At 42.4% G+C, this 72089-nt stretch overlaps 1 long non-coding RNA gene across 1 annotated transcript; it reads right to left on the reverse strand.

Moving 5' to 3' along the window:
* Window positions 1–9677: 9677 nt before the first annotated feature.
* Window positions 9678–30661, reverse strand: LOC122456582. Its single transcript, XR_006275527.1, has 4 exons — window positions 30497–30661; window positions 25134–25138; window positions 21167–21171; window positions 9678–9687 (listed from the first exon to the last, which is right to left on the reverse strand). It is a non-coding gene; the product is annotated as an uncharacterized LOC122456582 (long non-coding RNA).
* Between the last annotated feature and the right edge of the window lie 41428 nt (window positions 30662–72089).

Raw genomic sequence — 72089 nt, forward strand, 5'->3', positions numbered from 1 at the left:
ACAACAATCGCTATTCAGCCCATCATGGACAAATACTGCTTTCTTCCAGAGTAATCCAGTGTAAAGGCAAGGGTTCAGTTCCCTTTATGCACCAGCTACTGTGAAACTGATCTAAGCTGACTTGTGTCTATTTAGCCATCCTGATCCAAGGAGACCGCGGTTCCAGCTTACAGGTGTGAATTCTCACTCGGTTCCCTTTAAAAGGGGGGCTTTCACCCTGGAGCAGGCTTGGAAAGAAAGCATTTAAACAAAAGTGCAATTTACTTTGCCTCCCTTGGTCTGTCTGTCCCTTGCTGTTCCTTCTGCATCCTCAACATATCTGTGTTTGAATAAGTTCCTTCTGCATCTTTCAGTCCTTCACCTGCCTCTTTCCTCCTGCAGAGGAATCATAAAACTACATTTTATGGGGCCATATTTCCAAAATGTAGAAGCCAAGTTCTTCAAGCAAAAAACTACCATGTAATAGATTTCCCCCTCCCCCCACCCGCTTCCCCCAATGGACCTTACTGCTGCTCCATGCACAGACTGGACCAATGTGCACAAACATGGCTAGTTAGAACAGCATCCTAGGGATGGAAGTTCAGGCAAAGGATCAGCTTCAGGGATCCAGGTGCAAAGGGGAAAAAAACACTTGTTCACAGCCAAATCCTATTGATAATTGGGATAATAAAGAAAAATACATGAAGCATAAGAAAGGTCCAGCTGATTGGGAAATGATTTTTTTTCCTGTGAAAGATTTTGAGGAAACCGGGGGTGGGAGGGCATCTTTTTGGGTGAAATTGTTTATGCTTTTGTAAAAATAATTTTTAAAAATCTGTTTTTAATGAAAATGGTGGTTTTTCTTTGAAAAACTGAAAATCCTAAAACCATAAACTTGATGCTGAAAAATTGTTTATTTTTAATGGTTTCCTTTTTGTCAAAAAGCTAGTTTCTATCCAAACAGGAATTGGGAGTGAAATCTTTGCGAGTGAATATATTTGTTCAAATTCTTTCCCCATATGATTACTTATATTCATGTTAGGGTAGTACTGAGATACCCCAGCTGAGATCAGGGTCCCGCTGTTCTAGGTGCTGTACATACACATGGGATTCAGGCGTTCCCAGGCCAGAAGGGATCATTGTGACCATGTAGTCTGACCTGCTGAATAACACAGGCCAGAGAATTTCCCCCAGATAATTCCTAGAGCAGAGCTTTCAGAAAAACATCCAATGCTGATTTTAAAAACCACCGGTGATGGAGAATCCATCATGACCCTGGGTAAATTGTTCAGTGACTAATTATGCTCTGCCCCAAAGATCTCACAATCTAAATAGACAAGACAAAGAGGGCGGGTGGGGGGGAGGATTAATTATTACACCCATTTTACAGATGGGGAATTAATTCACAGAGAGATTAGGTGACTTGTCTAAGGTCGCATACAGGAAGTCTGTCACTGAGCTGGGATTTGAACTCAGAGCTACTGCATCCCATTCCATTGCCTTAGTCACAAAACCATCCTGCCTCTCCTGTCAGGAATACTTTGGGTTGTTCCAGCACCTTCCAGCAGGAGCTGCAGATACTCAGCTCCTCTGAATCAGGTCCCAAATTCACATTAGTGCTGTAATGTAGATAAGGATTATTATCCCCATTTTACAAATGGGAAACTGAGGCATGGGAAGATGAAGTAACTTGCTCTCTTGACATTAATAGGAGCTCTCAAAGTATTAATCAATCCTGAAGATCACAATGTGCAGAGTTTTCCTCTTTGCTTTTGGGAAAAATATTGAGAAATCTTAAGGCAAAAATAGCATCCATTGTTGACTTGCCTGGCATGAATTCAAACTGAATGTCACTGACCTTTACTTCTCTTTGTTGTCTCTTATCAATAATTTTAAGCAGCCAAACTTGAAATGTTCAGCCTCACACACTCTGTGCCTCAGTTTCTCATCTGTATTATGTCACCACCTCACAGGTGTGTTGTGAGGTTTAATTCATTAATTAACTGAGCTGCTCACACAGTAAGGTGAGTTGATCACACGTTAAGATATAAAAGAAACATGATGTATGTATAACCCATCTGGTCCCCCAGGCCGCCCTTCAGACAAATTTTTTGGGGTAGTGTGAAAGAAGCTCGCGCTACTGTTTGCCAGGCTGCAGCTGCTCTGCAGATTGTATTGTTTGGTTCTCTTCCTTGCCATAGCTAAGTTTGGAGTTTCAGGTGTCCTGGGGAACAATAGTACAGAATCCCCCTACAGTACAGGTGAGCCCGTTCCCAAGGGACACTCTGTATGCCTACACATTTCTCTTACCTGTCTCTGATGCTAACCTAGGGAGGCCTTGCTTCTTCTGACACCTCCACTGAGGTCCTGTGTCCTAAAGCTGGTTCCCTTGGACAACTATAACCTCTCCCTTGAGTGAGGGTCCCTTTTAATCCTCTCAGTCCGTTGTTCTTTTTCTTTCTGAGTTTGTGGACCTTGACTCTTCTGGTCAAAACCAGTCCTGCAGGAACACCAGGAGACTGAGGCAAAATCATCAAAGATAATCCTGCTACTGGTACCTTAACAATTCCTAGATGTTAGGTGAAGTGGCTAATGTGACCCATTTTTCTGCCTGCCTGCCTGTTTTGCCAGACAGACCTCTCCTGAGTTAACCCAATATATTCATACTGTGAACATCCCAATAACCAGGCCAACATGTAGTATTCATAAATGATTACAGTGCAGCTCCCACACCCATCACAGAAAAGTCTTGGGGTGCCTAGTAAGCTTCTGGGAAAGGAGGTGTGGAGACTCAGGTTGTGCAAATCCTCGTTCAATGGTACCCCAGGAGGGAATGTATTCCAAAGGTGTGGGCCCACTGAGTAAGCCTAGCTGAATGCTGATTGCAGGGGTGTCCACATCATCTGTCTCGACACGTAGGAGGGGGACTCTGGAGTGGAGTGAGGCGCTCAGCTGTGCACCCCCTGTAAATCTGGAGTCAATGGAATTTCCGCAGTTTTGTACTGCTGTAACGGGGATCACAGTCTCGACCATCGAGGTATCTCCAGTATTGATTAGTTTTAGGTCAGAACCAGTAAGCCATTTCTCCAGAGTGATTCTGTGCACAGTCGCTTCTGTAATAATTCTGTGAAATTCCTATTATCTTAAGTCTGTTGTGTTGGGGTTTTTTTTTTTTAAGCTTGCAGTAGGGAGTGTTAGAAATGGCTTCAAATGAGGAAAGGAGCAGAGTTTGGTCACTAAAGCAGAGAGATGGGAGTCAGGAAATTTGAGAACCATTCTTAAATTCAGTAACTCAGGCTTTCCTCTGGTGTGTCTGAGATCAGAATCTGGCACATTATTTTACTCTCCTTCACCATATGACAATTTGTCATTCTAAGGGATTATGAGCAGGTGCATTCAGCCTAAAAATGACTCACCCTCAATTACATGCTACTGTATTGCTTCAAATACAGATAGATCAGGGGGACATCCCTTTATCCTGAGTATCTTATAAAAACAAAGCATGGGGTTAGAGGCAGTATAAACACACTTAAATTGCCCTTTATGGAAAACCTCCATCACTTATTTTGGTCAGTTTCAGATAGAAGGAGCCAGTGTGACACTTCAAGGTTTTGTCTATGCTGGAAAAATGCACCATCGTAGAAAGAATGTGAACTAACACTCAGGGTGTTGCACACAATTTAGCGCCTAGTGTGTAGAAGGACAATACCTGTTTACAATGTATTACGTGGTTGTCATTTATGCTAGTTCCCTCATAGATTTACCATGACCTGCCAACCTGCTTTCTAAACATGACTGCCCCATCTATGCTATGTGCTAAGTGCAAATTGCAAACTGCTTGTTCTGTGTTTGTATAGCAGTGCATAGCACAACAGTAACACACAAATACTAATGTACAACCACAGAGTAGTTACATTTTTTTCACATGATTTCCCCCAAAGTGAATACAGGGCTCCTCTGAGAGCTATACTGTGTGGAGGGTTATTCAGGTCAGTAGCTTCTGCTTGACCTCGGCCAGCAGAATACAGAAAGCAGAGCAGACACGCCACCTCAGTAGTCACTGGCGCACCTTGGGGCGGTAGCGGGAGCACTAATTGCACTATTGGGGCTATTGCCCCAGTGTTCTCAGTCTCCCCTGGCACTACATCATGGAGACTGGCACAGTGGAAGCCCACCTGGTGGTTAGTCAGCCTTGATCTAAGCAAGTCTAATCCAAATGGTGGTTACTCTTTGTTCAAGTCTGGGAGCCCATTTTGTGTGGGGATGCTACAGTATGTTATAGGTTAGGAGGGACTCCAAATGCTGCTTAGTGCCTCACATTTCTCTAAGGCAGAGCAGTCCTTTGTGAAGGTCAGAAACCTTGATTAACAGAGAGAATCTCATTCCCATTGGTTTAGATGGGAACAGCAGTAAGCTTTGGACAATGTTTTTATGTACTTTTTTTATTCACTACCCTTCAAAATGCATCATTTCCTCTCTGGTGGATGTGTCTCTGGGAAGCGGTTTCTCTGCCAGCCACTGCTCTTCTTCAGGATGCTATTTTTGCATAAAGATTTGCTATGGAAAAATATAGAGGGAAAACTCTGCATGTAATATTCCTCAATCCTGAGAAGGCTTATGATCATGTTCTAAGAGACGTCCTCTGGTGGTGTCTGAGAATGAAATCGGTATCTGTCCTGGATAAGTCTGATATAGTCTTCATGTACTCCAGTGGGAGGACTGGGACCACACTTCAGGGACAGAAAATCCATGTTAAGAAACCTTCCTTTGGTAGTGGAAAGCAGAGAGCCCTGAAAACCAGATAATGAGATTGGTGCAAAACAGGCACCATCACATCCAATTTCAATATAAATAGTGCCCTCGCTGCCTGTTGGCAAGATAGACTGTAGCCTCTGATCTTCTATTATTTCCTATCTCGCTCTGTCTATATATTCTACACACTAGCTGTTTACAGGGTATGCAAAATCTAACCAATTACTCTTCCTCCCCCAAATGCTGACACAAGCGTGCTCCAAAACAGCATTCAGTGTCAAATAATTTTTCCCACTGAAATCATGGGTGAAGAGTTTCTCAGTCTCACTTGCTGTGGCTTCACATGGCTTCTTCCAGGCAGGGAGCTGAAAGCTGTGCACTGCTAATGGATTGCTGGAATGTCCATTGTTATTTATTTATACCTGCATGCCTGCTTTTTACAGTAACTGTTTTGTCTCTGGAAAGTTTGATAGAGAAACACTCAAGTTGTCACTTAAGCCAGAAGGGATCATTGTGACCAATTAGTCTGACCTGCTGGATAACACAGGCCAGAGAACTTCCCCCAGATAATTCCTAGAGCAGAGCTTTTAGAAAAACATCCAATGCTGACTTTAAAAACCACCGGTGATGGAGAATCCATCATGACCCTGGGTAAATTGTTCAGTGACTAATTACTCTGCCCCAAAGATCTCACAATCTAAATGGACAGCACAGACAAAGGAGGGGGGGGAGAGGATTAATTATTACACCCATTTTTTAGATGAGGAATTAATTCACAGAGAGATTAAGTGACTTGTCTAAGGTCACACACAGGAAGTCTATGACTGAGCTGGGACTTGAACTCAGAGCTACTGCATCCTCATCCATTGCCTTAGTCACAAAACCATCCTGCCACATAATTCCCATTGAATGGGATGTGAGCTGAATCAACCCCAATGGACTTTAATAGGGATTTAGCCACACAGGCACCATTACATACAACTTGCACTGGGCAAGTTCATCTCTGGTGGTGAAGCTCTGGTGACTTCTGAAGAGTTACACCAAGGATGAATCTATCCCATCGATTTCAATTGGATTTAATTGGAAATTAATGGACTTTTAGTTACACAATTTTCCATGACACACAATTCCCATTGACTTTAATGGGATTTCATCACACGGCTCCCATTACATTCAATTTTCATTGACTAAATCCTACGCAACTCTTTGAAACTGTAGAAGTTGAACTTTAAATAAATATGGAACATGCAAAAAATAAACAGGCTTTCCTTTTTGGCAAATCCCAGTCACAAACCCAATTTTCCATGTAGCTATTTAAACAATGGGCCTTGCTGATTACATTTTCAAGTTATTAGCCAATGGTTGATTAAGCTTAGACACCCCTTGGCAATAAAATAATTGGCAAAATAAAGCATTGAACGGCTTAAACTATATGTAGTCCTGTTTGAATAAAGCTCCATGCTGTATTTTGAGGACTGGGATAACGAACTGTACGGTATATTTTTTGAAAGTGCATCCTCTGTTTTGGAAAAACTCCATATATTTTGTTTCCATGTTATCTGTATGGCTGTAATTTGAAAATGATGTGCCTGCTACATGACCTCCTCATAAAGAACATATTTAAAGGGAGACAATAACAGTCAATTCCCTTTCTAAGCCATCAACAAGAAAATGGTGTTCAAGGCATTTCTTACCCCTCAATCTTCTCCCCTCAGCCACTTGGGTGGTCTCATTTGACAAATTTTATAATAGAGAGTTTCATTTCCCATGAACAAACATGGAAGTTCCAGAGAAAAATCTGGAATTGGGGAAACAATAAAGAAATCTGAGCATAAATACATACCTGCCTTCACCAGTCCTGGTCCTAAGTGAAGAAATTGGTAAAGGAGACGCACCTGAAGGTCTTCCCGGCAGTAAGGGAAATTCTGCCAGACTTTTCTGTCTTTGCTTCTTGCCTGAGCTAGTGCCACAAAGGATTTGCAGTCTGTGCCTGCTGGAGAGGAGAGGCTGACGTTGAGGAACTTTCACCTAGTTCCCAGAACTGGGAGGCATGGATAGAAGATGCGAGATTGTAGTAGGAAATCCACAAAGTTCCCTATGCACAATACAAGATCACGGCGTGTGTCCGAGAGAGGTCTCAGAAATCTGTGCATTGCAGGAAAATTTTTAGCTTGTCCTAGCTTGGAGGAAGGTGAACCCATGTGCAGTGAGACACATGCAAGTTTAAAAACAAGGTGTATGTTCATTTCCAAAACTGCATTTCTGAGGCTAGCTGAATCGTCATTTATTTGCTTTAGTTCTTCCTTAAAATGAATGGTCTAGCAGAGGAGGGAAGTTGGAGGAGAGAAAGAGAAGGAGATGGAAGGGACAAGAGGGGAAAAAAATAGCAGATCTTTCAGGGGTAGCTGGCTGGGTGGCTTTGCAGCTAAAGACTAATATTTGATGTGAGGGAAATCCCTATTCCCATTTATAGAATCATAGGACTGGAAGGGACCTCGAGAGGTCATCTAGTCCAGTCCCCTGCACTCATGGCAGGACTAAGTATTACCTAGACCATTTATGTTAAATGTGAAAAGGGTGGACAGGGAGACTAAATCTCTTTTCCCTATTTTTCATTACCCAAAAAAAACCCTCACAAGTCAATCAAATCATCTTTCTCTCCAGGTATTTATACTGAAATCTCAGATATCACACTGATGTGCATGTTTAGAAATAGAATGAATGGCACTTTTGGGCATGGGAAGAAGTGTTCTGCACTGTAGCAAAACTGAGATGAAACACTTGCCATCTTTAAAATGGGCTTGATCCAAACACCAGATCTCGGCAATCCTTCCTGAGCTTTGAGGACGTTCAAGGACGTTTGAGGATGGTTCCGCATCAGAACTTTGTGTCTGAACAATAGGCTGAGCCAGAACACAACTGTGAACAAACTCCAGTTTCAGGGAAGTGTGGATCCTGATGCAGTTCTGGAGCTGACATCATCATACAGTTCCACTTATAATGAGCTGAAGTAGAACACACGTCTTCACCAGACCTGAACTTTGGCGAAGACTGGGCTCAGATCCATTTGCGAATCTGAACTTCATGACTTGGCTCGATCTCTTCTTTAGGAAAGGACTTCGAACACTTTCCAGGTAGGTTGGCTTTGCAATCCATTGTTCATGGCAGTGTCCCTTTAATAGCCTATGGGAGCAATGTCTCCCGTGTTGTTTCCCAAAAGAGAATATAACAGGGGCAGCATTTTCCACTGTTTCTGTATGAACAACAGTGACATGGGCCTGATTGTTCTCCCAGTTATACTGCTTTAACTCCACTGGCTTCAGCAGAGTGACTCTAGGTAGATTGTCAGTGTGGGATCTGGTCCATAAACCTTTGCTGTTGACGCGCACTTGAGTTACTATTCCTGTTGTACTAAAGCTACCGAAATAGCACGCTTCCCCTGGCATTTTCAGGTAGATAAAAGTTTACATCCCAGGCTGGAACTGTATGAACAGGAGAGTGTGGGAGACCAGAAGGAATGAAAAAAGAGCAGGTAGCTAGATGGTAGTTATCACACTGCGTGATTAAAGTAAAAGTGGAGCAGCATAAAGTATGTGAATGAGGTAAAAATATAATATATATAAATAAAAATGGATCAAACAGTGAAAACACAAATCCCGGCCATCTTTGAACTCCAGCAAGATTCCCCTAGATCAAAGGAGAGCAAACTGAATATCAATACTGGGGTAATGGAGAATTATGTTCCCTTAATTAGATAGCAACATTCTGCTAGAGGAAGTGATTACTGCAGAATTAACAGAAATAAGATTAAAAGCCAAAAACTCCTCCTCTGTGATGGCGGGGTTCATGGATGGGTGTTCTTCAGAATTGTGAGCCTGTGCAGGACTCCTATCCTGTCCTTCAATCAGATGCTACAGCGATCAGCATGGTATTAACACTCAGACAAAGGTGGATGATTGTGATGCAGGTGCCAATTTCAGCAGGTGGTGTAATTTCAGTCATATTACACTTGGGATTAACTTGATCATGGATGCTCATTAAGGGAATTAGTGTGTGAATCCTCAGATTTCTGAGAAGGATGTGAAGAATCTCCCAACACAACTAAACAGGTCTTCTTCACAGACATATCATGTGACTTAAGTGTCCAAGCAAAATTATTCAACACTGCTTGAATGTCAGATATTTCCAGTGTGCTGTCTATTCATGTCAAACTTCCTTTGCAGTTAGTCATCACTGTGTAGCTTGGAAAGTGGGTCAAATATTGTTGTAAAACCCATACAAATCAGAAAAGCATGCCAGCTTTTGTACGGCTGTATTTATATATTGCATATGTATATCTTTCTTTAGCATTTTTGATGCTGAGATGACAGAAGAGAAAATATAAATATTTAAAGTCTAAACTAGCATCAGTATTTCCATTGGGGGTGAAGGCTTTATATCATTTATAGCCTGCTTAGATTCACTATGAAATGAGTTTGGTGTCCCAGAAGACAAATCTTTTTCCTTAAAGAAAGAAAACAGGATCCAAGGACTTTGTAGAGTTGTCTGTGGTTGGGTAGCTCTGTGAGTCGCATGTGAAGAAAGTAAAGGAAAGATGCACAATACAGGAACAAAACAAACAAGATTAGAAATGCAAACCAGAGCATAACTTTCATATCGCTCACTGGCTTTGTCACAGTACAAGTAATACAGAAGATCTTTGCCTTCTGACCATAAAGAATACCCTAAAGGCTCCTTCCCACTCACTCACTCCAGATATTTTTTTTGCCTTGTTGCTGATTTACTTCTGACCACTGTCCCTGTTTCCACACTACATTAGTAGAACAGGTAAAGGGAATACAGTAGAACAGAGGTTCTCAAATGGTGGGTCGGGACACCATTTTAATGGGGTCATCAGGGCTGGCTTTAAACTTGCTGGAGCCTGAGGCCCAAGTTCCAGTGCCTGGGGCTGAAGCCCTGGGTGGTGAGGCTCAGGTTACAGCCCCCTCACCCCGGGGGTGGTGTAGTAATTTTTGTTGTCTGAAGGGGGCAGTCACGGTGCAATGAAGTTTGAGAACCCCTGCATAGCACATGCGTTGCCTCTCCTGGCTATTGCTGAGGCTTTACCTTCATGCATTGGCCATCTCTGAAAACAGGGTGGGCTCACCTTTTATTCTTAAGCAGCCCTCCTTGATTTTTGAAATGAAGCAGGGACTTTAACACTCACCAAAAAGGAATGTTCTCCTCCATCTAATGGCTGGCATAATGCAAGGGAAGTTGCAGAATTAACAGCAGTGAATGTAAAAGTGGATAGGGCATTTTTTGAAACTTGTCTTTGCCTCTGAAATAGCCTTTTTCTGCCTTCCCTCCTAGGTCACACTGCAGCATCCTTTAGGCTCTTCTGCCAAAGACATTTCAATAAAATTTTTCACATATTTTTCTGCTCTTTGAAAAGTTAGATCAGCAGGAATCCTATATCCACCATAAAGAGAAAACAGAGTCAAATGTTGAAAACAGCCATCTGTATTCGGCATATATTATTGACTCCTTCTGTTAGTGGGAGTAATATTTAAAACCCCAGGAAAGCATTCAAACAAAGTCAAATCAAATCTAATGCAGAGAATCAAGTGGTAAGCACTATGTAAATGAGACCACAGTCTCAAAGAGCTTGATCCAAAGTCCACTGACCTCAAGGAGCGCCTACCCATTGACTTAAGTGGGCTTTGGAAAAGTCCCTAAGTGTCAGGCTTCTGTTTGAGGCAAGTGCTCAAGTCCTAAAGTAGCTCAGAAGCTGGGGAGAGCTAAGATTATATATTATCAAATACAGCGAAACAGAAAAAGTTATAGGTGGCTGGTTGATTTTTTACTTCCCTTCCCCAAAATCTGTTGTGAGCCATCCTCTGCCAGCAACTCTTGACATGTTCCCTCCTAGGGTGGATCCATTTTGATGCCTGGTGGAGTAATCACAGTGCATTCAGGGCCAAATTGTACTCGGGTTACACCAATGCAAGGTCTATGTAATCAACTTTTATAGATATTCAGGGATTCTTCCAACTGTATCTAAAGTTGACCAGGACTGTTGGGACATATGTCCTGTGTTACAGTGCCTGTGCACAAGCAGGTTGACGTTTCTATAATACACTCCTCACTGTGGTATTTGAACACAAAATATTGGTTTTCAAGCTTCGGAGAACAAAAATTTCCCAATGGTATGTTTATATATGCTTTTTGGGACCCTACTGAATGAAAGGTGCTATATAAATGTGTAACACTAATCTATTCAAGATGAAAAGGAGTACTTGTGGCACCTTAGAGACTAACTAACAAATTTATTAGAGCATAAGCTTTCGTGAGCTACAGCTCACTTCAAAGCTTATGCTCTAATAAATTTGTTAGTCTCTAAGGTGCCACAAGTACTCCTTTTCTTTTTGCGAATACAGACTAACACGGCTGCTACTCTGAAACCTATTCAAGATGGAGACTATTCCTCTGTAACATGAATAAACTGACAGCCAAGTTAGTTTGGAGTATCACTGTTCTTTGTGTGGCCTGTGTTCGAATCAAAATTACAGGGCATTTATATTTATGTATGGGGCAGACTATGAATGCAGATCAAAAGAGCCAGATGCTAGTGGCATTTAGGAAAAATTAGTTGTTAGCTAATAGAAATCAAGGTTCCTCATGGGGGAGTTTTTTGCTGGGCTAAAGCTTCCTTTAGATTGTTCATAAACAAATAAAAGTGGGGGTTGAGACCTCATTGTGTAGTGGATGCCACTTTTACAATCCAGAGCTACATTTTCACTTTTTTTCTTTTTCAGTCTGGGTCATGTTTAGCTGCTCCTCTGTTTTTTTATTTTTCCCTCTGATTTTTTTTTTTAAATTGTTTTCAGCTATCCTAACAGGAGGATTTGCATCAGAAGTTTATTTCAGTGCATGGAAAAGCAGGTGGTAAATAGCAACAAATACATAATGGATATTAACAAAAGATGTGCTGCATTGTTTGTTTGGCTGAATTTTGGGTATCTCAAGAAGGGCTGGACTATGCACACACAATTTGCATGCAGTGGCAGGGTGAGGAGATGAGAAACTCAAAGAACATGAAACAGCAATAAGAATATATATGCTGAGTGTATGGCACAGAATTGTCTCTTTCAGAGTTGCCCTTAGTGCAGTTAAACTTCCATATCAAGATGTCTTGGTGAATATCCTAATGCCAGGATGGTCCTTAGCAAGGCTTTATGCTTGCTTTCCATCTAGGGTTGCATACTCTATCGACACTTGTTGATCTTGCCTAGTTTGGATTCTTTCAGAAATTACATGCACATGACATGGCTGGGGCAGCAAGCCCTTTCACACAGTTGGGCAATACATAAGCAAAAGGCAGTCACTCTGTCCTAAATGAGTAGTGGTCTTTGATTTGTTCAATCAACCCAAAAAAGGACATTGCCAAGTACAGAACCTTGGATCCAGACACATCATCACCTAAGTAGGATATAGAGCTGCAGGATAGTATTGGTTCTTCTGGATTTTCCCTTGGAACAATCCCTCTTAGATTTGCTTGGCTGTAATGCTCTATGCGGCACTTCCCCAGAAAGCATTTAGAAGCTGCAGGTAGCACTGAATTCAGCAGCCTGCCTTTTTAGGTGAGGTTTCTTGCACAGAACATGGTGACTTCAACTTACCAAGCCCTACATGGTTTGAGGCCTGGCTATCTAAGGGGCAGCTTCTCTCCTTGTGTGATACTGTGCGTGGCAGCTACCATCGGCCAAAGCACTTGAGCCAACAACCCTTCTCATTTGAACCAGAGGGGGCTTCATGGCCGAGCTTTCTTGGGGACAGCTCCTTCTTGGGGAGTGGCTTTTGAATACATCCTGTGCTGTAGTGGGGCCGCATAGTGCTGGAATGGCATATTGGCATGTGCGGGATGCCATTTTATTCTCAAAATGGTGTTCCCCATATAGCATGACCTTGCATGTGAGATCACACTGGCAGGGGCGTTCCCGTAGCTGCCCATTCATGATTATGTCACTGAATACACCTCCACACTTTCTATTTGTGTGTGTGTTGGGGGGTAGCGGGCAGGGTAGAAAAATTGATTAGACAGACTGGAATTATCAGGGGAATCACACGATAAAATTCCCATTTCATGAGTATTTCAAATAGTGATATTTGCAAATGGTTAGAAAGTTTGTTTGCTTGCTACTGGCTTCATCTGAGGTATAAATATTGTGTGTGCATCTGTGATCAACAGAATGTTTCAGAGGGATTTTTAAATATGGCTTTTAAAAATATTTTGCTTTCATCTTTCATTCAGTTTCCCTCCTTTCTCTTACTGTATGTCTGATTTATCACAGGTTTCAGAGTAGCAGCCGTGTTAGTCTGTATTTGCAAAAAGAAAAGAAGTACTTGTGGCACCTTAGAGACTAACAAATTTATTTGAGCATAAGCTTTCGTGAGCTACAGCTCATGCTCAAATAAATTTGTTAGTCTCTAAGGTGCCACAAGTACTCCTTTTGATTTATCACAGTGGCTTAACACATGTTTCTCTCTCTCTCTCTCTCTCTCTCTGACATTCATAAACAAATCTCCACAGTTTCATGGGAAGTGGGAGATAAGAGGCTACGGTTGATAACGGAAGCTGCTATTAATGGTGACACTTTACATGCCCAGGTAGTGAACTTTCATTGAACAGTTCCCAGCCATGATGTTGTACTGTATTGGCACACACTGCAACATCACTTCTTCCAGATTCATCATGAAACCCTGTGCTGCTCTTGCCTCACAGAATCCAATGACTGGTCCCCTGGTTTATGTGGGTTGCTGACCTTACTCCAGGAGGGGGGCCCCTTAATAGCTATATTCATTAACAAATTGCCCAAGATTTTCAAAAGTGATTTTGGTTGACCCATTTCTGAGGTAACCAACCTCAGCCCCCTAAAGGGGCATGGTCTCCAGAGGGTGGATACTCAGCACTTTCTGAAAATCAGCCCCCTTAAAAATGTATCAAGTTGGGTGGCCAAAAATTGAGGCATCTAGAATTAATAATCACTTTTTGGCCATTAATTTAAGTGATCAGCTAGGCTTGTGGTACAGATGGGCTACTCTGCATGACCATAAGAAAGATGCCAGAATGTGAAAAAAATTTTAGAACCAAACTCTAAAAAGAGTGTGTGTCCTCTTCTTAAACAGGATAACAAAATTTATTGAACAAAACAACTGCAACAAGACACAGACTTGCACACAGTTCAAGTTCCAGTACTTTCTCCCTCGCTTACCAGGGACCACACCCTTTCTGGAACTCTCCACAGCATATTGCAAGTAACCATATCATTACAATGAGCTTGAATGGCAAAGGTGAGACCTACATCTAAATTTGTTCCGGGTTGAACCAATATCTCTTCAGATCTTTGGCGTTTGCTTTAGTTCATTGTAAGGAGAAGACACAGCCACACATTATAGATCTGCATTAGAACCTCTTCAGAGTGCGAGGTGTTTGGAGCAGGAATTCAGGCAAGCCTGTTTATGATATCTAAATTATGAGACCAAGACATAAGTGCTTTGTGATATTCAGGTGTGAGGGACTATGCTAGGTATTAACACTCAGGGTCAGCATTAGCCACCTGCCATATGTACCACACCGGCATGACCATTGTAATCCACAAGCTGATCCTGTGTTCCAAAGGCCTCTCCTGACATCTTCACTGGACGTGGCACAAACTCCAAACACTAGAGCAGTGGTTCCCCAATCTGTGGGTGAACCCCCAGGGGGGCATAGAGGAATGTTCATGGGGGTGCAGGCCAGGCCAGCCCAGCCCCCACAGGGTATGGGGAAGGATCACCACCCAGCCTCGCTTTGCCCCCAGCTCTGCTCCTGGCCTGTCCGTGGCCCTACCCCTGATGCCCGGCCGCAGCCGCGCTCCTCGCCGTGGCCCCCGGTGCCTGACCCTGGCCATGCTCTCAACCACGGTGCCTGGCCGTGGCCCCGCTCCCAGGGGGGTGGAGACCAGGCAAGGGGGGGGCTGCAAGCAAAAACATTTGGGGACCCCTGCACTAGAGGCTGGCTTTTCAAGACTTCTCCCACTACTGAACGTCATTGTAGGTTGGTAGGTGGGGAGGAGATTGTGGCTTTTCTCTGCCATTGGGCTTAGCCACGTGGGTGATGCTGTAGTATAGTCAGCAGCCCCTTCCAGGAGTGTGTATTCTAGACCAGAAATTGGTAAGACCTTGACTGGTGACACTAGGTCTGTTTGCAATCAGCTGCAGAACTAGAGAGACCAAGAGAACCACAGGGTCTTTCTGTGTCCAGCCACCTCTATGAAGTATCCCATTTATACTCATAACAACTGGGTCCTGTCTCTTCTCTGCCAAGGGGGCACTATAATTACCATCAGAGATAAATGGTGGAAGCCAATTAGCAAAAAATAAAGGGAGGGAGAGAAGAGAGAATCAAACAAACCCCAGAAGAATGATAGGGAGTCCAGAGCTTGGGGACTAAGCTTAACACCAACAAACTGAATGAAAATAATACTATTGCAGACCACAGAAACATGCCTTGTACTGTGGGAATGCAGAGAAAAGAGAAGCGATATGATAAGGCTTGTTAAGTCAGCTAAATTAGTGTAATGAACCTCAGGACATTTAACTGGATGGGCTGTGTTACAGAAGTTTCCTTGTGTGGGAAAAATCAATAACTGGAATGGTTCTGTCTTTCTGCCACAATAAACCTATACTTAAGTGTCATTAAAATGCTTTTGGCGAAGGAAATACCCTGTAGTTTGAGCCAAGCATGGGGACATCCTTTCTCCCTTGAACTGATGTTGTGGTGGTTTATGTGGCATACTATATTCTGAACTGTTCCCAAGTCAATTAGGCATCATTTCAAAGTATTTTCTCATGCAACCCAAGGGTTTGTTCATGCCAGCCGGAAATCTGAAACTTGGGAAAATGATAGCAGAAATGCATTCTGTCGAGGATCCCAACCAGGCCGCGAGGTTAGTGAGCACTGCAGGAGTCCCTGCTTCAAGGATCAAGCTGACTTTTTCAAGTTGTGAGATTTAATGGCCTTTTGGCTAAGATCAAGTGTAGTATCAGGGTAATATCTGATATGACGTCCAGCAGGGGATGATATTCTACCTTTGCAGAGGGGAACGATGATCTAATTATAAGATGATTAGCCCCCAATAGCTCTTTCCTAAGGCCAATTAGGATTTCTGCCCTGGAGACGACATATAAAACATCTGTACGTTCAGCCTCTGGCAGCTTGCAGGTGATCAGAGTGTGGGGAAGGACTTGGCTTACAAATTTTCCACCCTTTAAGTCCTGAAATATCATTCCCTGTGATGGAAGAGAGAAATATGTGAAAGCACCATGACAAAGCCAAGCAACAAAGGAAATAATTGTGACCTTATAAAATCAGTGCTAGTCCCCTTCCCCACCATTATAGGGTTAAATACCACCAAAGTAATGATTCTCCTAGTTTATCTCACTCAATATAAACTGCATTTGAAACCCAGTCACTAGTATTATATTGCATTGAGGACATATATAAAATATCACTCACACTGTTTAGTGTAAGATTCCAGGTATAACAGACCTATTTCTATGTTTTGCAAAACACTGTCACTGATTTTGGACAGCTAATAACTAAGATTAATTTTCTCCTTTGTAGAAGGAGATCTTTGAAACTCTTATTTGATTGCTTCTCCAGATTAGGATGATTCTGCACCCCTTTGGAGAAATTTGTTCCCTCTGCCCAGCGCCCTTCTTCCCTCATGGTGATAAGTCATCTGTAAACAACTCTCTGAAACTCTTTACAGAGCATCCCCTGTGTGCCACTTTGAAGCAGAGCTTCATGGAGACCTCTGTACAAGCTGAAAATATCTTGCAAACTGATAAAGAAGTGCAGGTACAGCTAAAATCCACAGTGTAATAAGGATTAGTGAACTTGAGGAGGTTTGTTTGGATTGAAGATTGAGCTGAAATATATGAGATTTGGATTTGGTCAGAATTAAACTGAACAGTGGATGCTGGATATATACACGCATTTAGAATATCTCTCCCCTCCCCTCAAAAAAAGCAGTTACATTTCATCACCAGCACATATTATTTTAAAATGCTCCCTGCTTTAGTTAAGCTCTCAAATTTCCAAACCAGAACACCTGTTTGTGTATCTATCTGCCTGCCTGCAGGTCTGTAAGGATCTTAGGTATGTATGAAATTACTTGATCGAATACAATCCACAAGAATCTCAATTGATGTGAATGATGATAACCTAGCGTATACTCTAACTAATTCTATCCATGGAAATCAAGTGCACTTTAACTAATGGGGGGAAGATAACGTGGTCAAAGCTTATTTGAAGAAATGACATGTTTAAAAACCTGACATGATTTAAAACAGAATAATAGAAGTTCCTTTGCTAAAACACTTTCAGGATATATTAGGTATAACAATAGTTTTTCTACATAAAAATGGCTTTGAAATCTTAAAAGTATTTTAAAAGAAAAGAATTTTTGTGATGCATTAAATTGGATGTGAATATGACAGATTTCAAAGAGTGTCAAAATAACGAATTTACATCATAAATGCACCGGCTCCCTTTTTAAAGGCCTCTTCAACAACTCAGGAAGGCGTTTAATGGTGAGCGAGTTCAAAGTGTCATGGACTCCCAACTGGTATGAAAGGGAGGCAATACCCACTATACTCTCTGTGTTTCAGATAATGTATCTGTCTCTTTTCAAGTTAATAAACTGCACTCCTGTCAAATTGCAGATAAATGAAAGCGACCAAGACATTGTTTTCCCACATATTGCTAAGAAAGATATCTCCCAATATTTCTGAACAACCAGTATGCTAAAAAGAACTTGAAATGAATCCACCCTGCAGTTGTTTTACAGCATCAAAGACAATGAAATTTCCACAGAGGCACTTTCTGAAGTTTTAAATGCTTTATTTCTGATAGCTGCTCATTAAGAAGCTTCCAAAGCTTTTTATTGTTTCAAAGGCAGTCATCTAAATTTTTAATCATTCACTAGTCCTATATGGTCATGTTTCTCTCTCTAAAAACCTTTTCTTATTTTCTAAACAGCAATGTCAACATAATGTTTCCCTGAATAATTGTTAGGTAGGGCCGTGCTGAAAGAACGCCTCTGATTATGAGAGAGAGGATTTTTCAAGCAGCTTTTACAATGGAGAAAATCTTTAAGTTTCAGGAAATTACAATTCAGGGTCAATAGTTTCCAGAGCTGGCCCCTGATTTTAAATCATTGGCCTTCTTGGCTAAATTAGTCTCTAAGGTGCCACAAGTACTCCTTTTCTTTTTGCGAATACAGACTAACACGGCTGCTACTCTGAAACAGATCTTTTATGGCTGAGATGTTTGCCGTGGGTTATTTTGCTTGCTTGCTTTTTAAGGCTAATTGTGATGCGACAAAGGAGAACTTGAAGGGCTGAATCCTGCCCTTTGATATGTGAGTGCAGAAGGGTTTAGGTATCTTTGCCGTCCCTGCTCCTTGTGGCAGTCTCTCCCACCCCACTCACGGTGCGCGGGAAAGCAGCAGTCCCGCTCCACAGAAGCATGGTGTGCTGGATAGAGGCTGCATCCATGTCTCCAGACAGCTAGCAGCTTTCTGAAGTTAGTGGCAGGCGTTCGCCATGAGTCCACACTGTCCTTTCAAATGAGCAACAAAGTGCACTCCAAGCTAGCATTCTATGCTTGCGCCATCCCCGTCTAGCCTACCCTCCCTTGGCACGATGACCCTAGTGTTGGACCCTCCACTGATTTCACTTTGCATCCCACCCCCAGCACAGTTGCACTCATGAAGGGCAGGGTTTCACTCTTAGTAACTGGGATTGTAGAGTCTCACACTCTAGTCATAAGAATGGAATTGCAATTTATTTACTCTAAACTCTTATATTAAATTTCTCCTTCCAGAAACCACAACACCGCCTCTTTCCTCTTCAGGGACTCTGAGTTTTCCCTTCTCAGAAACGGAGTATTGGACTGAGCCCATATTACAGCTCGGGCATTGTTCCTCTCTTGCACGTAATTAAAGCAGAGTCAGTTCCATGGCAAGCCAATTATGATGAGAGATGGGACTGGATCTGAAGATGCCTGGATGTCGGACAAGTTTGGCTCCTGATATATAAAGGCCAGCATGTTGGTTTGATTGATAGGTTAAAAACCAAACAAGCCAAATGGAAAGCTTGGAATATCCATTAATTAGTGTCGTAAAGTGCTTTGAGATCATCACGTGTAGGGTTGCATAGAATGACAAAATATAATAATAATTCACCATTAATATAATGCTTTAACCTCTGTTATGACACTTTTTATTTAAGCATCTCAAAGCACTTACAAACATTAATCCATTCACCTTCATAATACCTCTCCTAGCTGTTGTAGGTAGGGAAACAGATGCTTAGAGAAGATGAGGTCCCTTAGGAAGTCAGGGGACTAGAACAGCCACTTGTTTTAACAATAACACTATATTTTTTCCCTGGGATGATGCATATAGACCTCCTGCCTTCAAAGGATCCATTTTTCTTGCTGAATACAGTAACTGGCTATTTAGCTTTATTCACACAAAGGCTTATTACTGGTATAGACATATGTACCTCTATATAAACACCTCAAGGGTTGGGGGTTTTGGGGTATAGGTGGGGGTTGTTTTGTTTTTAAAGTACTAAATGTGACTTCCCAATATTCCCCTCCATGCAGTCTCCTTTATTTTTTTGCATCGTAAACAGTGTTTCCCTCAGTGTGTATAACCAAGGAGAAAAAAGCAATTTGCCCTAACTCAGAAGATTTGCAATGCATATAGTTTCAAAGGAAGGTTGGTTATTAACTTGAAGTGAGAGAGATCAGCATGTACCCTGCCCCCTGGACTGGCTCTCATCCTCTGAGGCAGAATGGTAACTTGACAGAGAAGCAAGAGAAACTCTGCTGATTACAATTATCTAGTCCTATCATGGGAACAAAAAACAAAACTGACAACTCATAAAGGCAGTTTCTCCACTTGTACCAAAGCCCTGGGAAAGGATTAGTTGCCAACCATTTCTATCAGAAGCTAAAATGTGAACTTGGCTGGCTAGCTGGCCCGTAGGTGTCAAAGCTGGGTCTGGGAATGAAGCATGTCCTCTGAGTCAGGATTTACTTTTCTTGTGAAGAGCTGCAGTGTATGTTCTTGGGCTTTCAGTGCAGTGCTGGGCTCTCCAGATGTTCTGAACATTTGTCAATTGTCTTCATTCTCATTTCTGTGTATGCTGGAATCTCCATTTCTCCTCTCAGTCAAGCAAGACTAAAATGATGTTCCCAGATGGTTTTAAATACCGCACCATCTTCTATACACACTGACATGTTTCCAGGAACACGAACGTTCACACAAACCTGGCATCCATCTAACCTGCTTGCTCGGTTGTGAAAAGAACTGCATAAAAAGCCACTGACATTTAGATCTTTTCCTCTTTTTCCAAACTCTGTACTGTTTTATTTTTTACTGAAAAGTCTTCTCTAGGCCAGGCTCAGTGACTGGTCTACTTCTGGAGCCTTCTGCCTTTTCCACAGCGAGGTGCATATGGACCTCCTGCAAGGTCTTCAGTTTTTTGTTTTTTTTTAAATAATAAAAGAAGAGTGTTGCACTGTACCTTTCTCTTGGTTCTTGTAATGGAGGAAGAGAAAGAGGGTCTCTGGTCCTTGCTTTATATTAACATGGCTTATTCAGGCAGGGAACTGGCCTGCGGGTGTATTAATCAGTATAAAACTTCCCAGGCACGCTGTTGCCCATTTCTAGTCTGTGGTATAAGACATAATCTCCCCCAGGTAGACACAGTCAGGACACTCAGTCTGTTCACTAACCGTAGCAGCTGCAGTTAAAGATCCAGTGATGTGTACGTGGAAGGCCTGATGAAGAACAAAGAAATCATGCCATTTGCCATAAAAAATGTTACTGCCAGAAAAGTAAAATGTGTCCACTACAGCGTACATGGAATATTCCTGCCTACAGCCATGTAATCAGTATGGTACCTGCACCTTGGGACTGATCCAAAGGTCACTGAAATCAATGGAAAGACTCCCATTAATTTCAAAGGACTTTGGATCAGGTCTGTGATGCACAAATTCAGTAAAAGAGCGGAGGTCCCATCTTAGTGTTGATGACGTGCAAACACTCCTAACATTGGGGGTGTAGTAATAGAAGAATCCAGCGAAGTTTGAGTTTTGAGAAACCTCCAGATCATTTGTCAAAATCTCAAGTTTTAAAAACACACTTTCCCTGCAATGGAATAAAACTAAACCAAATTCCAAGTAAATGGGATCTTGTTTGAAAGTAACTCCCATCCTGCTTTTTGGATGAGTAGGGGAAGAAAATGAAACCTCAGACAAGACTCACACTTCGCAGAATTTGCATTTTGCCAGAGCACAATGGAACTCGGACCTCAAAAATGCTGGGGTATGAACTACATCTAGAACCCTGTGATTTAGGATGAGTTCTAAGTACTGATATGTTGAATTCTAGGCTTGACATGACTAACTAATTTAGGGCTTGATCCAGTTCCCATTACAGCTAATGTGAGTCTTTCCTTGGTGCAGCTATAGCAGATGGTTATGAATGAATCTGTAACAATAAGACGATGACAATGATCTAAGTGTGAATCACTTGGCAACCCTTTCTGGATGGGAGCCTCACTACATAAGCTACTGCTTAGTGGATCAGGGGTCTCAACCTCCTTACACCAGATTTTAATTATGGCAAGGAGCTTTGGTTTTCTGGGAATGCATGGAGCTCTCCCTTTTGGTTCTCTGCTAGTTTTTCATTTGCCTAGTGCAGGGCTGGCCTTAGAGGTGGGCCACTTGGATGGCTGCCCAGGGCGCCTGGTGGTCAAGAGGGCGCTGGGCTGCAGCACAGAGGTGTGCACTGCTGGTGTAGTGTTAGAAACTGCTCCCTGGGGAGTGCCACATGGGGGTTGTCCAGATTTCTCTCTGCTTCCTCCCGGCAGAGGAATGTGGGGGCTGGGGAGGGCAAATGGTGACACACAGATACTGCTCTCCCCTCCCCCCTGCCCACATTCTTCTGCACCCCCCTAAGGGGCGGTGAGGGAGGGAGCGAGGAGCGACACCAGGGCTCCCTGCATCCAGGTCACTGTCCCCACCTGGGCGGTGCTGGGAGGTATCAGGAACTGCTGCTCTCTTGCTTTCCCCTTATGCAGCCCAGGTGGGGACAGTGACCTGGATGCAGGGAGCCCTGGTGTCGCTCCTTCCTCCCCCTGTCACTGGCCCCTAGGGGTGCACAGAGGAGCAGTGTTCAAGGGGGAGAGCGAGCAGCAATGTGGGTGCAGGAGGGGTTGGGGCAAAGGGGACACGGTATAGGGGTTGGAGTGCAGGAGAGGATGCAGGGGTGAAGGGTGGGTGTAGGGGTTGGGGCAAAAGAAACACTGTGCAGGGGTTGGGGTACAGGATGAAGGGAGAACAGTGCAGGGGCTGGGGGTACAAGAGGGGGCAGGGGTTTGGTGTGAAGGGGGAGCGCAGGGGTTAGAGGCAAAGGGAGCACAATGTAGCGGTTGGGGTATAGGAGGAGGCAGGGATTGGGGTACAGGAGGGAAGTGCAGGGATTAGGGGGAATGGGGCACCCACGGGAGTCAGGGGCAATGGACGGGGGGGGGCACCGCACCCATGGGAGCCGGGGTGCCAAAATACAAGTTTGCCCAGGGCACCATTTTCTCTAAGGCCAGCCCTGGCCCAATGGATAGAGTCAGCGGGTGCCTGAGAAAATGGCAGGGTGGGTGGAAAAACAAAAAGCACTGGCCAAACAAAACAATCCCTGATTAAGTGACCTCACTATTTCAGCCCATGTGATTCTCTTCTCTACTCCAGTGAGCTCCAGCCTAGTTTTATGAGATTCCATTTTATTTTAGGAGCACAGGATTTGATGACAAACATCAAGAGCTTCTCACTTCAAGCAGAGGGAAAGATTGTTCCTTTGGGCTCTTGTGGTCAGCATCAGCAAAAATGGTTCAAGATTCAAAGACAGCATGCTGCCCAGTAATAGCCAGTGTCAGGTAAATTCACCCATACCATGATATCAGGGCACATATTGTTAATCTTGTGGGGTTTTTCTTGCAGCCAGAAAACAGATTCTTTAAATTTGGGATGGGCTTCTACCAACACCACATATACCATACAGTTGAACCTTCCTGTTTAAAATCCTAATGCAAATCTGCATTTTGCTTATGGCCCCTCTCTTTCTTTATAACTGGATTTAAATCCTAGATCTGAACTTCCTTGCACTCTGGGGTGTTTGAAACCCAGATCCAAATTTTGTAGCTCCAGCCTGTCTCTGCTTTAAAGTGATCTCACAAATCATTGCACCAAAGCCAGACAAATATGTCTGCAGCTATCACTGTATAGTCCATTGCTCTCAACCAATTACAAAGCAGCATCTTGCTGTTTGCATGTGTTAAGCCAGGTCATGACCTAGGGCATTTCCATCTTGGGACTCTGCATTTTATTTATTTATTTTGCAGGCTTTCTGCATCTAATTATTCTGTCTCTTAGATGGTATAACTCTGTGGGCATCCTCTGAATAACTTCTGATTTGCACCAGTGTGAGAGCGGACTAAGAGCCTGTATCTATGTAACATAAAAATGCAAATGTCTAAGCACAGAACACTGGACCACAGTGCCACTTGGTCTCAGCATAACCTGTAAGCTATATTTCTGTTGTAATGGCCAGGCTGGGTCCTCACAGCTATAAAGCTGTTGTAGTGAGGGTGTGATGGATGATTTTGCTTTGTTACAGCATCCTTTTCTGGATAAGCGTTACTAACTTTCTGACATGTTCCTGGATGTGACTCACTGCTGCTTCATAGCTTGCAAGGGAGCTGCAGCTTCCCAGTAGAATGATTTGCCTTGGGCATGAGGATGATGCCTGTATTTTCAAAGCTGATGTCTGTAGAAAAGGGCTGAACTTGTTTGAAGTAGAGGATTCAGTGATGTGAACTCAATTAGTGGTGGTGTAACTGTAGCTATAGGACCAGATTTACAAAGGTATTTAGGTGCTTAAAGATACAAACCGGTGCTTATCAAAATACCTAAACAGCTTTGGTGCCTAACTCATGTAGGCACTTTTGAAAATCCCACCCCTCTATAGTTGCCTAAATACTTTTGAAAATCTGGCCCAAAATGTCTAGTAAATATGAAGTCTAATCTGATTGACAGATCAAATGTACAACATCTTTTTGATTCAAAAAACCAATTTGATCCACTATGTAACCACAGGAATTAGCCTAGTTTTGTTTCAGAATAGAACGCTTTATCCACAAGAGCTGAAAATAGGCTCTTCTGCCCTTCCTGAGTGATACCTTCCTTTTTTTAAGGAGTAGATTGTACTACCCTTACACATGCAGAATAGTAACTTACTTCTTGAGTACTCCCACCAATGTCAATAGGACAACTTGTGGAGTAGGGTACTACTTGATGTGAATAAGAATATCACAATTTGTCCCTAACTTGGCATAAACCCAGATAATTTCTCTGTTTCTTGGGATGTGCAGTGGTGAAAATTCTTCTATTCCTAGACTAAACCCTTCATATTTCTTTCTGATCACAAAACTGTAGGAAAATTCCTTTAGACTTGGATTTCCGGCTTTCGTCATGTTACTAAACTGCTAAGCTTGGCTTTGAAAAGGAGACAGCTTCACAGTGTCACTAGCAAACTGTGTGCTCGGGTCCAGACAGCCCCTCTCAAGTTGTGATTTGTGGCTGTCTGATAATTTCATAGCTGCAGCACCAGTGTCCGCACTCTTCCTGAACTGGTGCCATCTCTCCATAGACCTGGACAGGGGCCACTGAGCTCACTGTGAATTTGGAATACTTTCCGGAGAGCTGCTCCTCCTCTTGAAAGCTGGTGGGGAAGTAAATCATCCATGCAATCCAACAAGCCTGTATGAAATTCTATGGTATGGTAAACCCTATCACAACCGCTGAATTCAACACATTGGCTTGCTTTCTTCCTCTCTTTTTCCATTTTAAAGAATGATTTTGATTTCCATACTTATGTTTAGAAACGTACGTTAGAAAGGCAGGTGTGTTGTCTACATTCAGCTGGAGTCTTTTGCAAGACGGCAATATTGACATCTGCTTCCCTGGATTATATTGTTGAGAAATCACCCTGTTCTTGTTTTGAGGGATGGCAGATGACCACTTTCTCCACAGTAATGAATACCGATCTGATACTCAACAGCTGTTTAATCTATCAAAGGAAAAACAAGATCCAGTGGCTGGAAACTAGGAAAGGGTAAGGTGGAAATAAGGTAAAAATGTTTAACCATGAGGGTAATTGATGAGAGAAACAGTTTCCAATGGAAGTGGTAGTTTTTTCATCATTTGGAGTTTTTTTAAATCAAGATTGGATGTCTTTCTAAAATACACAGTCTCGTTCAATGCATTGTTGGCACAGGCTCTGACTTGCCCTTCTCCTTGAGGGTCCTCCATTTCTGCTTTGCCCCGAGGCCCGAGCTGCACCCCACCTCTTCCCCCAATGTCCTGCCTTGGCTCTGCCTCTTCCTGCCCTCTCCCATCAGCTGAGGAGTGTTGGGGGGGGACATCTTTGGCTGGACCCGCTATTTTTTTTCCAGGGGGTGCCTGTGGTTGTTGGGCTTGATGCAGGAATCACTGGATGAAATTCTATGGCCTCTATTACACCGGTCAGACTAGATAATCATAATGGTTCCTTCTGGTATTAAAATTTTATTAAATCTATGAAGCATGTACTGGGGACTTTTAGAATACTCCTTCTGCTCGTACATTTTGGGCAACCTGGTCACAGTACCAATATGCCTGGCTCATGATTTACTAGACATCACTGTCAAGCTTGGCACAGCTCCTATGGGCTCCCTTGTGGCTCACCTGCTTTCAAGTCTCCCAATCTGAGCACCCCAGAACTATGAGGCTCCCAGACGAGTCTCCTCTGACAAGACCTGGAGAAGAGGTCTGTGTAAGCTGAAAACTTGTCTATCTCACCAACAGAATTTGGTCCAATAAAAGATGTTACCTCCTTGTCCCGCTAATATCTTGGCACCAACATGCCTACAACAAGGCTCCATAAGTCCTTTCCAGTCATCTGGCCATGTCTGTTTCAGAGATCTTTTCTCATATTGGCACATGTGCACTGTCTTTGTATCTCATTTTCTCCTGCTATGATGCACTTCTTCCAGGTCCTCTAAACCTAATTCTTGCTTTAGTTCTCAGCCTGCTTATCCAAATACTCCAATGAGAGTAAGTTGTGCCGCTACAAGTTGTAACAGAGAAAATGGATGTTTACTGGAACCTGTGGGGAAAAGTCTGATGCATAGAAAGATTGGGTTTAGTGTGTGGCAGTCTATCTACCAGATTTCTAAATGATTTGAGCTGAAATTATCCACTGTGATTTTTGGAAACACTTCCAGTGCTTAGGTCACTAGTCTGGAACTTCATAGGGTTGTTGAGAAGATAAATACATTAAAGACTGTGAAGCACTTTGATATCTACTGATAAAAAATACTAGATAGGTTTATTATTTATTATTATTAATTTAATTTACAGTAGAACCTCCGAGTTATGAACACCTCGGCAATGGAGGTTGTTCATAACTCTGAAATGTTCGGAACTCTGAACAAAACATTATGGTTGTTCTTTCAAAAGTTTACAACTAAACATTGACTTAATACAGCTTTGAAACTTTACTATGCAGAAGAAAAAGGCTGCTTTCCTTTTATTTTTTTTTTAGTAGTTTAACATAGTACTGTACCTTATTTGCGGTTTTTATTTATTTATTTATTTATTTGTCTCTCCTGCTGCCTGATTGTATATTTCTGGTTCCAAATGAGATGTGTGGTTGACCGACTGGACAGTTTTTAACTCTAGTATTCGTAACTCTGAGGTTCTGTAGTATTACTCACAAGCAAAGTGTCCTGGATTTGTTTTGTTTTTCTTCCTCACAACTTCTCTGTTTCTCTAGTGATCATGTATATTATCTTATAAATGGTGGCGTGCGATGTGCATCCTTCATGCCGTCATTACACTTCTCAGGAAGCTCTGCACGAAGGTTGCTCTCCATTTACACATATATTTTTTCCCCTGTTCTCTCAATCCTATTTTGGAGGGCAGCAAATGCCTTCACATCCTGTCATGATTTGACCTTGTATGTCAACATGCATTGGCCTGCCCTGTCTAGCTATAACATGTCTTACTCAGGGGAGATCTGCAATAGGGATTTAAGAGTTAATCTTGCATTCCTGGGGCACCCCAGTCTCCTACTGAAGTCAATGGGAGTTTTGGGCACCCATGGAGAGCAGGATTAGAGACCTTCACTTTAAATATCTTAGCTAATGAAGTGCTGTTATGCAAAGGGTGGACCAGGGAGTCTGATACCACAGTGATGGGCATGGTATAAGAACCCGAACAGACTAGAATAGGGAGGATAAATAGTAAGAGGAGGATGGACCCTGAAGTATCTGGAAAAGGGGCAGCTGAGGCCCTGACTTCAGCAGGCAACTACACTGAATCACAGTGCTTCCTAGGAGAAGAAGGGTGCAGTGATTCGGTCCAGTGTCCCACATTAGCTGGGTCGGATAGATAGATAGATCCCGAATCCATGTAACATAACACATCCAATACAAAGAATCATTACATAAAATAGGAACCAGGGCATCAAGCTCTCTAAATACCAAAATCTGTTTCTCACAGCGTGTGTGGGTCTCTGTGGGTGGTGTCGTCACTTTGTGTGGGTGGGTGTGGTTTCATGTTGCGTGTTGTGCTTGTGCGTGTTGTCTTGTTGTTTTTTATATGTGTATATGGCCATGTGCTTAGCTTGGGTACAAAACCTTTCACTTGGAGTCAATCTGAAATCCCCAGAAGATTCAGAATGAATCTGTGTGGTCTGGTGATTCAGACCAAGGAACTGGGAGGCAAAGCAGGGATGGGTGTGTGTGTGTATAGTGGAGGAAGATTCCTGTTTCTCCTTTGGGCTGAGCCACCAGCTTGCTTTGTAGTCCTGGGCCAGTCACTGACCTCTTTGTGTCTCAGTGAACCCCAGCTGGAAAAGTGCACGTCAGGGAAAAAAAAAAAAGACTGGAACCTTCTCCCTGGAAAGTCAGATGCTGCATCCCAGTGTTGAGCTTTCCCTGGGAAATAACTTACAAAAAGAAACCGAACCCAACAAAGCAACTAAATATCTCAGCCCTGCTGCTAATGTATTTTGTAAGGTTTTCAAACATCTTTGTGATGATTCTGTTCTCCCAGCGCCATGTCGAAACGTTAAATGACTTGAAAGCCCAAAAGTAGGGGGGAAGAAAAGACAAAGGGAGTTGTACAGACAGCTACCGGGGGAGTGTTGGGGTTTTTTTTTCCATAAGCCCCAGTAACCACATGAAAGCTTTTAAAAAAACAACCCTATTCTCCCTAGCAGTTCTAGTGGCGCAGGTAGTAAAGGCTGGTATTAATTATCTGATTGAGCTTATTGCTGCAGGTGGAAGCTGTCAAATGCTAAATCACTTGGGCAGCCAGTCATGCTGGTTTATACCTCATCAACCTGGCATCCTTCTTGGTGCCGGGGGATGGGATGCAGAGCAGGACAATTCTGGAAGACACTGCGCCGGGAAATCTTCAAAAGGAGTCTTGCAATCTAGAGCCACCTGGAACCACATATCTATCTATCTAAACATGTTGGAAAGAAGAAATATTTGTGTGACACAGACACCAGGCCTTTCAAAAGCCAGCACAGTGGGTGCTCCAATTAGTAGTGCCACAAAGACATACAGATATCGGCAGGGGTCTTAAAATAATGGCTCCTTTTATCTGGTGATTGGCAGAGGTGAGGTGACAAGTACACTCTGCTTAGCATAAACTCACATTTTTATGTGTGTGTTTGTTTGATTTAGATACACAAACCCCCCACAATACAAGAAATGGAATGTAATGATTCCACTGAAGAGTGACAAGAGCGTAGCAATCCTTCATCCCACCTGTCTTAGCATAGTTATTAAAGGTCCTCCTTGTTTGCTCCAAGTCTTGACAAGTGAATGGGCCAGCTTCGTTTCCCCAGTCCAGAAGGAAAACTCTGTCTTCATGGACCAAACTTCCCCTGTAGTTACCATGCAGGTGAATCTATTGGCCCTTATGTCTTGGCTATCTAGATGTTAGAGAGGACAGGCAGTCTCTGGGTTTATCTCAGTGCTGTGGTGCTTAGTGAGAGACCAGCCCTGCCAGGTGTCACTCTCTCCCACGCTGAGCAGTCCTTGTCTGCTTGAGGGTCAAGGTCCTATTCAGTATGTGAAAGGGTAGCAGACGTAGTCCGTGATTTTGTCACTTTTCTCTGGCCTGCATGGCTTTTCCAGCACTGGACAGCTTTCCCATAGATAGATCAACCTCTCAGTGGCTCTTGAAGTAGTCAACACTGCAGCAAGGAGCCAGCCACCCAGCCCAGGTAGATAGAATTTGTGTTAGCGGGTCTCACGCTAATACACTGAAATAGTTGTATGGACAGTGCAACAGTGGTGGAGGCTTGGCTGGACAACCAAACTCAAACACAGGGGTAGGGAGGGTCTAAGCTTGGGTGGCTAGCCCAGCTCCTGCTGGTGCCACAGTGTCCACACAGCTATATTTAGTGCGCTAGCACATGTCTCTCTGTCTCGGCTGGGAGCCTCGCCCCTAGCTGCAATGTAGACATACCCTTGGTGTCTTGAGAGATGGACTCTACATTACTGGGTCTCTTGAGAAGTATCTTTAAAAATCCAAATGAAGATAACAGTCCCATGGCTGCTTCCATTGAAGTCAGTGACAAAACTGCCATTGGGATGTCAATGGGAGCATGATGAACTCCAGCAAGAATTCCTAATCCTATTTAGGTCCATATGCTCAAAGGGATTTAGTTGCCTAACTCCCATTTGGGAATTTCCCAGCAGCAAGCCATATGATTCTTTCCTACTTATTGATCAACTCATAGGGAAAGTTAATTATGCAAATTATTTAAAGGGCCAGTCTTTTAGAATTTGCATGATGTTTGTAGCTTGTCTCTTATTGCATTGTGTTATACTTAATATTTATTTTAAAACAGGGAAAAAAATCCTAAATTGTTTTATGTGCTCTTCAGTGATTGCAGGCTATTTACCAGCCAAACTTAAATATGAGGCCATGAGAGCAAATCATTGTAGCATGATGCAGGAAATGATGCAGGAAAACATGAAATGCATTTCTCCAGCAGCTATCAAACTTCTTGCTAATCTGTGCTGATGCCTTTTGAGCATCAAGGTTAAGAGACGGATAAAGAAAATGGAGTAACTGGTATCAAGACAAAAAAGTGAATTAGTGAATTAATGAAGAAAGATCTTGAGAAAAATGTCTTTGATACCTAAAAATAACCAATGGTTCGCATTAGTCTGGAAAGCACATTTACAATGCGGGGATAAGTACACACAGCAGGAAAGAATATATAAGAGGGGAGCTGTACCAGTGAGTGCCTAGGGTGAATTTAACTGACAACAGATCCCCACAGCCTGTGCTACTGAGTTTAGAGGGTTAGAAGGTTAAACATCTTGGCATTTAGTGGAAAATGCTGGCAGAATGCTCAACAATAAGAGATGGGCAGAAAATTAGTTGCCTGGGAATTTGAACTGAGCATTTTAAGGCTGGATTCTGCAACCCATATTCACATTGAGCAGCTCTTATTTAATGGATAGGCCCAAAGAGCCCATGTCTTATTTCCAGCATAGCAGAGATTCTTGTAAATCTTGTGGGATGTGACTTCAACGCGACCAATGTTCCCCCTAATTTTTGACAGGCCGTGTGTGCAAAAAATTTCTTCTGTGCAAAGTGTTGTGCTTGTGTGCAAATTTTTGTGCATGCAGTGTTTTGCCATGTGTGCAGGGTTTAGGAGCTGTGTATGCGCGCACACACGCACAGCTTAGAGAGAACAGTGGGTGCGACTACTCCTATGTGTGCTACTCAACCTGAGTCAGGCTGGCAAAATCTGACCCTTGTCTAGGTAGAGTACAGGAATCAATTTCTTGATGGATGGGTTGAGAGGAGGGGAAGCAAGTCCAAGTTTCCAAGACCTTTCAGTCTTGTTCATAGACAAGTGCATTCCTGAGGGCCATGTTATAAGTAAACAAAATAACACTTTCTCTTCTTGGCCTTGGCCTGGGCTTTAATGACTGTATATAAGGCACTGTAACTTTATGCTGTATCTATCAATCCATCTTAGAGTTCTGTATTGCCACACACCACCTGTATCAGAGTAGCAGCCGTGTTAGTCTGTATTCGCAAAAGGAAAAGGAGTACTTGTGGCATCTTAGAGACTAACAAATTTATTAGAGCATAAGCTTTCGTGAGCTATCCGATCAAGTGAGCTGTAGCTCACGAAAGCTTATGCTCTAATAAATTTGTTAGTCTCTAAGGTGCCACAAGTACACCACCTGTAGTATTACATAATAGCGACAGCGACAACAATAGCAAAGTCCCTACTGGACTTCATGGGGTCAAAATTCTGCTTCGGGTAAGGTGTTTTGTTTTTTTTTAATTAGCAAAATCTTTAAAAACGTTTTTGGATAGGGGGTTTAGGAATAGAAGGGGGTGTCAGTGCTGCATGAGCATCATGGTAGAAAAGCTTTGTGTTGTGCATATAGCAAATATCACATCCTGTAGCCCGGCAACACACTGATTACACACAACAGATTTTTCTTGTTAGCAGAGTGTTTGTGCATGGGGGAGAGGAGAGGATAACTTTTTGTGTTTCTTTATTGAAAATTCTTTCCAGACTGTGACCAGATTTGGTGTGAGCAGGTACAACTCCATTCATTTCAACAGGTCCCAAAAGCAAATAGAACCACACAATTCAGAAAATTCCCTCTTCTTCCTTTTTTAGAGTCTTTAACTCGATCTGGTAACTCATGTGAAAACTACAGACTGCCTTGTCTTGACTAGGATTTTACCTCATGTTAGTAAACTTGAGTCCAGAATACTCCTGTCTTCCTAATGTAGACACAGCCTGTGTGTGTCCTCTGTCAGTCTTCCCTGAACTAAACACAAATAGCTACCTGTTGTCTCTGAAAACAAAAGTGTAAGGTTTCAGTACACAGAAAACAAAGGTGTATCAGCTACATAGCTAAATACACAACACATAGCAGTTGGCAACTACTTGAGGCAAACCAAATCCATTTTTTAAATTACTGTGTTGTGATGCTAAAGATCAAGCAACAAATACATGTAAGATAAAGTTTGCTGAGGGTCTTAGTTGTGCATGAAAAATATAGATTGTTGTTTTAAGGAAAGGTTAAAAAATGCCATCAAATATTTATGATAGAACGTTACAAAATTAAGCAAGAGGGAAGTGGCTTGAAGTCTTCTAAACACATTAAATTTGTATGCTGTTGTTCTAAGGAATGGTTTAAAAAAAATGAGAAAGCAAAGTCGAATCCGGAATATATTTAGATATGTGTTTGACTGTTTTTTGGGAACCAAGAATCTGGCATATGAACCAGTTGTAGAGTTAAGCAATAAAGACTGAAAGGGAGGGAAATTCCTAGCAATTTATGACTGAGAAGAGGCATGCATGCCCCCACACTTACCCAAGCAAGGAAGCAGTTAATTCCTAACAGAGGCATGAGATGTCCAGTTTCAGCCCTGACCTGGGGCCACAGGGAGCCTGGACACCAAATGCTTTAGGCCCACCAAAGGGTTATACTTCTCATCAGAGATTTTAAAAGTTAGACTCTGTTTTCTCTCGTTGGTTTGGTTTCTCTTAGATCAAATGAGCTGGCCTAGGTTTGGCAAGGGAAGACTGGTTCCTACCCCTCTGTAAGCCAGTCAGAGTGAAGAGGGTCCATGCTGAAAAGCATGTGCATTAAAGAGACTATGGCCCAGCCCTGTAGGCTGCTTCATGGCAGAAAGTGGCTGGAACCCTGGTGTATTTCCCCAGCCATGTATTTCCTCATCACAGGGGGTACCATGGGCAGTACAGAGATGATGTAATAGCCCAACACCACTACCTCCGCATCAGAGCCCCAGTACGGGTAGCCCATGGGCAGCAGTGGGGCATGTCGGAGGGAGAGGGAAGTGTATCCAGTGAGCTCTGGGTTGTGCTATTGGGAGCCCTTGAAGACAGGGTAATTTAGAGCACTCCTGATGGCTGCTCTACCTTGTGCCAGCCAGAATTCAGGAGGCAGAAAAGTGGCGTAAAACCACCTCTGTGCCCTCCTGGGCCGTGCCCCTTGTGAGGTGCAGCACAGAATGTGCCTCAACATTTTGTTTCCTCTTTGGTGTGTTTCTATCTCTTTGCAGGTGCCCCATGCTACAGCCTCAGGCCACCAAGAACCAGAAGAGTCTGAGGCAAAGTTGAAAGCCCTTAAACTAGCCAGTATTTAATTGTCATGGAACTCCTGCCTAGATCATTGTTGTTATTATGTACTATGGAAATGCACGAATATATAGGGAAAAATGGATGCCTCATGCATAGCTGTTGTTAGCAGGGTTCTGGTGACAGGTGCGGGGTGGGGAGGGGCGTTTCTTTTAGTCTAAGATCAGTGTTCTAAAACTGTGCATCTAAAACTGTGCATTTCTGCCATGTTAGCAAAACCATAGACTTTCTTGAGGTGAGGGCCTACAGTATAGTTTTATCACAAGATTCTGAGACAAATCTGGATTGTGCCCAGAACTGGTGTTTGTGGAGGGAGTTAGGAGTATAGTAGATGGAGCGTTTCTGTTAAAAAGGAGATGGGCTGGGATCGGGGGAAGAGATTGTTCCAGCTACGCCATAGTAAGAGGGGTGGCATTCCCCAAGGACTCTCCTATTTTCAGTCTCCATAAAACAGCTTGTAGTTCAAACCATTTGCCACTGGAAAATGCACAGTAAACACCACACCTACCCTTCTACCCTTGCATGGTGGAGGAGGTGGTACCTCGCCCGATGTGGGCTTGGCAGCATTGCATCAACCTGTCCAGAGACCCCAGGGGTCCTGAATTGCCTTCCCCTACTCTAACTACTAAAAGAAGCACTCCTCCATTCTGAAGCAAATCAATTCAGCACCTCCCACCCTTTGAGAACAGCAATTTGTTCCTTTTTAAAGAAAAATTAATTACAGCACACAAATAAATGCAAGAACTGCAAACAAACTGATGACTCCAACTGGAAAATTTGGCACTTGGAAAACAAACAAGAGCAACAACACTGTTGTGTGTCATGCCAAACTCGGAGAAAGACCTTTGAAATGCCGATTTTTTTCACACTGTGGTCGGCGGAGCGGCGGGAAACAAATTCTCTGCGTTTTGTTGGTTAGTAATTACATTTTTCATATTTTATTTATTTCCTCAAAAGAAACAAGTAATTATTACACAATCCTTTCCCCATACCACTTTGGAAGATTTATCCGTTATAATCTAGGAGAACGGCCCCATGTTAGACTTCAAATGCGTCTCATTAAAGATGTTTTTTAGGAAGAGTGGTGGAAAAACAAAGAACTGCTGTGCTGTTGTCTTTTACTTCTCTTTAATGTCAGGTTCAGAAGTAATGACTGGGAACAATCATTCTGCAAGCATCTCTTTCTCTGTGTTTACTCATTAAACATGAGATCCAGGTGCTCTCACAGGGGGGAAAGCTCATTCTAATGTTGGCTTTAGATAGTAAAAGTCTCTTCACTTTTGCTAACAAGCATTGCTTTGCAGGAAAGAGTTGGGGGGGGGGGAGAAATGTGGGACCTGCGTTAAAATGAAATTTTAGGACCCAATCCTGGAAATGAGCTCATGGGTGGTGGTCTTACTCTGGACAGGCATTCCACTGAAATCAGGTGGATTGCAATGGCATAAGGACTAAGCATTCAATTAAGTGTTGCAAGGTTGGGCCCTCTATGTGCTTGTGCATCACATACAGCCACAGCTGTGACTGAGTGAAAGAAAGGGAATGTGGCAGGACATTCTCTCTAAAGCCCCCTCTGCTTTGGAACTTGCTCCATCACTTTGGTCCATAATTGCCCTGGTTTATTGTGCATACTGTAAGGCCCATCCTCTACCCTAGTGTGAAGGCTCTAGGGGCAGATAGTCTGAGTGACTTTCTTCTTTTTATGCTGGATTATTGTTGGTTGTGGTGAGAGTGGATTACATGGGATTCCTCGAAAGAGATGGGGCTCTACGATTTGGTTTTTCAGCAGGGTTTGGTCATTTACTGGGGGACTAGTCTTTTTCCATGGCTGCTGTGAGGGAGCAAGGGACAGGTGCTCCTTTTGAATGGATGTGGGCATAAGTCTAAAAAAACACATACCTAATGGCATCGTGTCCACATTAAAGTGGAGAGGCAGAGTGAGGGAGTGGGCAGAGCACAGGCTTGGGAGCCAGGCACTTCAGCCCTGACATGCTGTTTGGCCTTGGACAAATCACATCCCCTCTATGATAATATCACATCAGCGTGTTGTGAGGCTCAATTAGTTTAATGTTTGTACAGTGCTTCAAACATGTCTAGTACTATACTAGTATTAAGAGTGATTGCCATTATAACTAGAGCTGGCCCACCCAAAAAAAAAATCCTGCTGAAAATTTAAATGAAAACAAAAACCATTGGTTTTCATCACGGTTTTCAATGGAAAATTTTTGTTTTTATTCTTTGCTGAAAATTTATACTTTGAGTTATAAATAGGATGACTCATGGCCTGCGGTCCCTGGCTGGACTACATTTCCCATGATATTCCCATTCTGCTGAACCACTGCCCTGCGTCATGGGAGATGTAGTCCAGGTGGGGAACCTGGCACATAGCGGAGAATAAGGAACCCGAACTTAAATTCCCAGGAAACAATGCAACAGCATTTCTGAATAGAATTTTAATTTAGAGTTTTGGACAAAAACTGAAAACTTTTCAGTCCTCTGGCATTTGATTTCTCAATGAACAGTTGAAATTTTCCAAGGAAAATGGACACTTCACAAAAAGCTTTTTATTTAGTCAAAAACCCAATTTTTCCATCAAAAACAGTTTTGACAGAAAATTTTCAACCAGCCCTAACTAGAACACCTATGCTGGTAAATCTCAGAGGTCTGAGCCTCATTTCATTTACATTGACTTCATACTGGTGTCACTCCATTCATTTCAAGTGGGAGGAGCACCAAATATATTTAGAGGGTGCCAATAAGTCTCTGAGCAGGTGAGAGCATCTGCCAACCCATATCAAAATCCAGGATCGGGCCTAGAAAGAATTAGAGTTGCTTAGATACATTGCTTCATTTATCAGCTGCTCTGTTCCCAGGAGAGTCAGTGGCATAACTCTCATTGACTTCACTGCTAAAATACCAAACCCTTAGAGCCATCTGAGGAATCCTACTGACATAGAGCCTTAGTTTTTTTGGTTAAATATCATGAATGCTTGTGACTCACTATAATGTGCCTAACCCAATTTAACTAAGCCACCTACTTAAACTTTTTCCTCCTCCTCCTTCAGAAAAGGCTCTTGATCGAAAGATATCAAGGGGAGTCATCAAGATCCAATTAGCAAGCTGTGTTCTTAATTCTTGGTGTTTTTTGAGGCTGCCTCTTGTCCCTAGCAGTCCCCTTTCATTCTGTTTTTTATAGCTGACCTCATTACTGTTATTAGTAAGCCCCTGCCCCCTTTCTCCTCCCATAGCACTTCTGTAAATGTTTTTGTTCTTTGTTCTAGTTCACTGTCCCTTTGAGGTTCCCTCTGATGTCTAGTCAGTGGTATGTTTTCGATAATTCTTCCTTAGCATGTGCATCTTCTCTCCAGGTATCCAAAATCAGGGTAATGGTTATTTGAAGGGACGCTCATTACAGTAATGTATAATTTGCACTGCCACCTTTGGGACTGAGAAGTGGGTGCTTCTGAGATGACAGATGACCCACATTTAAACAAAGAAGCAGCAGACCTGCACTTTCAGAATGGCAAGGTAAAATCTCAGCCCAGCTGTGTACGGACGGCTTTGGCTGCCATGCGCGCAACTGGGAGAAAGGGCTGGTGTTGCAAGATATTTGTCATTTGGATCCCATTTATGACCTGGTCTTGAACCCACTGCAGTCTAAGGCTCAGTGACTTCAGTGGGAGTGGAAACGGGCTCCTGGGGCGGGGTTGATGCTGCACAGTGTAGGTGTGGAGCTGTGCACACAGGTTCAAGGCAAAAAATGACCAGCCGAACAAAATGAGCCACTGCTTTGCCGCAGCTAAGTTACCCCTGGGGTCTGAGAGAGGGGTGCACGGAGTGCTGTGGCTCATCTCTATGCTGATACTTGCACACAAGTTCACACCTGCCCAGACATCACCATTTTCCATTCAAACCCCACTCCTGTACTCTTGAGAGGGATCCTCAAGTGCCCAAGGGACATGGGTGGAGTGCAAAGTAGCTGGGGAGTCAGCTCTGGGCTGGAATAGCAGCTGCAGCCCCCATGTACCAGCTGCATGGAATTTTGGGGCCCACAGAGCTTCACAAAGGTATATTTGGAGCCCTGCACTGGGCCCTCTCCCAATATGGACCTTCTGTACTGGACTATAGAGGGTGTCTGCAGAACCCCTTTGTGTAACATGCACAGTGCACAGACCTTTCAGGCAGAGGGCTTTGCGTTGGCCCTCTGCACTATGGATGTATTTCACTCCCAGCCTGAAGAACATTTCTTGTGTCCATTTCCACTGGAGGACGCCAGCTTGGTGCTCTTTGTGTGCATCAGGAAAGGACTTGCCGGACTGTCAAGATGGTTACACTTGGCCATTTCGACAGCACCTGCCAGCCAATAATCTACAAACTCCTTTACAAATGTTAAATGGATGGAAGCTGACAGCATCATTGAAAGGCAGGTAGCATCATATTCACTTTTGGAACAAGGTGGAACGCGAGGCAGAGGAACATTAAATGTCTTGGCCAAACTGAGACACAGTCAATGGCCAAACCAGAGCTAGAACCCAGGAATCCTGGCTGCTTCAATCATCTCACTACTGCATAAGAGGCTATGGGTGTTTGAGAAATTAAAGAAACATTTGCAGTGGGATGGGGGTAAAATGGAGCTAAAAAAGAAGGAAATTAACTGATTTACTGCTGCCTTATCTATCTAGTATGTGGGACAAAATACCCCAATGCTCCACCATCTACCAGATAGATCATGTTTGAAATGTTGATGTCCCAATGGGAGGTTGTCACTGCCATAATCCAGAGTCACACAGAACTAGAGTGCCGGCAACAAAGCAATTACAATGAGGCACCCTGAAAACAGATCAAACTCCTCATAATTGCTATTTATTGCTTCATTCTAGAATTCTAACTTACTGCCAAGGACAAACTCTGGAAGAGTTCTCCAAGTGGTATTAATCTAGCTTGCCCCAACTTGCCATACCTACCTAAATTGACCTTGCATACCTACCTAATTCACCTTGCATACCTACCTAAATTGATGGTGGTTTTCTCAGTCAAATGTACAAATGTGCCACTTGACATTGAGCCGCACCAGTGATCATGTTGCCTCATTGCTTTAAAAGAGTTTGGCAACAAGCAAACATTTTGCAATGAGCAAACTTCACGCATCTTAAAAAATGAAATGCAAAGTAGGAGGTTTGGCCCATCTCTAGTGAGAATCTTCAAAGTGGGACTTCCCTTTCTGTGATGTGAAGGTCTTTCAAGAAGGAATCCCCCCCAAGCAATAACAGCTCTCAGAAGGGGTGCCAGCACCCGGGAAAATCAAAGCTTTGAAAATAAGCCTTCCCATTGATAGAAGTCTTTGCAGAAGCCTCCTCCTACCTTCTCTGATGCCTTTCAAGTAACAGCAAGTTGGAGACTATAAAAGGCTCCTATCAGAAATAGGGCAGAACCCCTTCTGCTGGATCCCGGCTTGAACAGGAGATCTGGGGTTTGCTTAAGGTTGCCATGCAAGCACCAAGATTAAATCTGAGCCGGCCTTTTGTCTGACTAACACACAGAGACCTTGATGCTGGATGTACTTGGGTGGGGGAGGAGGAAACACTTATCAATGTTTTCCAGAGGAGGCAAAAAAGAGAATCAACTTCTATCACTCCCTCTCCCCAATTTCTAAAGAACAAGAGAGACAATAAATTCTACTTTCTCAGACACACTCTTTCCAGAATGGCCCAAGCCTTTCTGTTCTTCCACATATTGCTCTTCCTTAGGCCACGATTTTCCCTCTGCTAGGCAGGATGTCAGACCACAAATTAGTTTTATTTTGATTTGGTTAGGCCCCCCATCTTCATGTATAATTTGCTGAATTAAAAGGAAAATTGTTTCCTGTTCTCCAGTTTCTCTCCTTGTACATAGGCTTAAATTATTATCTCTACCAAGCAGAAAAACCTTTCCATGATGAAAAGAGCATGAGTGAGAGAAGAGGGAGTCATCTTTCTTGGGTTCCTTTAATGTGGTCAAGTGATGCTACTCAGCTTCCTGTTACCTGTTGTGGAATCTGTCTTGCAGGCTGGATCATCACCATGTCTGCATCATGAAGGAGGTTAAAAATAAATAAAAATCACCCCTGATTTCCTAAGAGATCACCTGAAGAGGGCCAGCTTGCTCAAATGCTTCTCATGGACTACGCTCCAGGAGCTCCATCCCTTTGTGTTGGAGATCCTCCAGTCCCACTTCAAGCATTGGACTGAAATGAAATGCCAGAAGGCCATCTCCCATTCCATGTGATGTGCCCCTTTAATCTCAGTCGCCCAGAGCACTGCTTATTCCTGGTCTTTTTAAGGGTGAAATTCACCCCTGTGCTGAGAGTTTCCCCTGGTTCAACAAGGTGCTTAAGCATAAGCCTACATTAAAGTATGTGGGAATTAGTTCCATTGACTACGGGCTAGGCCTAATGCTGAGCTCATGCCTAATTATAAGCACATATTAGTTCCATCAGCTTCAATGGAGCTACTCACCTGTGTAAGGTTAGGCTCAAGCACCTTTCTGAATCAGAGCCATGCTCAGCTTTAGGCCTTTGCGCTGCTGACCCTGAGCACGAAGGGGTGAAATTCACCCAAGTGCTTTGTCTCTTCTTGCTCTGGAAGGTTTGGTCAGAGCCCACCTTGAGCTGCAAGATCGTTACGAGCACCTTCACCTTCACAACAGCAGCAGTAGCCAAAGCTCTGACAGCGACAAGTTTAGCTACAATGGTTCTGTGACAAGGTACCGTGAGTGAAATCCTTGGCCCCACTGAAGTCAATAGGAATTTTAATTCCATGTGTTTTTGTTTTTGGAAGTGAATGACATTGTGGCTATCTGCATGTTCAATATGTTTCTGGGCTGCTTCTTCACAAGATCGTTTATAACTAAAAATGAATGTTTTCCTTGCCTTCAGCCTGTTTTGTAATTCACCTACAGAAAGTGTTAAGGCTCTTACCTGTGGAAACGTAAATTCTTGATTGTTTATATACTCATTTTGTAGTTTCTCTATTTGTCGGCAAATCAAGTATTTCTTCTTCTGGCATCCTACCAGGGTTCTCTGCATTTATGCCAAGTTATTCATCATGAAAATACACTCAGATTCATGTTTTGTATTTGGCGAGGGCACAGGATTAAGCAGATCTGGATTCTACTAGCAGCTCTGCCAATATTTTGCACTGTTCCTAAGGGAATTGCCTTATACTCCATGGAAAAATACCTGCCTTAACTTGTCTGTGCCTCAGTTTTCCCACCTGTTAAATGGGAATAATATATTGACCCACTTTCTCTCTCTATTAATCTCTCTATCTACCATGTATCTCTGGTATTTATTAGAGCTGGGAGAGAAGTAGTTTTCCTGTCTCATCTCAGGACAAAAAGTCAAAATCTTAAAAAATTTTCTGAATTAAAAATCCAAAAAATAATTTCAGTTTGGGTCAATTTGAAACCATTTCACTTTGTTAATTTTGAAATGTTTTGCTTTAATTTTGACCTTTTTAAAAAAAATTTATTACAAATGAAATTAAATTTCTGAGACAAAGTGAACTTTTTGTTTCAAGAATGTCAAATTGAGATGTTTTGACAATTTAATCTTCAATGGGAAATTTATGAGAACTGATATTCTCCTGCAAAAGTTTTTGGTTTTGAAAAATTGGCATTTTTCAACAGGAAAACTTTCTGTCAAGAAATTCCAGACCAACTGTAACATTTAAAGAGGTAAGATGGGATTTTTCAAACTGGCTTAGCATTGGTCTAACTCTAGTGCTGTTGAATTCCCTGGTAAAACTTACACTAAATTAAATGGGAGTTTGGCCAATAGGAAAATGTATTGTTTGTAGGTGCCTGAACACTTTGGAATCTACAGATGAAAAAGCAATGTACATATGCTATTTATTATTATTAAATGCTAAATTGTACAAGAGATGCATTTATATTTTACACCCACCTGAACTGGGAAAACCACAATACCCACCTGAGAATAAAGAGGAATTAAAGAGATGGAGTTTAAAAAACAAAGTTTAAGATGCAGTAATTGGCAAGATAACCATGCTAGAGTAACCATAAAGAAGAGACGGTATCATCACAGAGGGGGATTCATGTGTAGGGCTGAGTTCCCCTTGTTATACTAAAGTTACTTCAGTCCTGAAGATTAACAAATCAGATTGTATCTGCAGAGTGGATAACAATGTATAGTTTAAGCAAAACTCCACAGTATTTCATTAATATGCGCTTACAAATTCTGGCCCAATAAACCCCACAGATGATACATTTTTCTAACCTTTGTAATGAACTTCATTGTTGAAAATGACTCCAGCTTGGACAGTTTGTAACCTGATAAGTTAGCAGGCACGTCTATGACTTTCACACCCTTATATCACATCTAAATGGCTGATGGTGGTGGGGAAGTGGTTACTAAATATTTGTCTTTTGAACCTGATTTGTCATTTCCTCAGACATATTTCTTTGTAGAAAGATTATTCAGAGTAACACGTTTCCAGTAATGCAATCTGTCACTGAATCAAGGAGCCGTATTCTGCAGGTGACTCCTGTGGGGTCAAAGTCTGAGGAACAGGATAAGGGGATAATAATGCATTTATTTAAAAATGCATCTTGGCCTGATTATATAGCCAAATAAAAAATTAGCCAGCTTTATCTTGTGTCATCAAACTAACAGTTCTTCCACATTAGCAGAGAGGCTAGTAGAGAATTTTTAGCCTTCTTAAGACAGGAGCCCTATTAGGGAGTTTCTCCCATGTCATTTTTATCTGCTAGACTGCTCAGTGGAATCAAACCACTAGTGTATTAAGGCCAGAAATGTTTTCTCAGGATGACATGATCTCATTTGTCTGAAGAACTTCTGACCCAAGACGAAGCATTGTTTGGTGTCTGACACTGAGAACAGAGCAGGTCCCCCACACACTTAATGATATGCATTCTTCCCAACCACAGTCCTGCAGGGGCTGATTTCAGCTGCTTGTTGAGTGGTATTTATTTGTCACAGATCCACTTCTACAAATGCATGTGAAAATGAACAGGTACAGGGCCTTTCATCTGGTGTCAGTCCAGCGTAGCTCCATTGAGTTTACCATATAATTGACTTCAATGGAGCTACACCGATTTACACCAGCTGAGGATCTGGCTAACAGTTTCTAATCAGCAAATACCAGTTTGATACAGTAGAATTTTCAGGTTTTTTTTGTAATGGAGAAAATCTTGAGGAGAGGGGAAGGTGAAGCGATAATGAGCTACTGCATGATCAACAGCAAAAAAGGTATAAAAGATATAGACCATTAGAAAGAAAAAGGCTTTAAATGCCATCTGATATTTTAGCTGAAAAGGGCTTTATTAAGTTAAAAAAAAATCTACATTTAACAATATAGAGTACCCAGTCCTGTAGATTTCCACTGCAAACTTCTCTGAAGTAAACTACAAAGGATTGCAATGTTTCTTCTTTCAGACTCTTTTACATGAACTTTTTTTTTTAAGGCGCCATATCCCAGTGAACTATCCTCCATTTCTTTTTCTTGCTGAAGCTGCAGATGTACATTATGCTAGTGTGAAAAAAGCTAATTAAACTGCATAGACTCTGCAGGAGGCAGAGAAGGCCTGCAGTGCACAGGGGATGATTGATTTGGACTGTCACACAGCTCTGCTGGGTGTCATAACTTAGTGACAAATAAAGGATTACAGTGTCCCAGAGTAACTCTCTCCCTTTTATTGTTCACCAGACATCAAAGCACAAAAGCATATTAGCATTTTTAATAAGTAGTTAGGTCAGTCAGGGCTTACAGTTTGGAATTACTTTATGTAAAACTAAAAAATGAAAGAAAACCCAAACTTATTGGTAGATTAAAAAATATAATGCCCACAAGGCAGGAATGATTCCTCCATGGCTTTCAATTGCAATTGCATTATTTGCTTCAAACATGCAGGGAATGTGTATTTCCAGATCATTGTCTGTGAGCTAGATTGCTAACTGGGGGGTAGGGTAGGGGAAATAAAAAACAAAAATAAAAGTTGCACACATCATATTCAATAACGATTACTGAACTTTTAGTTCTAGAGATTTGTGTGGCACGGTATTTGTGCATTGTTCATGAGGAGCATATTGTTTTCCTCTTACAATTTAGTGCTATAAAATATTTTTTTAAAAAATCATCTTATCTTGAATGAACCTATATCCCTAAAAACTAAAATGCAAGTTTTATATTAAAAATATAATTTGAAGGTGTTTACCTTAAATAAGTGGATGTTGGATATTAAAATGTAAACCAAGACGGAATAGTGAAGTTCATTTCCTTATCAGTAATATTATTAGCTCAGCATAACTGTTAACATTTTTCTTTGAAGTGGGCAGAGTCCTTTTTGATCGTGCTGTTCTATTCCACAGAACTAGATGAAATGACATGATTACAATATCATTTGCATATGGGATGTCAATTCTATATTGGTCTTTTGAAGCACTGTGTATATGTGGGTTGTTATACACAGAGATGTAACTATATATCTACAGGTTTCAGAGTAGCAGCCGTGTTAGTCTGTATCTGCAAAAAGAAAAGGAGGACTTGTGGCACCTTAGAGACTAACAAATTTATTTGAACATAACTGAACGCATCCGATGAAGTGAGCTGTAGCTCACGAAAGCTTATGCTCAAATAAATTTTAGTCTCTAAGGTGTCACAAGTCCTCCTTTTCTTTTTATATATCTACAGATGTTTTTTATACACACACACACACACACACACACACACACACACACACACACACACACACACACACACACACACAAACGTATAATGGTAGTAATGTTAAGACTGAAATAGTACCTCCGTTCTTAAATAGAGATGACGAGCAGCACCACAACTTGCAGCTATCAAAGATCTATCATTATATTTCCATTATAGACCATATTCCCAGGAACTCATACCATAAAATGCCATACAAGGCTCAGACTAAATCTTTATATACAAGATCTTTGGCCAGAAACACCATTCTTTACAGTGCAGTTGATCAAAATCAGTTTCTCAGGGACAGAGAGAGAGGTGATGTTTAATGGGGTGTAGTTACCTGTTGTTCAATAGGTCTATGGGCCTGTTCCAATACATTAAAATGGGCTTGGATCAGGCTATAAAATGGTGTAATTTATATGCTATGGTGACAGAAAAAAATGTAGATTACAGCAGTTTAGACTCCCATCTGAATCTGCCCCTCTATAGTTGAGTCACAGAAATGTTGCAAACAAGTGAAGTTGTGTTGTTTAGATACTGCTTTTTCACCTCTATAGCTCAGGCATATCTTTAATGAAATAGGCAGCAGACATATTTTTGTTAATGACTGGAATATTAACTGGTCCCATCTGGCCTTCTGTCTACCTTCATGACACACCCCAGTTCCTTTGCTTCTTCTTAAAATTCATGCTTCCTTGAAACTGCTCTTATGCAGCACATACCACCACCAAAGGCAAGATGCCATCAAAGACATTTTTGAGGACCTGAACTCCCACCTTGTAAATTTAGCTTGCAGGACATTAAAGGATCCCACAGTCACTTCTGCTGCCTGTGCAACAATGGCAGGTTGCAACATGACATGTTACAACAATATTGTATCAAATATGCCACCGCTACCTCCTGGCATTGTGATCTGCAGTTTGGTCCCAGACATACGTGGTACTTTCAACAGCATAGAATTTAAAAGACTCAGCAGCTGAATTCTAGCAATGGAACTATTTACAGCTCTTTGTACAACAACAATTCACTCACTAGTGATTCATCCATCAGATTCAGTAGATGTGGACATTGTCAAGATATAAGAACGTCTCAAGAGAGTGCTTGTCTTGTGATTGCAAGTGGGAGGAGAGGTGCCCACATAGATCACCTCCCTGCTCATTCATGATTGAATAACATTCTTCTGTCAACTTACAGCAACTGTCTACATGGGAGAGTCATACTAGGAAAGTATTAAGTGCATTTTTAGCTGTCTATTTATGTAATTGAGCAGCTGGAACTAAGGAAGGGAACCAGCATCATGTGACCAGCCAACTCTGGATCACGAGGATATATTCCATGGACCACCAGTGGTTCAAGATTCGATCTTGGGAACTGCTACAATAGACCGTAACAGCTGTAGACCAGATACAGTTTGCACATTATCCTCTTTTTTTTTAATAATAATTTCCCCTCTTTTTTTTAATAATACGTTTAATATTCTTTAATATGAAATCTTCACTTTTTAGTATGAAATGATTTCATAACAAATCAAAGGACATTCCATCTGACAAACTGGCACATAGATCCTAGTGTGATAAGTGCCTTAAAATTACGTGTGATAAATAAGATAGAAAAATTGACAAGCAAGCAACCTTAGGAGTCTGGCTAGCATTTTCAAAGACAAGGAAATTCTTCTGGTTAGAGATGAAAATGGTGTCATTAATCCATCAAGCTGTGCATACACAGGAAGTACTGTAGCTGTTGCTGGGACTTCCAAACACTGAGTGGTCAGACTTAGTACATCACTAGTACTAGAATACCTGGGCAAGGTGTAGAGAGGGTTTTGATGAAGGAATTTCAGACTGAATTTAATTTCCTTTCTTTCTGTGGATCAAATCAGACCTTTCATTTAACTTTAATTAAATGATTTGTAGAGATGAACTTAAACACAAACCCACCAGACTTCAGGGTCTTCAAATCCAGATGAAGGATCATAATTTTGCAGTTTGCCCCCTTGCTAGTGTGTTTTGTTTTGGTATATAACATGGTGCATGCTCATGCCACAATGCATTTAAATCATTGTGGTACTGTAGGCTACAAAGACAGGGGAGGATAGTCTTCAACATTACAGAAAAGCTGAAAATCTCAACAGGACACAGGATCTGAATATGGGAGATTCTTAATCTTAGCAGGAGTCAGAAAATCACTCCTCTGTTTGTAATACAAAAGGCTATTTGCATGAGAGGATTGTCACATGTTTCAAACCTCAATATACTTATTCTGCACAGATTTTTAACAAATAACAAAACAAACCAGGAGGGAGACAGTGGTGGCAAAGTGAACCGATTCATCTATTGGCAGTGTCAGCATTATTTATGAATGTCACTTTGCATTTTCCAACTTTTTTCCCCTTTTTTTCATTTTTGGGGGTTTGGAACTCTTTTCACTCTGCAAAATTGTGGCTGCTGATTTACGGTTATGATAGTGGAGGTTCTTGGATATTTGAAAATGATCGCTAAATTTGTTTTTTCAAGTTTTTACTGAATCACTTGTTAGTGTACAACTAACATTCCACACCCAGGACTAATGAAAGCTCCTTTCTTCTATGTCAAAGTGATGTTATGTCAGAAATTTCCCCACACGCACACCAGTTCCAGTTATCTGATTGATATATTTAGACATCACACATGAAATATGCCTTTATTCATGTACTTGTGCCTATAAACTGAAAGGGCCCTTTTATTCTGATAGAAGAATCCAGCAGCTCAGTCCTAAACTAGAAGATGCCGACCACAGTTAAGCTGGCCATCAGCCAAAAAAAAGTCTTATCTCTTTGACTGAAATCAATGAAAGAAACCACAATAGTGAATTTTAAAAGCTACATTTTGAAAAGAGCATTGATGATGATATTTTAAAATTGGGACCAACAGCTGACAATACCCAATGTCTCACACACACTTTTTGTTCTGAGTAGAACCTACATTGGGTGCTTTGTACCATCTGTTAGCCAAATTCTTGGATATATGGTTCCTATAGCTGCCTGCTGGAGAATAAAAGGGCAGAATTTATTTGACCCTAGAAATCATTATTGGAAGGCTCTGCACTTAGGGCCACATGTTTCATTTTTAGGCAGCACGGAATGTAGAAGCATGTAGTAAGTTACTAGCAAAAGAGAAAGCAAACCTGCTGTACAGGTGAAAAGGGTTTCAGTGGCATGATCCCATCTGGGAGGTGTTGCTGTCTTCCCAGGACCTACAGAGGGCCTGATTTCCAGAAATAGCCTCTGGTGGTTACAGGTATGTTTTGTGCCGACAAATAATTGTGGTATATTTTTGTGCCCACCATGGGTGGTGGGTTGCATAGGTTGGGGGAGGCTAAACAGCTAAGCATGGCCCCGCCGACTGCTTACCACCGCTCCCTATGTGCAGCTTCAGTCCTTCAGCCCCCAGTGCTCCAGCTGGTGCTGTGCACCTTCCAGTGCTCTGGAGCTGGGGGGACTGTGTCCATGGGCTACCTGCCCTCCTGGCTCTCTGGGGCTGGGCGACTAGCCTGGGGTGGGACTGGGCCAGTGGCTGCGGTCGGGGGGGCTGTAGGCTCCAGCAAGGGGTGGAATGGGCAGGGCCTCAGGTGGAAGGGGCAGGGCTGGGTGCTAGCCTCCCCCAGCCAGCGGTTCATGTGCCACCCATGGTGCCCACAAAGATGGTGGTGATTCTGATGTATTAATTAATACTTATGCTGTGGGAGCACCAAGGAACCTGAGCCAGACTGGAGTATCATCAAGCTTGGGCACTTTGCTAACTTGCAGAAAAGGACCATCTCTGTCCCAAAGAGCTTACAACCTACAAGACATAGCAAGTGAATGAGACAAAGAAGTGGGGAGAGAAGTGTCAGGAAAGAATCGTGGCATTAGGTATCTCTGCCTAGGAGGGAAACTGGGCCCATTACCCAGAAAGTTCCTCTAGGAGGTTCCTGTGGGTTAAAAGGTGGGAGGAATAAAACACATTTGCTTCATATGCTACCTTCAGAAAAGCTGCCTAACTTCAGCCAGAAAAAAGGAGTGTATATCAGGAATATCCAGCTATACATGCTGCTGCTTCTGAATGCCAGCGTGCTGGTATCTCCATGCGCCCAGTGTCTGTGTGTGTGCGCACTTTGTAGAGAAAAGCAAAGTTCTCAGGATACTTCTTTGGGAACAAGCCTGTGCCCTGACTTCCTACCGCTGGAGTTATGCTGTATGCTAGAGCCAGGGTTAGGCAGCCACTCCACTGGCACGTAGCACTCTTCTTGGTGCTGTAAGTGTGGGGGTTTCAAAACTCCAACATGACTTAGGAGCTTTGGAAAGTCCCCTCAAATAATTAATAACAGGCCTGGAGTCTCTGCCATTTGGGGAATAATTTGTTGTATAATAAAATAGTGCCTTTAGCAGGGTATGGGAGGTCTCAGGAGGACAGGGCCTTGGACCCATAAGCCACTGGTCCTAATGTAATGTATCTTGGGAGTGTTTAAGAATTTGGCTGAGGATGCAGGGTCCTGTGTAGCAGAACCAGACTTGGAGTAGTTTGCATCCGGGATCCATTTTATCCCAACAAGGGAGGTTTGGGAAAGTTTTAGATAAAAGGTTCCCATTTTTTCCCATCTCCATAAAAGTCAAACAGGGCAGGCTGGTTTAAGCTTTTTGATTTTTGCAAAATCTTGTGAGTCAAATTTAATTTTGCAAAAACCTGGGCTGGTTTTATTTAAGTTTCATTTTAATTTAACCCACCAAAGTTTGGAAGGATTCAGTCAAAAGGTTCTAGCACTGGACAGTCTCAAGTAGCATCTTTACCGGCTGTCACTACTGTTTAGTGACCTCCTGTGTGAAATGCACTGGTGGCCTCAGTTTACACATCACAAAACCCTAATCAAAACTGGCACAAACTGGTAGCATTGCAGGCAGGCACCACAGAGAAGCCAAGGACTGAATACACCATGGAGACCCAACTACCCTTACACCAGTAGGGGTGGTCAGTCCAGGTTCTGGATGAAGCACACTAATGGGTGGGAAAGGGAATTTGTATTGCTACTGCAAGAGTTGCACTAGCCGTGTGGATGGAGGATTTCAGTTTTAGCTTCCATCTGGCTTTCGGTGCTTTAAAATGCCTCCAGCTCTCTAGCTGCTTCAACAGAATCTTCTGCTGGACTTTTTTTAGTATTTGCTAAAAGATATTCAGAAACATTTGTGTTTCCGATACTGTGTTGTTCAGAAGTATTTTGCATCAATGCCCAATGTACAAAGAATAGCTTCTAGCTAGACAGTTCAAGATGAAAATAAACATCTTGATAAGGGGTCTATGAAAGTGTCTAAGCATGATAATGTAATATATACTACAGGAGGTGTAGAAGATAACTAGTGCTTATCGGTAATGTAGGGAGCACATAACAATATCCATGCTTATGTGCTAAGCATATTACAATTTTTTTAACTGAGTTCAAATGACAAAGAATGGAAAAGCTAAGCAGACTTGGCTCTGCGCTAAACAGAGTAGCACGATAGAGTGCTAATTGTACCCAGACTGGTTTCACCCTCAAAAGACACTTTTGTCTATATGAATTGTCCGCATAACCTACAAATGTGCCATTTCCAAAAACCATTGTTCTGTAGGCAGCAATGCCCAGGTTAATCTCATCTGTCACCATGCTAATTACCTCTCTGAAGGTGTTTCACATCAGCATGTGACATTTCAACACACATGCTGCAAGTGAGTGAAGGGTGGAGCTGGCAGACTTAAATCCACGTTTCTGAGATCTGCTCAGCTTGCATCAGACCTTAGTTAAAAATGCAATTTCTGTGTGTCTTTAATTACAAATATTGAATCAGTTAGTTAAGATGTTTAAATGATTAAATTAGAGTTAACTGTAAACAGCTTTTGGTGCCTGACTGCTGTTTCAGCCACTTCCTGGTCTGAAGACAATTCCAGCTCACTGGAAAAGTACAAACAATTTATGGGCCAGACCCTTAGCTGGTATAAAATAGAGTAGCTTTCTTGACTTCAGTGGAACTCAACTGATTTGCGTCAGATGAGGATCTAGCTCCTAGGAAGTGCATCTCTTTCTCTTTTGGTGAAACTTGGAGCAAAAACCAAAGAAATTTCCAAACAAAAAACGTTATTAAGAAAGAGTTAAAGTTGGACATTAATGCTTTGGGGAATTATAGTCAAAGTGAATGAATGTTTTTGTATGAGAATTTTTGCAAACATTCATTTGGTAAAGAAGAATGTGAAACATTTTAAAACTTCTGTTGAACCAAGAAATACTATTGCTCTTAAATATATATATGTCAGTGTAATGTTCAGTCAAAGAGGTACAGGGTCTGCTTCTGGTTCACTCTACAGTACCTCTTTTGTCTAAATGGGCAACTCAGGATTCTTCTGGTGTAGGGGAAACCCTGGCTGATTCAGAGTCAGAGTAGAGGGTATGTCAGAACTGTTTGGGGCATTGTGTAGAGTGGATGTGAAGGCCAATGATCGTCAGCTGCTATAACAGCCCCTTGGAACCATTGCCAGCTGGTAAAAGCTATTGTTGTCCTGAGGCCATCTGACTTGAGCTGGCACTGCAAGAAGCACAAAAAGTCCCGCCCCTTATCTTGGGTCCTGCACTGCACAGAGTTCAGCTGGACCTGCAGATTGGTATCATAGAGCCTGATTCTGGTTCTGTTTACACCAGTACAAATCAGGTGTAAATCAGAAGTAACTTCACTGGAGTCAGTGGAATTGCAAGTCAGTGGCATAAGTGAGAACAGACTGATATCCATGGAGAACAGAAAGTTCTGCTTCACAGCATAGGTGAGATACTGAAGGGAGAAAGATCCTTGCTACCTTCCCCACTACAGGGTCAGCTACTGTATCAAAATGAGGAGGCAACACACATTTGCATGAATGGGTGATAGTTCCTGCTTTGCATTGTATGAATAAAGACATAGTCAGTGGGATGTCCAAAGGGGCTCCGACCTTCCCTAATAACTATATGAAAATATATACATTAAAATATTCTGCTGCAAGATCACAGCGACATCTGAAACTTCTTTCAGTTTTTCCTCCCCTCTTCCCTTTTTCTCATCTCTTTTGGTTCTTTGGCCCATATGTTGCTAATTTTCTGTCTTTTTAAAGCACTCTGTTTCATTTAAAGTCAGAATACATTCTATTCATCACCAATGAATACTAGAGGAAAAAAGATCTCACAAAGGTCAGTGTTCCCCTTAATATATAAATAAATGAGCAAAGCACTGTGGGGTTTTTTTTCCCCCCTTAGCTTATTACTTTTTCTTAATCCACTTTTTAGCTCTACTGTGTGAGATCACAGGAGGGACTTAAGCAGTCCCTTCTAGAAAGGCTCCCGCAAGAAAGAAGTTCCTCAAAAATGCATGCCTTTGTAGTTAGGTCTGCTGTGTCAGACTTCAGCAGAGCTAATTACTGGCCAGCAAGCTGGTGCTTTACAATGGTGACATGAAGAAGTATCTCCAAGGACTGAATTTGCCAGGAGACTGTTTTCATATGTTGCCCATCATATTTGTGAGAAAACTGTCCTTTCCCCTTTTGCTGGGATATTGCTTAGAGTCCATTAAAATCAGTGTGTGGAGCAATGGAGAGAGAACCTGGCAGTAATATATGTGAAGTAACAATGTAATGGATCACAGTCAAGTTACAAGTTAAGGATATACTTTAAAAAATTATAACTCAAATGAACATGTGAGCTGGTATATTTTAATACTATAGCTATTATAAAACTCTGCTGATGGACAGGGCTTTTAAAAAATAATCACAGTATAAAATTTCTTGACTAGTGTGTTAAAAGATTGACCATGCAAAGGGTTAATAACAGTCTTGCTTTGTACTTTATCATCTCAGTCTTTTCTCACCTCCCAGTGAATAACCGAAAATATTGATCCCTCACAGTCAACACCGGAGACAGGTTTGGACCCAAATCCACAACACGCCTAGCTGTCCAAATAGACATAGCCAAACCAGGAGCTAGACTTTCATGCCCAGTGAGTTTTTCTTCACAGAATCTCAAAGCGCAGGAAAGTGGCTGGGCTTGTGTTCTGTTATAAACTTGAAACTCAGTTTTCTGAAAAGTTAATTAAGATTCACAATCTTTAGAGTGACTCTGGGCCCGAGTTTCAAGCAAACCTGGGGCTGGGCTTCATGCTACCGTGGGGCCAAACACTAAGAGAAACAGGGACCAAGTTGTGAATGAAGAAGGTCTGAATCTACCCTGTGCCTGAGTTTCTGGGCGACGGTTTTACTCCAAATTGCATGAAACTCAATGGATTTAATTGAGATTCCGAATTGCCCCAACACTCCACCCAAAATTCAAGCCGGGTGAGAACCATGTGGACGGAAACAATCAAAAAGGTTCCCAAAAACCCTTTTGATGCTAAACTGCAAGTTTCTCTCCCTCAGGTCAGACAGAGCCATGATCTGAGCACAGAATTGGAAGTGGGACCCACTGAATTCTAATCCGACACTTTCCTTCTTCAGAGAATTGTGTGAGTCACTTGTGCCGGACTTTGTTTCTGCCTTTCAACTGTAAGCTTTTTTTGGGCAGGGACCTGTTATATGTTCACTTAGGGAGCATGCGTGAGACTACATAGCTAATAAATAATCATAATAAAGTTTCCTTCAGCCGTATAGGGTGCCTGTTTTCATCTGGCAGGACTTCAGAGTTGAACCTTCGTCAGTGTATGAACAATGCCAAGTAATCCTGGTATGAGAGAAACTATATTACAATCTGGGGTATTTTCAGCACAAAAGTGAGTTCCTGACCAAATAAAAAGGCTTGAAATAGTCTGAACTTTGAGATGTAAATCTGAAAACAACTCTGGTTATTCCCAGATGACACCACTACCTTTCATGCTGACGTGTATTGTCTCACTGTGTCCTTATACTCTATTTGTTGATCTGCCTATCCATCAGTTGTCTCTTGTCTTATACTTAGATGATAAGTTCGTTGGGGCAGGAACCATCTTTTTGTTCTGTGTTTGTACAGTGCCTTGCATAATGACTAGTACTCTGAGGTGCTATGATAATACAGATGATAATACTAATTATGTAGATGCACGTTCCTTCGGATGAAAGTTTCTTGCTTTGCATAAATGCATCAGGCAGCCAGAATTAAGATAATGCCTTTGAGAATGGAGATGAGGGGCCCAATACTGCTCTTGTTGACACTGGTGGAAATCAGGAGTAGCACCAATGGAGTTGCACCAGATTCACTGCCTAAGTGTCAGCTAGTAAGCAGATGCTAATACAATAATGCCATTCCACAAAGTGCCACTTTTGTGGGTGGAGCTTCTGTAATGACACCCTCAGAGAGGGAAGACCGCTCAGAGGGACATGTTCATTAAAAGGTTCTTTCTCAACAACATGCTGTTGCTGGAACGCAAGCCACTGTGTCTCCTAATTACTAATGCAGGGGAGTCTTGGGTCTTGTTCCTGGCTCGGCCACTAATGATGTTTGACCTTGGGCAATTAGCATAGCATTTCTGGGTCTCAATGTCTGCCTTTGAAAAATGGGAATAATAACTATCTCCAGGGCCAGTCCAAGGCTTCATCAGTATATGCGGACCAAGTGCTTTGAAACACTTGAGTCAATGTCCTTCAATAAGAACAGCCATGATGGGTCAGACCAATGGTCCATCTAGCCCAATATCCTGTCTTCTGACAGTGGCAAATGCCAGGTGCTTCAGAGGAAATGAGCAGAAAAGGCAATCACTGAGTGATCCATCCCCTGTTATCAGGGCCGGTTCTACCATTTTTGCCACCCCAAGCAGTGAAAAAAAACCTGTCGTTGCCGAATTGCCGCCACGGAAATTCTGCCGCCCCTTTCTGACTGCCACCCCAAGCACCTGCTTGGAACGCTGGTGCCTGGAGCCGGCCCTGCCTGTTGTCCACTCCCAGCTTCTGGCAGTCAGAGGCTAGGGACGTTCAGAGAATTGTGTTGCATCCCTGCCCATCCTGGCTAATAGCTATTGATGGACTTGCCATCTTTTTTGAACCCCATTATAGTCTTGGCCTTCACAACATCCCCTGGCAAAGAGTTCCGCAGGTTGACTGTGTTTTGTGTGAAAACATACTACTTTTTTGTTTGTTTTAAACCTGCTGCCCATTAATTTCATTGTGTGGCCCCTAGTTCTTGTGTTATGTGAAGTAGTAAATAACACTTTTGTTCTCCACAGCAGTCAAGATTTTATAGACCTCTATCATACCCTCCCTCCCTTAATCATCTCTTTTCCAAGGTGAAAAGTCCCAGTCTATTTAATCTCTCCTCATCCAGAAGCTGTTCCACGTTTAGGCAGCAGTCCTCACTGATTTCAGAGAGATCTTCTGCTTCCAAACTGCTGGGAACACATGCTCACAAGTGTGTATTGTTAATAACTCTTATGTTGCTATCAGGTTTCAGAGTAGCAGCCGTGTTAGTCTGTATTCGCAAAAAGAAAAGGAGTACTTGTGGCACCTTAGAGACTAACATATTTATTAGAGCATAAGCTTTCGTGTAGCTCACGAAAGCTTATGCTCTAATAAATTTGTTAGTCTCTAAGGTGCCACAAGTACTCCTTTTCATGTTGCTATCAGTATCCCTAAGCAAATGTGTGTTGTCCTAATCGATCTCATTATCACATTCCTCACCTGGTTGCTTTTGATGATGTTTACCCCATTCCTTTTGACCAGAGAGAAACAAAATCACGCTTAACAAAGTACATACACTTAGAGACTGACTCTTCCATCTTATGCTGCATTCTACACACACGCAATTAATTTAACACCCAGCTGGCAGTAAAATTAGGTGCTTCCTGAGCATTATGCTTTTTAAATTGCTTTTTTAATGCTTTCTGCCATATCAGGGCCATCCTGCTGAGGGAAGGTCTAATATCCTCCCCAAAATGCAACTCTTCCCTCAGTATTGCTGCGACAAGGAGAACAATGTCCCTGTTGTAAATGTTACATTATATCAAAAATTCCCAACAGGCGCTTCAGAATCCTTGTAAATCTTCCATGTCCCGAGGTGGTTTCAGATCCCCAGCTTTTAGATTCTTTAAGCCTTGAATTATATTAACTTTCATCAGAGGTGACTAATGGTGGTGAGGCGGCCACGCAGGTTCACATCCCCCACCCCAGTTTCTGCCAGGGGTTTATATGCCCTGCCCTGAACCCCATTGCCTACCACCAGAACCTTTAAATTGTGTCTCTTTCCCCCGCCCCCCATCAACAGTTACACATTGTTGCTGGCTTTAATGGCAACACTGTTCAGAGCTCAGAAAACAAAAGCAAAGGAGTGACCACTCAACCTGTTTGCAGAGACAAGCAATGCAACTTTTGGCTTGGCATGATGTTGCTGTCTTCAAAACAGCTATGGGTTCCGTCTCTGTGAGCTGTAAAACAGAAATGGATGGCAGGCATCAAAGTAAACAGGGATATAATAAGCCACCGTAGTTTTCTTAACCTACAAGGGAGGGAAAAAAAGATTCTATAAAAACCATGCCATGTCTGATTTTATCCCATGCATCCATGGCTATTGAGTCTCTGTGATTCCCCTGTTTGAGATTTAGTTGCAACATCCCATTTGTTACGAGTAGATATGTAAAGTCTCCCTAGTATTCAGGTTCATTTAAAGATTTACATTTCATATTTCCTTGCTCTTTTTCTGACTACATACATAAAACAGAATTGTAAATGTTAGGAAAATCAAAGCTATTCTTAGATGCCTGCAACTCCGCTACGTTTGTATTCTCTAATTTGTGCCATGAAAGGAGAGGAAATCAGGGAGTGAAGCTTGCAGTTGCTTTTTGAGGTTTTTCCTAACTGCATTTCCATTGAAAGTTGGGGCCTCAGTTTCATATTTCCCAAGGCAATTTGGAAGTTTTGTCCATAACTCTTTCCTGTTAAATCCAAGACAAAATTACAGGTTGCATCTGTAGCCAGCTTCACTATCATTTCACAGAGCCATAGTGGAGAGCTTTTAAAGTTAATTGCAGTGGGAACTTGCTTTAATATATTTTTTTAAAAGATTGATCTACCTTTGGTCACTATGTGGCATTGATGATGCATTGGAAAATTCTTCCTAAGTAGCTATTATTGTAAACTGTTCAGGGCAGGGCCAGTCTACTGCTCTGTGTCTGTACAATGCCCCATTCTTGATTGGTGTTGAGGCACTACTGTAATAAACATGATTAATAATGCTGTGGCCTAATTGTCAACCCTTGCTCCCACTGATCACGTGAGTATTACCATTGACTTCAAGGGGCAAAGGCTTCCTAGTCAGTCCCTGTATACACCAGAGAAAAGCTAAAACCAACATACAGAACCCCTATAAAGTGTATGTGTGTGGAGAGAGAGAGAGAGAGAGAGTGTGGAGGGAAGGGGGTGGGTAGGAAATTAGATGAACCACTAGGTCAGAACTGAATATGGCTGAGTCTATTCTTCTAGCGTGTCAGATATAGTCAACATCTCCTGATGAATTTAGCCCCATAATTCCAGCACTTGGGTATCAAACAATGACCCAAATTCCAACCTGGAGTAAGAGGAATTTTCAGAGGCCTGGGGGTTGCGCCCAGTTTCATCAGCTCTGAATTTGTCTCAGTAATTTTTTGTGCTCCAATTTTGAATTTGAATGGGAAAATAAAATCTCCTGGAATATCTGGAATTGTATTAGGCATGTTGAAATCCGCTCCTTTGTCCATGGTTCCCTCAGTTAGACAGGTGTGCTATGCTAATGGAACACTATAGAGGCAGTATGGCTTAGTGGATAGTGCACTGGACTGGGGTCAGGAGAAGTGAGATGTGTCCGGCTTCTGCACTGACGAACTGGGGGAACGTGGGCAGCAATTCATAACTCGTTTCCCCTAGAGCTGTGCAGGAATCAGAATTTCCATCCTGCAGATAATTTTGTTTCAAATCTGAAACAAAACCTCAAATATGGAATAGATATTTTTTGAAAACTTCCATTTTGCAAGAACCAAAAAACTAGTTTGAAAATTTCAGGGATGGTTAAGACTGGCTGTCCTGCCAGGGTGTCAAGCCAAACACCCATCCACACAGGGGTTAGCTTGGGCAAGCAGGCAGCTGGGATGTCAGCCAGCCAATTGAGGAGTCATGCAGCCCAGAGAATGGCCACTGGAGAGTGGGCAGTCTATCCGCCAGTGGCACTCGGATGGCTGGCATTTCAGCCTGCCTAGTTTCCATAAAAAACATGGCTGAATCAGCACATTTCCTGCAAGACACACTTGAATCTGTCAAATCAGCATTTTCCAATGAGAAACTGTTCCATCAGAAACTTTTCGGTTCAGCCTAGTTTCCCTAGTGTAAATGGGGTAGTGATAGCTACCGCCTTTGTAAAGGCTTTTGAATTCTATGGCTGAAAAGTGCTGTATGTGGGACTAGCTGTTCCTATAACCAATTATCCTTAGATATTGCTGGATAACTCTCCTAGTTCTTCATCATTCAGTTTTGTTATCTCACATTTGCCATTTTGAATGAAGCAAAAATGTGTGTGTTAAGACTCAACATACTTGAGAAAAAGCATGACCTTCAAGAGTTTCTATGCTGGTTATACCACTGCCTGCAAAGCACATACTGGATCATCACTGGCTGCTGTGTTTAGTGATGGGCATATTGCAGAGCTTGAAAGAAGCCGTCCCCCTGGCCAGTTTTTATATAAAAATATGTTGAGTGTCCCCTGTAGTTTAGCTGGCTAAACCTAGCTAAGTGGGGCAGGCCGCACATCTTGGTAAAGTTAGTGGAATTTGGTATGGTACTTTACCTTTGCAGGTCAGCTGTAAAGGAATGCTTTGCACATATGAACTATCTCAAGCTCACCAAACAGCTTATTAGTTTCAGGCAGTGGCCCCTGGATTCTTATGGCCTTGATAACTTTATTAAATTCAGCCCCAGCTTATTCATCCAGCAGAATGGCCTTAACAACTTGTAGATATTTTAAAGTAGCCATCCTTGTGGCGTGATCGCTTCCAGACCTTGCTGAGAGACACGCATGTGTTTGAAATGCCTGCTTTCCTTCTCCATTTCACCATAAAGTAGCCAATTTAATTTTGCACAATACTGGTTGATAACAACCATGTGTGTGTGTCTTCGACATTTATATACTTCAGAGAAGGTCCTGCTTGGTCAGTGTGAGATAATTTCACAAGGAAAAATGGAACCAGATGTTCCTCCTTTTTATTTGGCTTCTCAATCAGATGATTTTATTTCCACTGTCAATCTTCACTCAGGTTTTCCGTTACCTTGAGGAAGGGGATATCTTTACACTTTGTGTTTTCACTTTCAACTTGCCTGACAAGAGCGTGTGGAGGATCTGAGGGAGATGGTTTCGGCTTAGTGCCTCTGAGTTCATTATTAAGCTGTAATGACGCTTGAGAGACACAGAGAGGGGAGGTGTGTGGTTTGGGGGGCAGGGGAGGAATTCCAGAGGAATTACACCTCTCGGAATGAACCTGCCTGCTCCACTGAGTGTGACAAATCAACTCCATCAGCAGCACCCGTAACAACCATTGTGGCAGCCAGAAATAAACACTTCAGATTTTGAAGTCCCAAGCCAAATATTTGTGATCCTCTGGCCCTTCTGCAACGCAACTGCTGGACAAGGAAATCTTGGGATCAGCCAGGGATATACCAGAGAGAGGGGACATGCATTTTAGGTGACCCCCTCCACAGGCGCGTGATGGCCCCTACCTTGGTTGACACAGCAGTGATTGAACTGGGGATCTTCAGAGTGCAAAGCCTGAGCTGCTGCAGCTTGAGCTAAGCCTCTCTTAGGTTATGGCTACCCTACGAGCTGGGGGTGCAAGTTCCAGTTCATGTACAAGTACTCACTCTAGTTCAATGAGTGAGAGTCTGGGTATAAATAGTAACTCTACAGTAGTATGGGTGGAAGCACAGCTTAGCCATGCCAATATGTATCCACAGGGCTCTGACGGGTTTATATTCACACCATGCCACCACTGCCCATGCTTCTGGTGTCTATGCGTCTATTTATACCCACGCTACCTCTCGGGGAGCAGGCACAATTATCTGAACACAAGCTTGGAGTGCGAGTCCCAGCTTGTAGTGTGGACGTGGCCTAACTGGGGCTGTAACAGACTCATGTCTTCTGTGGATCTGGCCCAGAGGAGGACCTATCACCCACATTCACTAATAGGTTACATGTGCTTTCTAGTTCCTTTCACTGTATTCTTCTTTCATCCATTTGTCACTTTTGGTGTCTAGGGGCTTGATTCTCCTCTCACACAGTGTAAATTGGATGCAACTCTGTTGATTTCAGTGGAGTTATACTAGTGTAAAAGTGAAGCAAGCGAGGGAAGAGGTGGTTCCTGAAGCATTCAATGCTGTGAGTTTCAGTGATACTATGTACCAACCTGGGGTGCCTGCCAGAGAACATCTCTTCATACCACAGGCTCCACACAGTTTGGAATGTCCATCAGTCACTCCCCGAGACTAGCACAACAGGGGATGCTACTGGTAAGAACTGAGGTGCATTGCCAGAACTCTGGATGGAGGGTGCCTGACACCTGCCCATATCATCTGTCTATGGCGTAGAGTCGTGAGGACTACATGTGTGAGTAAGGGTTGGAGAATCAGGCCCCAAGGAAGGCAGGAAGGTTTCCACTCTACAAACTACAGTGAAAAGACAAGTTTCAGAGTAGCAGCCGTGTTAGTCTGTATTCACAAAAGAAAAGCAGTACTTGTGGCACCTTAGAGACTAACAAATTTATTTAAGCATAAGCTTTCGTGAGCTACAGCTCACTTCATCGGATGCTCAAATAAATTTGTTAGTCTCTAAGGTGCCACAAGTACTCCTTTTCTTTTTGAAAAGACAAGCAAATCCTTAGATCTTTAGAATAGACATTATTGGATGGGGTTCTACGCAGAGATATTGCAGGCTGTGAACTGCTTGCAAACTATTGGAACAGAGCAATATTGGAGTTGCTGAAGTGATAAAACTGATGGCATTTGCGTCAGTTACTGTATTGAGGGAGAAGTGAAGAGACAAGAATGACAGGGAGATTGCAAGCTTTTGGAACAAAGGCTGGTGAAATTGCTGACCATAATGGAAGAAGGGATGGGAGTAGGTGCTAGAGAGGAAAGACAAGGAGCTCTGTTTGTCACATGGAATTGTTGGCAATGGGGCATCCAGGAGAGGTGGACCTGGACAGAGGATGGTTGCTCAAGCCAGACAGGGAGACCTTTGAATTGTCAGCTCCGAGATGGTAATTAAAATTGTGTGACTAGATGAGACTGCAGAGTGACAGAGACAATGGAGAGGGCTGAGGGCTCCTGGGGAAAGGAGACAACAGCCTTGTTGGAGACAGTACATAGATTAAGCAATCGAGAGGAGGCCCTACAATATGGCCAAGAATGGGTCATTGGTGACTACATTAAGGGCAATTTCAGTGGAGTGGAATCAGAGATCGGAACACAGGGATCCAGGAGGGATATATGAAAGAGGATGCTGAGATTTCTCCAGGGCCCTACTAGAGCACTGGTGTGCAGTGTGGAATACCTGAACAAGCCATCTTCTCTTTTTTCCTTTTGAATTGTGAATTTCTGAAGGGTCAGCCTTCATTATTCCTGCCTTTCTGTTGCTGCGTACGACTTACCCTGCAACAGCATAAGCTGCAGTGACTTTACCTGATGAATTTATATGCAATAAGGCCGTGTTCGCTTGTTGGTTTGTTTGCTATGTTACATCTCAAGTACATTCCTAGTCCTGCAGGTAGAAGAGAGATCCCACCTACCTCCCATCTAATGGGTGCTACCATCCTGGAAGCTGAATTCCTGGAAACACTACCCCACAAAACAGTGCTTGGAGCAATGACACATCAGCACCAAAATTGCTATAGCGAGCAAGACTGAACAATGAATAAAATGCAGTAATTGCCCTCCAGCATTCTTGCAAGGCTCTGAAGTTTATATGCTGTCTCACTGAAAGGTGCTTATGCTTTGATACCTACTGTTGTTAAACTCCATTTTGAGAGCAGCATCTCTTCATGATCCTCAAATTACTCACCACTTTGTGACGTACTGGCAGCCTCTTGCACTTGGCCTGTCTTTCTCTCCCCTGGCAAGCCTGTGAGGCACTTGGAAGGAGGCAGACTCATTGGGCAGGATACAGAAAGGTAAAGGCGCCTAAGTCCTGCTTTTAGGCGCCACTGTGATCCACAGAATGCCTGCTTGGGTGCCGCCTCACCCTGTAGACATCTAAAGTCACTCAGTGCCTACGTGTTTGCAATAAAAGTTCTCCAGGTGCCTCAGTTTCTGCCTCCGAGAGTATGCCTGGCTGCCTCGCTGTCAGGCCCCAGGCTAGAGCTGCCAACTCTGGATCTATTCCAGGAGGTTTCATCACATGATGTAATGGCATTAATGTCTGACCTACTCTACTCTAAAACTCATTCACTAGAGAGCCACCATTTTGCCTTTCGTGGAAATAAGGGGCATCGTATGAATCATAATTTCACATTGTAAGCATATTGCATAAATAAACCATATTGCAAAAATCTCCAGTTGTAATGTGAATCTCTTATTTTTAAATAGCAAGATTGGGTTTAGGTTACTTTGCTTATTAAGGCATGTTTTAGTGCTAGTTAATGCCATTATTTAAAAATACAGAAAATAAAATAGCATACCATTAGACAATGGCAGATATAGCAAAAACTCATTGATTAGACTTAAAATCAATTTCTGCTGCCATCACTAGATTTTCTTGAAACATGTCCTTTTTTATAATAATACTATAATCTGAGGTGTTCATTTCTGATTTTTCAGATTTCTTGTGTTTTTTGTTCATTCCACAGGATGTTAACAGCTTGTCTCCCTTCACGTTTAATGGAAAATGCTTGACAATGCAAAATGCATTCCACTGTAAATTCATTGACTTTGTGAAGCCAGTTTTTATAGTCAGGGTCTTTACACCAGTTGTCACTGAAACAACAATAGTACTTTTTCTTTTTTACGGTACCTTCAGAGCTGCTTTGTTTTGAAAAGCCTTCACCATCATCCATGTCTGTGCTTTTTTTTGAAAGGGCGAGGCAGTTGCAGTGTAGCATAGACTACAGCGACAACATGAACGTGCCCGCGTGTGTGCATATATCAGTTACAGTGCACAGACTTTATGTCTTGACATAAAGTCGACCTCACACAAGGTAAAAAAATGTATGCACAGGGCAACTGATGGGTAGGCAAATGCACATTACATTGGCATTTTAAACACCAGCTGGACTTCTGTATGGATCAGATTCAACATTTCAGAATGCCCTACGATTTATCTCCTGGGTTGCGCTCAGCAGTTTCCAGAAATTAAATATAAATCTGCAGGAGACTCAAAGGCAATCATGGAGGGTTGTCAACCCTAGCCTGGGCACCTATCTCCTGCCTAAGCCCAGAGTGATTCACGAACTAGGGAAAGGTAGGTGTTCGGCCCCGTAAGTGGCATGCAGAGCCTGATCCAGTAGGTGTATTCATAGGCCACCTAATTCCACACAAAACAGTTGAGGTGTCAGGGGGCAGCCCTGCCATGTAACCTTCAGTCTAGTAGTTAGGGTACTCCGCTGGAACACAGGAGACCTCCAGTTCAAGTCACCCCTGTGCCTGATGAGGAGAAGGAATTTGAACAGCAATCTGCCACCTTTCAGGTGAGGGCCCTAACCACTGGATTATAGAGTCATTCCAGCTCTTTCTTTGGCCCAGTTAATATTTAATTGTTTAATTAAAATGGAACAACATCAATAGGAGGGACTGAGGGAGCCCCCAGTCCAGGCTGTTTTTTGTGTCTTTAGGTGGCCTCTGATCAGGCTGCATATGCAATTTAGGCAGCCCAATGCATATATTTCCCGGTTTGTGAATCACAAGCAGAGATAGGAGCATCCCTGCAGCCTGGACTGAGGTGCTAAATTCCCAGAGGGGGTGAGGCTTGGCATGCACAACTCTCTTTGCCATTGGCTAGCTTAGGTGGCTCCATGTCCAGCATGCTAGCTTTGTAAATCCCATTCTAACGGCAGGTCTATGCTACGGGGCTAAGTCGACCTGAATTATGCAACTTCAGCTACGTGAATAACGTTGCTGGAGTTGACAAACCTTAGGTCAACTTATTGCAATGTCTGCACTGCACTGGGTCGATGGGAGAAACTCGCCCATCGACTTACCTTATGCTTCTCACTCCGGTGGAGTACCGGAGTCAACAGGAGAGCAGTCAGCGGTCAATTTAGTGGGTCTTCACTAGACCCGCTAACTCAACCCCCGGAGGATCAATCACTGCATGTCAATCCCCTGGTAAGTGGAGACAAGCCCTAAGGTGCCTATGTCTCCCTATTTATTGTATAGGAGCTTTGGCACTTAACTCAGGCTTTGTGGCTCGCATTGTTGTTCCTGTGATTTTTCTAGGCACTGTAATGCTCAGCATTGCAGCTCCTAAGTTCCTTTGTGGATCGGGGCCATGGAGCTCAGCCCCTTGTAAATAGGGAGTCCCTGGCCTCATTCAACAACTGCCTCTTGGTCTGCTTAAGTAGTGGTGATGATGGGCTTCAAACATAGCCCACGTTCTTCTTGCTTGGAAGGATGGAGGCCTTGGGGTTGGTAGGAGATTATGGAGATATCCTCAGAAACCTGTCATGACTCTTGAGGGAAAAGAAGACATTTGGCTTTGAGGAGGAAGTGTGCATTCTGTGTCTTCCTCTTTTGAGTGGAATATGAGCACAGCACAAGTATGTCTTTGTACACAGCGTGTTCCGTTCAATCATTTGGAATTTGCAGGAATCCCGCATACCCGGTAAGCTGATTTTCAAGGTCATGCCTGTTGCCGTAAACACTATCTGACACATGGCAAAGTATTGGAATGGGACACGTTCTCCAAGCAGCTGGCAAGGGTTACACAAATCCCATTAGTGGATGGTATGTCAGCCAATAAGCAAAGGTCCCTGTATAAAGGAGGCTTGAGGATCACCATTTCCTGTGAATTAATCCAAAATGGCTTCACTCGACATCACCCCTTGCAGGGAAGACAGCAGGATCTCATGCAGCAATTCCTTCCCAGCATCCTCGTCATCTCTTTTCTCTCTGCGAGCAAAGTTGAAAGTATTTCTGATGAAGATATAGAAACTGCCATCAATTTTTTAAAACTCTCTCTATTCAATTGTCAACTTCCTATCAAGCTGCAATTTTCACAGCCATTAAAATAGTAATAATTTGTCACAGTGCGTCCTTTTGATCCAGTAAAAGCAGGGAGAAGGCAAATCCTGCCAGAAACATCTGGAGGTTGTCTGAATGCAAAGAGTGACCTGTCTAATTCTAGCCACCTGCTTATTTTCCAAGGCCATCTTTTGGTCCCACCGAAGTCAACAAGAATTTCATCCTTGATTTCAGTGGAACAAGGATGTAGGAGCCTTAAGGATAGAATTTGGCCTCTCATGCCCCAGTGCTCCCTGCTCCCTTCTTCTCAACCTGTCTCGCAACTCATCCAGACCAGAAAATATCCAGTGTACTAGGCCAAGATACTGAGGAATATAGGAGAGAAGATGAGAATCCCATGGTGATCTGAGGCTGCAACTCACATGGTCTGTGCTAGGCTGCTAGTGAAAAAGAATGAGCAGAGAAAGGCATAGTCAGAGCACAGGTATAGTACCAGGAACTTCTTTCTTTTAATCCTGGCTCTGACATGGATTCCCTCTGCGGAACTGAGCTAATTACTTATGGCCTGATCCAGTGCGCCTTCCGGACAATGGGAACCTTTCTGTTTGTTTCATTGGGTATTGGATGAATGCCTTCGGCCAAGGTTTTCCAACTTGGGCGCCCAAGTTAGACTGTGAAGTCTACATAAAGGCACCTAAATAATGGGCCAGATTTTCAGAAGTGCTGGGCTGCTTCAGCTTCTGGGAGCTTCAGTAGAAGATCTCCTGTGCCACTTATTTTGAGGCCTAGATATAAATTTAGATGCCTAACTGTAGGCAACCAATTTTGGAAAGCATGTCCTTTGCCTCTCTGCCTCCGTTACCTCATAACATGAAGATAATGAGCCAGGCTCCTGGCTAGAAATCGGCATCGCTTTACCCAAATCACTACACCGATTTATACTAGCTAGGAAAGACTCTGGCTCCAACTAACTAGTCTATTTACTTTCTTATACCACACAATCACTGTGCTATCTAAGCTCCTTATTTACTGCTATCTAGTATAAGTGTTGGGACGGTGTTTGTAACGTATTCTTCAAATGAAAAGCTCTAAGTGATGATGTTGTCATTACTGTTGTTCTTGACATATTATTGTGTCTTTCTTATGACTCAGTTAGGCTTATATTAAGAGCTTGGTCCAGTGGCCTTTGAAAGACACCCATTGACTTCAAAGACCATTGGCTCAGGCCCTAAAATGTTGTTGTTTCATGAGCTGTGTATTTTCTGAGCATAGCTTTCCATTCCCTGGCAGCACGCAGGTATTGTGTTAGCAACACCTGGACCAGATCCCTAGCTGATACAAATGTGTCACTTTGTTGGCTTCAATGGAGCGATGCTGATTTACACCAGCTGAGAATCTGCCCCCGGTCTTTCCGATTACATGTACAGTACATCAAAATTCTTTTTTTCTAAAAAGGAAATATACGGTACAATTTCATTGCAAATGTCTGTAATTAAGCCACCTAGCTGCTACGGCAATAGGCACTATACAAACAATAAGATAAATATTCCAGCACAGTTTAATTCTGATGAAGCTGAGCTAAAAACCTTTCCATCATTGCTCATTAGCGAGGCAGCAAAATGTGCTTAATAGACTATCTTACCGAAATTAAACTTCCCCAAAAAGCTTTCTTTTGAAAAGTTGTTCTAAGCAAGTTTCTAAAATCTCAGAAGTATTAAATCCTCATTAATAGAAGCTCAATGTATTTATGGTGTCAAAAATGTGTTTTATAAAAGCCAAAAGCGGAGGTGCACAAGTTGCCTCATTATCAATAATCTAGCATCATCCCTTTTATGTGTCATTTCTTTACACAATATACTATCATTTATGACTTTTAGCAAATACATCATGGCAAAGGATTACTCTCATCAGAGGCAGTCTTTGAAAGGGATATGCTAATTTCTAGAGAGCAAGAAAACATCAAAACAGTGCCAGCAAATAGCCAAGGGACTTTCATGTCTTAATATCCCTCAGAAGTGCTTTATCTCCTAGTGCAACGTGTATCATAGTATAAACAGGAAATGAAACAGCCAAGGCATCAAAGAAGCACCAGTGCATGGCTGTAATTTTAGATCAGGTTTAATAAAGGTTATCTACAGCGGGCTAATCAAACAAAAGGGTGTATGTTTTAAAGCCCATTTGATAATTTTCATTTAAAGCTCCCGATCAAAGAGATCCTAACAATGTCTTACTCACTCTGGATAGATCCTTTGCCTCACTTTTCAAAGTAGCTTAGTTTATTGGTTGTAAAAATTGTTTTGATGTTCTAATTTTTTAGGTGGATGAGAGATCAGAAACTGCTCTGGTTTCACGTACGCCTTAATTTGTAAAGCAACAGAAAGCGAGTTGGAAGCAAAATGAGCGGATGCATCAAAGGTCAGGAGGATCCTGTGAGTCACCTTTGCAAACTTGAGTGAACAGACTGAAATACACACCAAAAAGTTCCCGCCTCCAGTCACAGACATGCATGGTTTCTGTAGTTTGGACCAGGCCATTGACTGACTAGGGAGAGTGAAGGTAAAATATCTGGGAAGCTAGAGGGATGGGAAAGCAGAATGAAATGGTGGCTGGGACTGATTGATTGAGAAAAGGTCCATGAGGTCAAACTGTTTCATAGCTCTAAGGATCTGCTTCTTCTGTGGCTTGTACCGGTGTCAGAATGGTGTAACTCCACTGACATTGCTAACACATGATGTGGTGTGCAGCTTTACCAATACCTGTGTACTTGAAATCCATTGTGGCTTGGGAAGCACGAATGACAGGGCCAAAGACCAAATGTTCATTAGTGGCCACTGATTGTGGGTGTCTCTGCATTTTGGGTGCTCAATCCAAAGCACCTGGGGTCTCATTTTTAGAGATACTGTATAGATTAGCACTCCAGTGGAAGCAGCTGGTGCTCAGTATCTCTGAATATCAGAACCAATGTATCCTGAGAAATGGAGACATCCAAAAGTTGAAGACACCTTTGAAAATTTGGGCCTAAATGTCTCCAGACAGCTGAGAAGGGTGAGTGTGTAGTCTCTTGTAATGAGGAGGACTGAGGAAGGATTATTGGAATCCACTCCCTGCCACTGCAGTGAGCCTAGATGCCTTCCTGTCAACCATTTTCCCATGAGTAAGCTGGGCTGCTGGTTCTGAGAGGAAGATGAAAAGGACTTATGGGTGTAGACTCTCTCTAAAGCTAGAAGGCAATAGGAGGGAACAGCACTGGAAGTGTCTCCTTTTGTTGTGGTTAGAGGCCAGGTGCTGAGAGAGAGCTTTCCTTGCAGCCCTTAGTATGGTTGGGCTGAAATTTTGGCAGATCTGGGCCCTTTAACTCTTTGTAGTTTGGGTCCTGCCCACCGGAGACATTGTGTGATAGTGCAGCAGTTGAGGTCAGCTGACCACCTCTTGATTTAACTGCAAGGGGGCTGCAGGCAAGGTGATTTCAAAGATCTCTCCACCCTGGAAATAGCTTCCTCCTCTATGAAAGAGAACCCAGATCTGTTGACCTTCTGGCACATCCAGTTCTGAAGAAGTGAGTGGGATACGTGGTGGACGTGGGGGTGGATTAGTAATTTCAAGCACAGGGACGATGTGGTCACATGACTCCTTCCAAAAAGCCGTTGTGCTGAGGAGTGTTTGTAATTTCATTTCTAGGGGGGTTTCTTTTGGTAAGGTTTATTATTTTTCATGCACATGAACCCAGAGCACCTAAGGGAACATTTTTTAAAAAACCAAATAAATAAATACTCCATCCCTGGGTGGACTTATATGAGCCAGCAAGAAATGTGCTGACTAACAAAAGTTCTCATTCCCGTGCATTTCATGAACATCTAGAAAAATATCCCTGATGTACTCATCATGTTGCTTATAAGAATTCCAGACCTTGAAATATACATTCAACCTTGGTTGGTTTGTTCGTGTTTTTTATTATTAATCATTCTTATTATTGTTAAATGAATTGTAAATTGCCTAAGAAATGCTAGTTGCCACAAAAATCCAATGATCAGCCATGAAAACTGACCATTAATAACAAAAACCAGGACCAATTTCATGAAACATTCATGGACACTTTTAAATTAAGGATATGCTTCTCCAATAACAAACAGTCACTATTCCATAAAAAGGGAGGGAATGGCTCTTTCTGCATTTTGCAAAAGTAGAATTTTGCCATATTGTTTGGCAGAATAGTCTCTATTAAAAAAAAAAAGAAAAGAAAAGAACCAGAACCTGTTTTCATTTAAAAAAAAAGAAAAAAACCAACTCATAGGCACTGTGTTTAGAATTTCTATCTCAGATATTTAGCAGCTAGATACATGTGATATATCTGGGGACAATACAGATTCTTTCACCTTTCTAGGTACCTGGTTTCAATACAGACCCAGGTAGTGACCAAAATATCAGACACTCTTTTAGTGGCCTGTTTGAAATGATATGATTGGTTCCCAATCCAGTTACTGAAGGACAATAGGCTTCCAGATCATGGGGGGAGGGGAATCCATAATACTTGGTGCAAATTGCCAACCTTCTTGGCAGTCCAGGAGAGATGAAAGTGGAATCTTTCTTCCCATCAGAACCACAGTCCTCCATAACGGGGATAAGGACAGGAAGAGGTCAGTGTTAGGGAAGCTTGTGTTGTTGCTGCTCATCATGTACCTGTGCTATGACTTAATAGGGCTTTTCAGGGCTGCCACTGCAGTGATTTTCATGAGGATTTGTTTTAGAACAATTTGATTTGTAAAGGTTTCTTTATCAGTCTAGATTGTCTAAGCAACACAGTGGGTGAAATCCTGGCCCTGCCCTGTGCCTTGTACCCTGTGCTTTTCTTTTAGGTTCAGAGCCAGCTCCCCTTGATATGTGTAGGAAGACGCCCATTGATTTCAAAGGGAAGTTGGATTCCAACCTTAGGGTGACTTTCACCCCTGTGCAGAGGGCCCACGCAGGTCCTACGCACAGCTCAAGTACCACAGAAGCCCTCAGATGTACTTCACCTTTTGTGGATTGTCTGAGCAACTTGCAATTTCCTGGATTTAGGCCTTGATTCAGCAAGATACTTCAGCACATATCAAACTTCAAGTGCATAAGTACTCCTATAGACATCAAAGCAGTATCTGTTAAAACAGAGCTGTGTGATATGTGCATCCAATCAAACCAAAACTTTCTGGATATTGAACACTAGCAACAAACTTCTCACAAGCAACCGACCTAGTCCCCCCATCCTGAAAATATGCATGAGTAACTTGATGGATGTGAGCACGTCCATTGAATTGAATAGGAGTATTTGTGTGTGTAGAGTTAGGCACCTGTATAAGTATTTGCAGGATTGGGACCTACAATTTATTTGTAGGAATTATTTGTCCAATAATTTTGTGTGTTTGAATTTAGGGCTTCACCTGAGCAGAGCAGTCATCCCACACAGATCCAATTACAGGATCAGGGCCAGAATTAATGACATTGATTAAAATTTGTCAGTGATTTATGATTAGCTGAATGCTGTAACTCCGTGAGTGGATGTGTGAAAAATCATGCATTCCAGCCAGAGTAGGTGGCAAATAAAATATTTTCATCCCCAACCTGCCAGAGCCCAGTAAATAGTGTTCCTAAGTCCTAAAATTATCCACGATGGTTTCCATAATCTTTATGGGGGAAAATTAAGTCTTCAAAGAAGGAAGGAATCTAAACATCCCTGGTTCAAAGCAAATTGCCACATGCCGACAAACATTTCAAATGATAACATTTTGCTAACGCTCCATTAAATCATTGGGTAGTTTTTCTGTATTTCCTTTCCCATTGCTCCCCCATATACATTCACACAGGGAGTTGAAGGGAGGAGAAATTCCCTGTTGAAAAGGAGAAAAAAATATTGTTTTTATTTTGTATAATGCTGTAGGGTATAATTTTGACTCTGTCATCCTATTTCCTACTAAAGCTGTTTCTTCCAGACACCTTCCAATCATTGCTGACTACCAGGATACCTGCAGCTAACCAGGAGCTGTCACCTCTCCAATCAGTCTGTCATCTTACACACTGACAGGTTTCAGAGTAGCAGCCATGTTAGTCTGTATTCGCAAAAAGAAAAGGAGTACTTGTGGCACCTTAGAGACTAACAAATTTATTTGAGCATAAGCTTTCGTGAGCTACAGCTCACTTCATCGGATGCGTTCAGTTATGCTCAAATAAATTTGTTAGTCTCTAAGGTGCCACAAGTACTCCTTTTCTTTTTGCGAATACAGACTAACACGGCTGCTACTCTGAAACCAGTGAAAAGAAAATGAATTCTGAACAAAATAATTCAAGTCCCCCTTCTATCCTCCATATCCAGTATATCCACTTTGCCCAACCCCAGTCCTGTGCTGGTTTTTGAGCTATCTGGTCTATGTGGGACATCTTCACAATTAATGTTTGCAAAGTGCTCTTGCTTTTGTACCTTGCTGACTGCCACATGTCATGCAACAGCTACATCCAATAACATTCCTTGTCCATTATTTGCACCTACAAGACAGGAATTTTACATTTGTTTATTAATTAACAAGCGCTATATTTAAACCAGAACACAAGACTCAAACCTCCTTGAACTTTTGGGAAGTTGGAGTCTGATTCAGATCCAAACTTCACAGCTCAATCCCATATCTGTAACATGGATTCAAAACCATATCTAGGAATTTCAAGTGATCCATCTAGCCCAGAAGACTCTGGGTAGGCAGTACTAGCTGCTTCAGAGGTAGATATAAGAAACCCTGCAGTTAAAGGATAACCTGACCAACTGAAAGTTTCTTCCTGACCCCCGTCCTCTCCCCACACACACGTTAATTAGAGTCTGGTTTATGCCCTGATGTGTGAGGGTTTTATCCTTTCCAGAACCATAGGTAAATCCAGATCTAGATTTTACTCTTGGGTCCAAATTTCATAGTATAGGCCAATTTCTAATTTTAACTGCCATGAAGACTGGCATATAGCTATGCCACTAGATAAAACATACACTGTAAATATTTTCCCATGCAATTATAAAATTAACAACAATGATAGAAGAGCTTTCACATCAGTCCAACAAATTCTACCATGCACAGCGACATATAGAGACATTCAATCATAGGACTCGGCTCCTACCCTACAGTTTCATCCAGTTGTGAAACCCAAAAGGGGCTTAACTACTTTAACAGTGAATGTGACATTAAGTGGATGAAGAACAGAAATGGCTCAGGATAGATCAAAATATGTATGTGTTGCTATCATAACCCCTTTAAACATGCATCATGTTAAAGTAACCTCATCAAAACAAAAAGAAATAGTTAGGTTCAAAGTTAATTTCAAAATAGGTTTACTTGAGGAGGAGGGGTCATCAGTATTTTATTGATTATTATTTATTAAGGGACAACAGACCCTGCCATTCAATAGACCCAAACAAAACAAAACATTATCTGCTTGAGCAAGCCGGTTGCTGTTTTTTAATGTGTGTCAGTTTGCTTATTACTTGTGCCCTCAAACTCCCACCACCAGTCGGTCCATCCTTTGGGCAGAATTGGGCTTGAATTCAAAACGTGGATTCAAACACCTCTGAACTTGGGGCATGGGTGAAAGAGGTCAGATCTGCATCCAAACTTTGCACTAGGCCTGGCCTCTGTAATGTGCTGAACAAAATCCCTGAGCTAAACATCCCCCTCAAATGTAGCGAGTATTTGGAGTTGGAGCTGAGCTTTGTTGCTGTCGGTCCATCACTGCCCATACATGAAGCTTGGTGTTATATTGTACAGAACTGTTTGAAATGTTCGTAACAAAGCTCAAAACCACCTGAAATGATAGGGGATCTACTCTAGTTCAGCTTTAGATCAGCTTTCTGTGTAAAGCTTGACTCTACGTGCTCTAAAATCTACATGATTACCCAGATTGCTTTGAAATGTGGTGGACCATGGTTGTGGAAAGGTTCATTAAATTACCCAGAACTTCTGGACAGATTTGTGAGGTTTGCATCAAAATCTCGTAACATTTGCCATTCTCACTGGCACTGACACCTGGCTAAAACTCAGAAGTTCCAACACAGTTTTGCTTTCGAAGGTTAGGTTTGTTGGTTTATGGAGTGCAAAGCTACTTGGATGGAAGCCAAAGAC

Source organism: Dermochelys coriacea, chromosome 14, assembly GCF_009764565.3.
Source record: "Dermochelys coriacea isolate rDerCor1 chromosome 14, rDerCor1.pri.v4, whole genome shotgun sequence".
Lineage (NCBI taxonomy): Eukaryota > Metazoa > Chordata > Testudines > Dermochelyidae > Dermochelys > Dermochelys coriacea.